This window comes from Anser anser, assembly GCF_964211835.1.
Source record: "Anser anser genome assembly, chromosome: Z".
In the NCBI taxonomy this organism is placed as follows: Eukaryota; Metazoa; Chordata; class Aves; order Anseriformes; family Anatidae; genus Anser; species Anser anser.
The window spans coordinates 5580498-5652098 of NC_139723.1; positions in this window are offsets into that span (position 1 = coordinate 5580498).

Sequence of the window (71601 nt, forward strand, 5' to 3'; positions counted from 1 at the left end):
CCGCTATTGTCGACAGTAAAGTTGTAAGCCAGGGTGAATAATTAAACCAAGAGTCGTACCAATTCTGCTTAGCCTCATTTTCTCGCTTTCTTTTTTCTAATCCTTCTCTGAGCTTCATCATTGTATCCCTCACTACTCCCGTGTGGTCTGCATATACACAGCATTCTTCTTTCAAGGCGGCACATAATCCACCGTCTTGTAAATACACCAGATCTAATCCGCTACGATTTTGCAAAACAACTTCCGATAATGACCTTGCCGATTTGTCCAGGGCAGTAATTGACTGTTCAACTCGAGTTAAGTCTTCATCTACAGCCACACGTAGGGAGGTGAACCCCTGACTTTGTCTGACCAGAGAGGCAACTCCAGTGCCCACCCCGGTGCCTCCCAGAATTATCAACGTTGCCAATGTTATAGCCGTGATTGGTTCTCTTTTTGTTGAGTGGTTCTCTGCTACCGTGTGCCGTGTATATACGTATTCTTCAGAATGGTATAGAATTCTTGGTACAATTATCACCTGTATACAGAAATCTTGAGATACATTAAAGAGTTCAAGTGATAAACAAGGGGTAACACCTATCGATGAGCAGACCCATCTAGCGTTGTTTGCGGGAATTAACCACCTTTCTTTACCTCCTGGTGTAACCTTCTCCGTAATACTGCATAGATGGAGCTTCTCACTAGGGATTGTACCTACACACCTGCCATTCCCAGTTACTTCCGTCAATGTTATTCCTACATCCCTCCCCCAGTTGCATTGTGGAGGGTTGGGGTTACGTGAACGGGTGGCCTCTCCCAGATCCCCAGTGGCGTCGTCATATGGAGGCCTTATATCAAGGCATAACCAGCAAGGTTTAGGGATGTTGGGAATTGTTTGATTCAATAAATAATAACTAGCATCCACGATTTTCCACATGTTATTCTCTGTCATCCCTTCATTTTTTTCATATTTTTGGCCTACTGATTTATTAATGACCTCCAGTGGTTTTGGGCTCTTTGGAGTTCGTATTTCAGAAGCTTGTGTAGGTTGAATTCTTAAAACATTTCCTGACAGTTCTTGGTTTGGTCCTACCCGTTGGGGGCTCTTAATCTCTTCTTTCCTTCTATATATTATCCCTCCCCTATCAGCTCCGGATTCATGCAACCTAATTCCCCAGCGTTGTCCTAGGGTCCACCTTTGATCTCCCGGTTGGGTTACATTGATGTATATGGATTTGCAATCTGACCTGGAGAGGGTGGCGTAATGCTGTAGTTCGCCCTTATGGTTACATCCTGGTGGCCCGTACCCACCTTCAAATATTTGTCCGCTCCAGCTCCGGGATTCCAGTCTGTGGCAATAGTCTCACAACCCCAATAGGCACAAAAGTATTCATGTGGATAGTTACAATACGGTCTTCCCGGGTTAGAACTTGGGCACATATAGAAGCTCAATTGACCAGAACATACGTTTGGTACATTTTTGCCCCATGTCACAAGGTCACACAGTAAGACCTTACAACTAGGGCCCCCAGCGGTGATTATTTGCTGCACAACATGGTAATCCTCCCATCTAATTAGGCTCCAAATAAAAGGTTGATGAGGGTGCGCAGACCCAGGAACAGTGCAAACACTTACACCTACTACTATGTGTCGCAAAAAGTGGATAGGGCCCATTTTCGGAGTTTTTTTTCTTTGTTTTCTTTTTTTTTTTTTACCTGGCCACGCAGTTCCCCAACGTTTCACTCTCTGCCTCGCTTGTCAGTTCGGTTGCGGCAAACTACAAGGTGCGCGTTCTTCTCGGCAGCAGTAGTGCTCTTCAGGGGTGTTTCTCGGTTAGCTGCAACCTCTTGCCTGTTACCGATCACACAGAGCCCCCCTCCTCCCCCTTTTTACGATACATAGACAGTGACAGTATATACTTATCGAGGCCGTTTCAGAGTGAGCTTTAAGTCATCAGGGCCTGCAACCGCTTCCCATTCTCTTGTCTGGATTGGTCCCTTCACACGACTGGCATGCGTCCACCCCTTCTCAGCCATCCGGATAGCTGTCTCTGTGGTAAGTAAAACAACATAGGGGCCTTCCCACCGTGGTGTTAAAGATGTTTCTTTCCATGTCTTAATTAGAACCTTATCTCCAGGCTGTATTCTATGGATTGCTATATCTAACGGGGGACGCTGTGCCACCAAGCCTTTCACTTGTAATTCCCTCCGTCTATTCATCAGCTGTATTAAATAAGGTGTTAATTGAATGTCCTGTATCTGGGGGTGATCAGATGGCATCTCTAGATCATAAGGCATACCGTATAGCATTTCAAAAGGTGAGATTCCGACATCGGCTCGAGGCTGTGTTCGAATATTCAATATTCGGTTCCAGTTAGGACAGAGTTAAGTAGCTCATAGTAGCTGGTAGGGTGCTATGTTTTGGATTAGGATGAGAAGAGCGCTGATAACATGCTGATGTTTTAATTGTTGCAGAGCAGTGTTTACACCAGGCCAAGGACTTTTTGGCTTCTTGCTCTGTCCTGCCAGCGAGCAGGCTGGGGGTGCAGCAGGAGCTGGGAGGGGACAGACCCAGGACAGCTGACCCAAACTGGCCAAAGGGGTATTCCATACCATCTGACGTCATGCTAAACAATATATAGGGGTGGCTGGCCGGGGTGGGGGGGCCGGCTGCTCGGGGATAGGCTGGGCATCGGTCAGCGGGTGGTGAGCAATTGCATTGTGCATCACTTGTTTTCTTACACATTATTATTGTTAATACTATTACCATTATCACTATTATTATTATTATTGTTATTATTATTTTCCTGTCTTAATAAACTGTCTTTATCTCAACTCACAGGCTTCACTTTCCCGTTTCTCTCCCCCATCCCAGAGAGGGAGGGGGGAGGGTGAGCGAACGGCTGTGTGGTGTTTAGCTGCCAGCCGGGTTAAACCACAACAGGATTGCTATATCTAACGGGGGACGCTGTGCCACCAAGCCTTTCACTTGTAATTCCCTCCGTCTATTCATCAGCTGTATTAAATAAGGTGTTAATTGAATGTCCTGTATCTGGGGGTGATCAGATGGCATCTCTAGATCATAAGGCATACCGTATAGCATTTCAAAAGGTGAGATTCCGACATCGGCTCGAGGCTGTGTTCGAATATTCAATAGCGCAAGCGGTAAACATTTCACCCAGGAGGATTTTGTCTCCATCATAAGCTTTGTTAGTTGCTTTTTAATTTCCCCATTCATTCGTTCTACGAATACGTTCTTCATTCGTGCCACGGAGTATGATATTCCCAACTTGTCCCCAAGGCTTTCATAGTTTCTTGGGACACTTTTGATATAAAGTGCGGGCCTCGGTCAGAATCAATTGTTTCTACAATCCCGTACCTCGGGATAATGTTTTCTAATAGTATTTTTACCACAGCTTGGGCCGTTGTTCTCGTTGTCGGGAAAGCTTTCACAAAGTGCGTGAGATGGTCTACAATTACTAATAAATATTTGTACCTTCCCACTTTTGGAAGTTCTGTGAAATCCAATTGAATTCTGGCAAAAGGTCGGTGCGCTAATTCCCGACCTCCTAACACTCTTTTCCTCATTTGCCGGGCAGTCACTCTCTTACAGACAAGACAATCATGCACAACTCCTTTTGCTACATTGTATATTCCAATACACATCTATTTTGTAGCGAATTGATCCACTAGTGCTTGAGCTCCCCAGTGGGTGTTCTCATGAAACCTCCGTAGCACTCGCACTGCTGCAGACTTAGGAAGCATTTCCCGTCCATCAGGCAATACCCATTTACCCCCATCTATTTCTTTTATGCCCATTTGAGCCATTTAATCTTTTTCTGGCTGCGTAAAACAGAGTAATGTATATATGGGTCCATGTAAATAACAACGTAACTAAATGCACAGTCCAAACGCTTCTTAAACTCCAACAGGCTTGGTGCAGTCACTACTTCCCTGCGGAGCCTGTTCCAGTGTGCGACAACCCTCTCAGTGAAGAACCTCTTCCTGATGCCTATCCCATTCCCAAGGAGCAGCCCTCATTCCACCCTGGCCAAGCACTTCGTAGCAATAGTTCAGCACGATGCCCTGTGTTATGGAATATCCTTTTGGCTACTTCAGCTCAGCTGTCCTGCTGCTGTCCCCTCCCAGCTCCTTGTGCACCGCAAGTCTCTTTGCTGGCAGACAAGTGCTGGCATAACCCGTGCAATAGTGTCCCTGGTAAGGTCCTGCTCTCCATGGCAAGCCCCTCAAACATCGCATTGGTTTTTCACGTTGACAGTAATGAGGTAGCAAAGAGAAATCCAAGAGTGATCAAAAGGGACTTTATGGCTTTGCGGCAACTGGTTGCAGGATTAGGTGCACAAGCAGTGTTTTCCTCCATCTTTCCAGTAGCAGCTATCAATACCGAAAGGAACACGCAGACCCAGCAGATGAACAAGTGGCTGCGAGGCTGGTGCCACCAACACGGTTTTGGGTTCCTTGCTGCTGGGAAGGTCTACATGACACCAAGCCGCCTGGGTCGTGGTGGGAAGCACCTTTCTCAGAGGACGAAAAGGATTTTTGCCCTGGAGTAAGCAAGGCTGATTGTCAGGGCTTTAAACTTAGATTCAAAGGCGGAAAGGGACAAAGCCAGGCCTGCCAGCGATAAGCTATGGACTGCACACCAAAACCGGAGGGACCATGTGCTAGCAAGACCCTTCAGTGTGCCCAGCGAGGGGCTGGCTTCAATGAAGCACATCTGAACTATTTCTCCACAAGCGCATGCAGCATGAGAAACAAGCAAGAGGAGCTAGAAGCCTTGGCCCCATGCCAGAGCTACGACACGGTTGGCATGAGTGAAAGCCGGTGGGAAGAGGCCTGTGACTGGTGCGTTGTGATGGATGGTTCCAGGCTCTTCAGAAGGGACGGGCAGGGCAGGTGAGGCTGGGGGGGCCACGCGCTGTGTAACGGAGGCACTGGGCTGTACAGAGCTCCCAGTCGGTGACAATGGGGTTTAGAGCCGCTGGGTAAGGACCTAGGGACAGGCAACTGAAAGGGATGTCGTTGTGGGAGTCCGCTATAGACGAGCCGGCCGGGATGACGGCACTGATGAATCATGCTTTAAGGAAGTGAGAAAACTTCTAGATCGTCTGCCCTTGTCCTTATGGGGCACTTCAGCCCGCCAGACATCAACCCGGAATATCACATCGCAGAGACAAAGAGGTCCAGGAGATTCCCGAAGCACCTTGATGCTATCTTCTGGGTACAGGTCCTAGGAGAGCTGACTAGGAAAGGCGCCCTCCTAGACCTGCTGCTTGGAAAGACGGGGGGTCTTGTGGGTGAAGTGTAAATGGGGACACTTCAATCTGAGCAGCCTGGACTGGTTGTTTTGCTGTTTTTCTGCGGCCCTGCTCAGGTACGTGAGCATCCCCATGGTGCACTTTACAACCAGGTTCTCTACCTGGGCAGCAAGATCTTGCCCCAGTGCAGCAGCCCCCATGGGTTGGCCCCTGTGCTGCCAGCAGCTCTGCTTCCATTGCTTGAACCTCCTGCGCAGGGCCTTTGCCACCATCCACGAGTCAGGAGAAAGAGCGAGGGTTTTTCCCATTCTGCCATATCTAAAGCCAGCTGGAAGAGGGGAAACATAACCCCCATTTTTAAAAAGGGAAAAAGGAAGACCCAGGCAACTACAGGCCTCAGTTCTGTACCCAGTCAGATCATGGAACAGATCCTCCTGGAAACTATTCTAAGGCACATGGAAAAGAAAGAGGTGAGTGGTGAACAGCCAGCATGGCTTCACTAAAGGTTTGCCTTGACTGACAAACCTGGTGGCCTTCTACAGGGCGGTTACAGCATTGGTGCGTAGGGGAAGAGCAACTGACATCATCTACCTGGACTTGTGCAAAGCCTTTGGCACTGGCCTGCACCATATCCTTGTCTCTAAGTGAGAGAGACACGGATTTGATGGATGGACCACTCGGTGGGTAAGGAATTGGCTGGATGTCCACACTCAAAGAGTTGTGGTCAATGGCTCAGTGTCTAAGGGGAGGCCAGTGAGGAGTGGTGTTCCTGGGTTGTCGTTATAGGGACCGGTGCTGTTTAACATCTTTGTCGCTGACATGAGCAGTGGGATTGAGTGCCCCCTCAGCAAGCTTGCAGACACCAAGCTGTGTGGTGCTGTCAAGATGCTGAAGGGAAGGGATGCCATCCAGGAGAACTTTGAAAAGCCGGGGAGGTGGGCTTGTGTGAATCTCCTGAGGTTCAACAAGGCCAAATGGAAGGCCCTGCATGTGAATTAGAGCAATCGAAAGCACAAATACAGGCTGGGCAGGGAATGGATTGAGAGCAGCCCTGAGCAGAGGGTTCTGGGGGTGCTGGTTGCTGAGAAGCTCGACATGAGCTGGCAATGTGTACTTGCAGCTCACAAAGCCACTCGTAGCCTGGGCTGCACCAACAGCATGGTGGCCAGCAGGGCGAGGGAGGGGATTGTTCCCCTCTGCTCTGCTCTCGGGAGACCCCACCTGGAGCCCTGTGTTCAGCTCTGGGGCCTCCAACACATGAAGGACACAGAAGTATTAGAATGAGTCCAGAGGAGACTATGAGGATGATGAAATAACTGGAGAACCTCTCCTATGGAGACAGGCTTAAGGAGTTTGGGTTGTTCAACCTGGAGAAGAGAAGGCTCTTGGGAGACCTTACAGTGGACTTCCTGTGCCTCAGGTGGGCTACAGGAAGGCTGGGGAGGGACTCTATGTCAGGGGGTGTAGGGATAGGGCAATGGTTAAGGGCTTGAAACTAAAAGTGGGTAGGTGATCTAGAAAGAAGAACTTCTCTACTCTGAGGCACCAGCACAGGTTGCCCCGAGGAGCTGGGGCTGCCCCATCCCTGGCAGTGCCCAAGGCCAGGCTGGATGGGGCTGGGGGCAGCCTGGGCTGCTGGCAGGTGTCCCTGCCCATGGAAGTGGGGTGGGAAGTGGGTGGTCTATAAGGTCTCTTCCCACCCAAACCATTCTATGATTTCTTAAAAACAATCTTCCCTGTACAATCTTTCTCATGCCAAATAATCTTAGAGTTTTCTTTCTCCTTTGGACAAAAGACATGTGATTTCCTTAGCTGCCACTGATGAGTCCAGAGAAGAGCAATCTTTGAGACTGCTCCCCAAGAAAACACAATTCAGGCAGAGCACAAGGTGGTGGGATGGTTTTGTTGAGACAGGAGAGAGAGCCATGCAGAGCCAAAGAGGCTGATCATATTTGCAAAGGGTATTTAACTCCCAACAAGCTAAAGTTAACTCCAGTGACAGCTGAAACCATTAAGCATCTTCCAGGATGATGGTGTCTATCCACAGGTAAAATCATGCTTTCTGGGGAGCACACTCAAGAGAGTATCATTAGAAAGGGAGATAAAAAAGGTTACCAAAATAAAATAAACACTTGTTTCATCTTGAAAATGTAGATAGTGTTTACTAAACCCTCTTCTCTGAAATAGACCATTATGGACTGCCCGTTTTTCTAAGCTCTTTCCCATCTCCCCATCTTCTTTTTCTTCTGTCTTCTGTTGTCTCTGCTGTATTTGAACTGGCCTCTGGATGAAGGTTTATTTAAACAAACTAGAGACAAAGACATTTCAACCACAAGAATGTGTTTCCACTTAGATTCCAGTTGCTTTGGTTTTGTATTTTGCCACTTGAATCGTTCAATTTAGTAACATTTCCACCTAAGACCGATATTAGTGTTCTTTCTAGATGAAGTTATCCCAAAGAATTTTGCATTTTTTTTTACCTCTTTTGTTCAGTTCGTTTTTTTTTTTTTTAACAACAGCAAGATGTTTCTCTGTATTTTTTTTATATAACCGTCCTGAAGTCCTGTTGCGAAGCAGGAAACAAAATCAATATAGAAGGCAAGCCATACCACCTCACCTTTGAACTGCTGTACACTTTTCACTTTTCTCTTTTCATTTAACAGTTTTCTTCAGTTAATTTCTGATATGACCTTGTGACTAGTGTTTTGTATTTCAACATATTTCTAGACCGCAGGTCACCTCAACGGGAGAGGCACTTGGCTCTCCAGAAAACTTGTGAGGAATCAGGCTGGTTTGTTCAAACAGGGCCAATTCCTCTCTGGCCTTTCTTGTTTCCGTTTGAAACACTTAAAAGGGGCTTGGATTAGGTCAATGAAGAATAAATCTAAATCTAACCATTCTTAAACTGAAATCAAAATGCCCACGTGTTGTTTTGACCAACTTAGCCAAAGCAGCACCAGTCTGCGGATAGGCGAGGCTTGTGCCTGCCCTCTGCTCCTCCTCAGGGCAGCCTTCAGATGCCTGTGCTATCTGACCGTGTTGCCGAGTGACATTAAGCCACACAGACTGCTTCTGGACGCTTTCAAGGGTTACCAGTCTAATAGGTCAAATGCTGATTTATATCAAAAGAATAAAATGCAGCTGGAAATGTACTGCAGTGTGAGTTACTAGAACAGCTGCTGGAAAAGAGTTCTAGAACATTGTTTGAGCTGAGGTTCTGCTATGATAAAGCAATGGCATTTCAAAGCACATTAATCAGCCATGACCAAAGGGACAGTGGGGGCCAGCAGGGCACGGGAACGGCACCAGGAAAAGGGAGGGAAGGCAGCAGCATGCATGGGGCTGTGCCAGCTCTGGTTTGAATCACACCGAGACTTTTTCTGTGGTATATTCAATCTATTTTATTGTTCTTTATTTCATAAACTACAAGAGCCCTGCTAGAAGCGCCGGGGGGGCGGCCTCTTGCAGGGCTGGGGAGAGTCTTGGGCACTGCTCGCCCGGGTGCGCTTCCTGGGGCGCCGGGACCCCCGAGTCGAGCGGTGAGGAGTGGAGGGTCTGCGCCTGCAGGCCCGGGCAGAGGGACCTGCTGCTGCCTCCTGCCCCAGCTCTTCACGGGGCTCTTCCTGCTCCCTGGGGCTGTCTGCAGCTGGGACTTCGCCAGGACCCCCACGCTGGAGCATGCTGGATGTGCCGGGGATCTCGTCCCTGTCAGGGTCTGCAGAGTTGCTGGAGGGCGCAGGGCTGGTATTGAAGGCTCCCTGCGCTGGAGCAGCGTGCCCAGAAGCAGCTGCAGGTCTGGCCTCCTGCGCCCTGGCAGGGCGGCTGCTCTCGAGGCCCAGCAGCCTCCGTGCGTCCTCTCCGCAGAGGCCCACGATGGTGCCGACGAGCCCGTCGATGAGCGGCACGGTGAGGGGCCCCAAGGCGGGCTGTGTGTGCTGAATGATGGCGTCCCTGTCCAGCCCCATCACACACAGGGAGTGCAGGAGGAAGCTCTCTGCAGCTCTCGCCTGCCACCAGCGTGTCCCGTAGATGGCTGAGAGCTCGCGGCGCAGCCAGGGCAGCACAGGGTCGAGGATGTCCCTGCGCTCCCTGAACAGCACGGCCCAGTCCTCGGGCAGGAGGCCGCCCACAGCAGCGCGGGGATCGGGCTCCGCATCCCTCTCCTCGGCTGGCACAGAGGACGGAGCCGGCGCTGCAGGGCTGTGAGGGGCGGTGGCGCTGCCTGCCTGGAAGCCAACAGGTACGGGCACTGCGGGAGGGGAGACGATGCATTCTAGGTAGTCTTCGTCTCCCCGCACGGAAACCTTGATGGTCCTCATGCCCGTCCTGCAGAGTGGGCAGCTGGCCTTCAGTTTTGCCCAGCGCTGGATGCAGCCCAGGCAGAACCGGTGGTTACATGGTGTCGCGTAGGCCACGTCCTTTCGCCCCTCCCGGCAGACGGGACACGTCCACGCCTCCTCTGTGGCCATGATCTTCACGCTAAGGTGCGCTGGGGAGAGCTGATGGTGACGAGCTGCTCCCCTGCACCGGCACTGCAGCAGCGGGTATCGCGCACGCTGCGAGGAAGAGAGAAGGTCACTGGCTGTGCCCCGGCCCCTCAGCAGGAACCCCCCCGGCCCCAGCCCCACGGCTGGGTGGTCCCACGTCCCCCGCGGGCCGCCCCGGGGCACGTGTCCCCACACAGCTCACCTGCGCTGCTGCAAGTGCTCCTCCCAGGGCCCCGGCTGCCTGAGCCAGGCAGGGCCGGGGAAACACAGGCACTGCCTGCGGGGACGGGCACTGAGAACAGCTGCCGACGGCCCCACAGCACAGCTCCAACAAATCCTTGCTCGGCGCTCCAAGCCTCGCACAAACGCTCAGCAGGAATCCAGGCACGAGCCAGGCTGGGGCGGGCTCTGCCTGCGCCCCAATATGAGCAGAGAGGGCCGTGAAGTCACAGTCCGTTGCTGGGTGACCTCAGAGCCCATGGCTCTGGGTGACCCCCACAAACCAAAGCACGTGTCTGAGAGCATTGCCCAGACGTTTTGTGAACTCCAGCAGGCTTGCTGCCCTGACCACTTCACTGGGAGGCCTGGTTCAGTGGCCAAGCCCCGTGTAAGTGAAAAATCTTGTCCTCACCTCCAGGCGGACCCTCCCCTCTCACAGTTCCATGCCATTCCCTCCACTTTTGTCACCGTCCCCAGAGTCCCTAGTCTTACATCTCGATCCTTAAGCAAGCTGCATTTAAAAAGGAAACGGGAAAGGGGAAAATGAAAAGGCAAAAGGGAAAGGGAAAGGGAAAGGGAAAGGGAAAGGGAAAGGGAAAGGGAAAGGGAAAGGGAAAGGGAAAGGGAAAGGGAAAGGGAAAGGGAAAGGGAAAGGGAAAGGAGAAATAAAAATTTAGGAATGGCTATACGGAAGGAGAAGCGTCTTTCCTCCACATTGCATATGGGGACCAAGACTGAAGCAAAGGAACCTTTGTGGCTGAACCAGAAGAATTGGAGGTTAATTTGAAAATGTTATTCTCTAGGCCAAAGGAAAAAATGCACTGAACACTAGGTCAAGCACAGGCTGCCCCAAGGAGCTGGGGCTGCCCCATCCCTGGCAGTGCCCAAGGCCAGGCTGGATGGGGCTGGGGGCAGCCTGGGCTGCTGGCAGGTGTCCCTGCTCTTGTGGTTTAACCCGGCTGGCAGCTGAACACCACACAGCCGTTCGCTCACCCTCCCCCCTCCCTCTCTGGGATGGGGGAGAGAAACGGGAAAGTGAAGCCGGTGAGTTGAGATAAAGACAGTTTATTAAGACAGGAATATAATAATAACAATAATAATAATAATAGTGATAATGATAATAGTATTAATAATAATAATGTGTAAGAAAACAAGTGATGCACAATGCAATTGCTCACCACCCGCTGACCGATGCCCAGCCTATCCCTGAGCAGCCGGCCCCCCACCCCGGCCAGCCACCCCTATATATTGTTTAACATGACGTTAGATGGTATGGAATACCCCTTTGGCCAGTTTGGGTCAGCTGTCCTGGGTCTGTCCCCTCCCAGCTCCTGCTGCACCCCGAGCCTGCTCGCTGGCAGGACAGAGCGAGAAGCCAAAAAGTCCTTGGCCTGGTGTAAACACTGCTCTGCAACAATTAAAACATCAGCATGTTATCAGCGCTCTTCTCATCCTAATCCAAAACATAGCACCCTACCAGCTACTATGAGCTACTTAACTCTGTCCTAACTGGAACCAGGACAGATATCCACCCCTTATTGCATACCATTTATGTCATGCTCAGGTTACACTCTTTTCAATACCTTGGAATTAATCACCCTTTTCATCTATGATATATAGCAATCATGGTAGTGATGACATACAGTATTATATAATAATTAACATACTACAATTCAACTCATGGGCAATTCTCGCCCAGTATCAAATCCCCTTGAGGTACACACCGGACCTCCCCATTCTTTTGCATTACCCGCCAAGTGCATCCAGGTCCCTGAGCAAAAGCAATTCCACGAATGGGTTTGCCTTTTCCTGAGGCAGGAGTAGCCCAGACTGTTCTACCCAGCATGTTTCTTACGTGCACTACAGGAACTTTATCCCCTTCTACAGTGCGTAACAGGTTTGATTGGGCAGGTCCAGCTCGGTTGGCAGATCCCCTGGTATTGACTAACCAGGTGGCCTTTGCCAAATGTGTATCCCAATTTTTGAATGTCCCAGCACCCATTGCTTTCAGTGTAGTCTTCAACAGTCCATTGTATCGTTCAACTTTTCCAGAGGCTGGTGCATGATAGGGGATGTGGTACACCCACTCAATACCATGTTCTTTGGCCCAAGTGTCTATAAGGTTGTTTCGGAAATGCGTCCCGTTGTCTGACTCAATTCTCTCTGGGGTGCCATGTCGCCATAGGACTTGCTTTTCAAGGCCCAGGATAGTGTTCCGGGCGGTGGCATGGGGCACAGGATATGTTTCCAGCCATCCGGTGGTTGCTTCCACCATTGTAAGTATGTGGCGCTTGCCGTTGCAGGTTTGAGGGAGTGTGATGTAATCAATTTGCCAGGCCTCTCCATATTTATATTTCAGCCATCGTCCTCCATACCAAAGAGGTTTTGACCGTTTGGCTTGCTTGATTGCAGCACATGTTTCACAATCATGAATAACCTGTGCTATAGTGTCCATGGTCAGGTCCACCCCTCGATCACGAGCCCATCTGTATGTTGCACCTCTACCTTGATGGCCTGAGGTGTCATGGGCCCATCGGGCTATAAATAATTCACCTTTATGTTGCCAGTCCAGGTCCACCTGAGCCACTTCAATCTTAGCAGCCTGATCCACCTGCTGGTTGTTTTGATGTTCTTCAGTAGCTCGATTCTTGGGCACATGAGCATCTACATGGCGTACCTTTACAACCAGGTTCTCTACCCGGGCAGCAATACCTTGCCACAATGCCGCAGCCCAGATGGGCTTGCCCCTGCGCTGCCAGTTGTTCTGCTTCCATTGCTGTAACCACCCCCACAGGGCATTTGCTACCATCCATGAATCAGTATAGAGATAGAGAACTGGCCACTTTTCTCATTCAGCAATATCTAAAGCCAGCTGAATGGCTTTCACTTCTGCAAACTGACTCGATTCACCTTCTCCCTCAGCAGCTTCTGCAACTCGCCGTGTAGGACTCCATACAGCAGCTTTCCATCTCCGATGCTTTCCCACAATACGACAGGACCCATCAGTGAACAAGGCATATTTCTTCTCATTTTCCGGTAGCTTGTTGTACAGTGGGGCTTCTTCAGCTCAGACCACCTCCTCCTTTGATGATATCCCAAAGTATTTGCCTTCTGGCCAGTCCATAATCACCTCCAAGATTCCTGGGCGACTGGGGTTTCCTATTCGAGCCCGCTGAGTAATCAGTGCAACCCACTTGCTCCATGTAGCATCAGTTGCATGATGTGTAGAGGGGACCCATCCTTTGAACATCCAGCCTAGTACCGGCAGTCAGGTTGCCAGGAGGAGCTGCGCTTCAGTACCGACCACTTCCGAAGCAGATCGAACTCCTTCATATGCTGCCAATATCTCCTTTTCAGTTGGAGTATAGCGGGCTTCAGATCCTCTGTATCCCCAACTCCAAAACCCCAGGGGTCGACCTCGAGCTTCCCCAGGTTCTTTCTGCCAGAGGCTCCAGGTGGGACCATTCTCCCCGGCTGCGGTGTAGAGCACATTCTTTACATCTGGTCCTGTTCGGACTGGCCCGAGGGCTACGGCATGAACTATTTCCTGCTTAATTTGTTCAAAGGCTTGTCGTTGCTCAGGGCCCCATTCAAAAGCATTCTTCTTACCGGTTACTTGGTAGAGCGGGTTTACAATCAGACTGTAATTTGGAATATGCATTCTCCAAAACCCCACGACACCTAGGAAAGTTTGTGTTTCTTTTTTGCTAGTTGGTGGAGACATAGCTGTTATCTTGTTGATCACATCCATTGGGATTTGACGACGTCCATCTTGCCATTTTATTCCTAAAAACTGGATCTCTCGTGCAGGTCCTTTAACTTTATTCTGTTTCATGGCAAAACCGGCCTTCAGAAGGATTTGGACTATTTTCTTCCCTTTCTCGAAAACTTCTTCTGCAGTGTCACCCCACACAATGATGTCATCGATGTACTGCAGGTGTTCAGGAGCTTCCCCCTGCTCCAGCGCAGACTGGATCAGTCCATGGCAAATGGTAGGGCTGTGTTTCCACCCCTGGGGCAGCCGATTCCAAGTATATTGGACTCCCCTCCAAGTGAAAGCAAACTGTGGCCTGCACTGTGCTGCTAGAGGGATGGAGAAAAATGCATTAGCGATATCAATTGTGGCATACCACTTGGCTGCCTTTGATTCCAGTTCATACTGGAGTTCTAGCATGTCCGGCACTGCAGCACTCAGTGGTGGCATGACTTCGTTCAGGCCACGATAGTCCACTGTTAGTCTCCACTCACCATTAGACTTTCGCACTGGCCATATGGGACTATTAAAAGGTGAATGAGTCTTGCTGATCACTCCTTGGCTCTCCAGTTGATGAATTAGCTTATGGATGGGACTCAGGGAGTCTCGGTTGGTGCGATATTGCCGCCGGTGCACAGTTGTGGTAGCGATCGGCACTTGCTGTTCTTCAACCCTCAGCAACCCCACAACAGAAGGGTCCTCTGAGAGACCAGGCAAGGTAGACAACTGTTTAATGTCCTCTGTCTCCAAGGCAGCTATGCCAAAAGCCCAGCGGAACTCTTTTGGGTCCTTGAAATATCCTCTTCTAAGATAGTCTATGCCAAGGATGCACGGAGCATCTGGGCCAGTCACAATACGGTGCTTTTGCCACTCATTACCGGTTAGACTCACTTCAGCCTCCAATACAGTTAACTGCTGAGATCCCCCCGTCACACCATAAATACAGATGGGCTCTGGCCCTTTATAGCTTGATGGCATTAGAGTACATTGTGCACCGGTGTCTACTAAAGCCTTATACTTCTGTGCGTCTGACGTGCCAGGCCATCGAATCCACACAGTCCAATAAACTCGATTGTCCCTTTCCTCCCCCTGGCTGGAGGCAGGGCCCTTCTAGTCCTGGTCAGAATCTTCGTTTCTGTGTTTAAAGGACTGCCTGCTGGAAGTTGGAGCAGCAAACTTTTCAGAGAACCCCTTTTTCCCAATTGTTTTCTTTTGCAATTCACGTACCCGTGCCTCTAGGGTCGCAGTAGATTTTCCATCCCATTTTCTCATGTCCTCTCCATGGTCACGTAGGTAAAAGCACAGGGTGGCGCGGGGTGTGTGCCCACCATATTGTCTTCCTTGCATAGATGAACGTTTACCCCTAATAGCTGAGACACTGGTTTGTACAGGTGGGGAGGAAAATAAACTCTCTTCAAGTTGGTGGATCTTTTCAGAAACTTTCTCCAAAGTATTCTCTTTTAGCTGGTGGACACTGGGTCGTTCAGGTGGAGGGGAAGATAAATTCTCTTTAAGTTGGTGGACCTCTTCAGAGAGTTTCTCCACAGCCGAGACACAGGCCTGTAGGGAAGAGGAGAGATTTCCTTCGTACTGCCGGAGTATTTTAGTCACTTCATTCACTGGGGGATTCTCCTCCTCTTTCCAGGTTAGTATTGCCAATGAGCTGGCATATGATGATGGTGCACTCCGTACAAACTTCCGCCACATGGGTGGTGTACACCGGACTGCACCTGGATCTGTGGATGTTTGTGCGTCGTCTAAGTCCTTATAAATTACTTCCCGTACGGCCAATTCCCTCAGGTACTGAATTCCCTTCTCCATGGTGGTCCATTTGCCTGGTAGACATACAAGTTCTTCCTTGAAGGGATACCTTTCCTTCACAGCTGACAGGAGACGCCTCCAGAGGCTGCGAGATCGTGCTCCATCTCCAATTGCTTTGTCAATGCATGCGTCCCTAGCAAGGGATCCCAGCCGCCTGGCTTCCCTGCCCTCTAATTCCACATAATTGGCTCCGGTGTCCCAGCACCGGAGTAGCCACGTGACAAGCTGCTCACCTATACAGCGACCAAAATCTTTTCGCACATCTCGTAGCTCACGCTGGTATAGGGTTCGGGTAGTTACTGTTGATTTTTCGACATCCCCATCCTCATCTTCAGTCTCCTGCACCTTTGATGGCCCAGCCTCGTCTTCTCTATGCCCAGACTTAGCAGAAGACTGTCTGCGTTCTAAACGACCTGAGCCTCTATACCATTTTTTCACCTTGTCTACAGGGGCAACTTGCACTGCTACAGCTCGTTTCTCTGACCCAGACACAGGAGTGGGAGCAGCTGCAGGAGCCAGAGCTGCTGCAGGGGCTGGAGCGGCTGCGGGAGCTGGAGCTGGAGAGGCTGCAGGAGCTGGAGCGGCTGCAGGAGCTGTCACTAGGTTGCTAGTAGCATCAATTGCAGCTCGATAGGCACAAGCCAGACCCCAGCACGCTACAGTGATTTGTGTCACTTTGGAACTGCCAGAGTCATGACACCTTTTTTTCAAGCATTCTGCCAGCTTTTTAGGATTTTGCAGTTGTTCAGGGGTGAATGTCCAAAACACTGGAGGTGACCACTGCTCTAGAAACCTGCCCATATCCTCCCACACTCCCTGCCACTCGCAACTATCCCACCTCAAGACAGATCTCCGGATGAGATTCCTAAGTAGTTGTTTAACCCTCAACAAAACCTGAAGCGCATTCAGGAGACATAGCAACAAGAGCAGGCTGGTCTGAGTATCCCAAGGATATTCAACATCTCGGAGAACCACCGTAACTAGCTCGGGGGATAAGAGGGTGGTGAAGGAGAAAGGGAGAGTGAACAGGTAGGGAAACATGTCTTCCCCTGTCCCCTTCACAGATTGGCTCCCTAACAAAAACAGGCAATAGGTGTAATTGCCAATAGTTTCTGAGATATGGGTTCCAAAGTAGAGAGTCGACGTCAGTGCTGAGTACAAATACCAGGTTAGAGTCCTGACCAGATATTTCATCATTTCATAAGCCATTGTTACACCGCACAGTGCCATAACAATCTTAAACCAGGGCCCGGAAAGGATAAACAGTGCAACAGGGAGCACATACAGAAAGTAACGCGCTATAAAACTTAATTTGGAAAACAGGCACAGCAGACTGGAGATTAAGGCAATCAACATGGTGACTAGCAACTATTAAGCAGGTCCAATACTTATACCAATTTTAGTTTAACACACTCTGGTCAAATTGGACCATATCTCAACCCTTCGTGCCCCACGTTGGGCGCCAAAAGGACTGTTGTGGTTTAACCCGGCTGGCAGCTAAACACCACACAGCCGTTCGCTCACCCTCCTCCCTCCCTCTCTGGGATGGGGGAGAGAAACGGGAAAGTGAAGCCGGTGAGTTGAGATAAAGACAGTTTATAAAGACAGGAATATAATAATAACAATAATAATAATAATAGTGATAATGATAATAGTATTAATAATAATAATGTGTAAGAAAACAAGTGATGCACAATGCAATTGCTCACCACCCGCTGACCGATGCCCAGCCTATCCCTGCGCAGCCGCCCCTCCCACCCCCCGGCCAGCCACCCCTATATATTGTTTAGCATAACGTCAGACGGTATGGAATTCCCCTTTGGCCAGTTTGGGTTAGCTGTCCTGGGTCTGTCCCCTCCCAGCTCCTGCTGCACCCCCAGCCTGCTCGCTGACAGGACAGAGCGAGAAGCTGAAAAGTCCTTGGCCTGGTGTAAACACTGCTCTGCAACAATTAAAACATCAGCATGTTATCAGCGCTCTTCTCATCCTAATCCAAAACATAGCACCCTACCAGCTACTAGGAGGAAAAATTAACTCTGTCCTAACTGGAACCAGGACAGCCACCATCCACGAGTCAGAAGAAAGAGCGAGCGTTTTTCCCATTCTGCCATATCTAAAGCCAGCTGGAAGAGGGGAAACATAACCCCCATTTTCAAAAAGGGAAAAAGAAAGACCCGGGGAACTACAGGCCTCAGCTCTGTGCCCAGTCAGATCATGGAACAGATCCTCCTGGAAAATATTCTAAGGCACATGGAAAAGAAAGAGGAGAGAGGTGAACAGCCAGAATGGCTTCACTAAAGGTTTGCCTTGACTGACAAACCTGGTGGCCTTCTACAGGGCGGTTACAGCATTGGTGCGTAGGGGAAGAGCAACTGACATCATCTACCTGGACTTGTGCAAAGCCTTTGGCACTGGCCTGCACCATATCCTTGTCTCTAAGTGAGAGAGACACGGGTTTGATGGATGGACCACTCGGTGGGTAAGGAATTGGCTAGATGTCCACACTCAAAGAGTTGTGGTCAATGGCTCAGTGTCTAAGGGGAGGCCAGTGAGGAGTGGTGTTCCTGGGTTGTCGCTATAGGGACCGGTGCTGTTTGACATCTTTGTCGCTGACATGACCAGTGGGATTGAGTGCCCCCTCAGCAAGCTTGCAGACACCAAGCTGTGTGGTGCTGTCAAGATGCTGAAGGGAAGGGATGCCATCCAGGAGAACTTTGAAAAGCCGGGGAAGGGGGGCATGTGTGAATCTCCTGAGGTTCAACAAGGCCAAATGGAAGGCCCTGCATGTGAATTAGAGCAATCGAAAGCACAAATACAGGCTGGGCAGAGAATGGATTGAGAGCAGCCCTGAGCAGAGGGTTCTGGGGGTGCTGGTTGCTGAGAAGCTCGACATGAGCTGGCAATGTGTGCTTGCAGCTCACAAAGCCACTCGTAGCCTGGGCTGCACCAACAGCATGGTGGCCAGCAGGGCGAGGGAGGGGATTGTTCCCCTCTGCTCTGCTCTCGGGAGACCCCACCTGAGGCATTAATCACCCATGACCAAAGGGACAGTGGGGGACAGCAAGGCACAGGGACTGCACCAGGAAAAGGGAGGGAAGGCAGCAGCATGCATGGGGCTGTGCCAGCTCTGGTTTGAATCACACCGAGACTTTTTCTGTGGTATATTCAATCTATTTTATTGTTCTTTATTTCATAAACTACAAGAGCCCTGCTAGAAGCGCCGGGGGGGCGGCCTCTTGCAGGGCTGGGGAGAGTCTTGGGCACTGCTCGCCCGGGTACGCTTCCTGGGGCGCCGGGACCCCCGAGTCGAGCGGTGAGGAGTGGAGGGTCTGCGCCTGCAGGCCCGGGCAGAGGGACCTGCTGCTGCCTCCTGCCCCAGCTCTTCACGGGGCTCTTCCTGCTCCCTGGGGCTGTCTGCAGCTGGGACTTCGCCAGGACCCCCACGCTGGAGCATGCTGGATGTGCCGGGGATCTCGTCCCTGTCAGGGTCTGCAGAGCTGCTGGAGGGCGCAGGGCTGGTACTGAAGGCTCCCTGCGCTGGAGCAGCGTGCCCAGAAGCAGCTGCAGGTCTGGCCTCCTGCGCCCTGGCAGGGCGGCTGCTCTCGAGGCCCAGCAGCCTCCGTGCGTCCTCGCCGCAGAGGCCCACAATGGTGCCGACGAGCCCGTCGATGAGCGGCACGGTGAGGGGCCCCAAGGCGGGCTGTGTGTGCTGAATGATGGCGTCCCTGTCCAGCCCCATCACACACAGGGAGTGCAGGAGGAAGCTCTCTGCAGCTCTCGCCTGCCACCAGCGTGTCCCATAGATGGCTGAGAGCTCGCGGCGAAGCCAGGGCAGCACAGGGTCGAGGATGTCCCTGCGCTCCCTGAACAGCACGGCCCAGTCCTCGGGCAGGAGGCCGCCCACAGCAGCGCGGGGATCGGGCTCCGCATCCCTCTCCTCGGCTGGCACAGAGGACGGAGCCGGCGCTGCAGGGCTGTGGGGGGCGGTGGCGCTGCCTGCCTGGAAGCCAACAGGTACGGGCACTGCGGGAGGGGAGACGATGCATTCTAGGTAGTCTTCGTCTCCCCGCACGGAAACCTTGATGGTCCTCATGCCCGTCCTGCAGAGTGGGCAGCTGGCCTTCAGTTTTGCCCAGCGCTGGATGCAGCCCAGGCAGAACCGGTGGTTACATGGTGTCGCGTAGGCCACGTCCTTTCGCCCCTCCCGGCAGACGGGACACGTCCACACCTCCTCTGTGGCCATGATCTTCACGCTAAGGTGCGCTGGGGAGAGCTGGTGGTGACGAGCTGCTCCCCTGCAGCGGCACTGCAGAAGCGGGTATCGCGCACGCTGCGAGGAAGAGAGAAGGTCACTGGCTGTGCCCCGGCCCCTCAGCAGGAACCCCCCCGGCCCCAGCCCCACGGCTGGGTGGTCCCACGTCCCCCGCGGGCCGCCCCGGGGCACGTGGCCCCACACAGCTCACCTGCGCTGCTGCAAGTGCTCCTCACAGGGCCCCGGCTGCCTGAGCCAGGCAGGGCCGGGGAAACACAGGCACTGCCTGCGGGGACGGGCACTGAGAACAGCTGCCGACGGCCCCACAGCACAGCTCCAACAAATCCTTGCTCGGCGCTCCAAGCCTCGCACAAACGCTCAGCAGGAATCCAGGCACGAGCCAGGCTGGGGCGGGCTCTGCCTGCGCCCCAATATGAGCAGAGAGGGCCGTGAAGTCACAGTCTGTTGCTGGGTGACCTCAGAGCCCATCACTCTGGGTGACGCCCAAAAACTAAAGCACGTGTATGAGAGCATTGCCCAGACGTTTTGTGAACTCCAGCAGGCTTGCTGCCCTGACCACTTCACTGGGAGGCCTGGTTCAGTGGCCAAGCCCCGTGTCAGTGAAAGATCTTATCCTCACCTCCAGGCAGAGCCTCCCCTGTCACAGCTCCATGCCATTCCCTCGACTTTTGTCACCGTCCCCAGAGAGCAGAGCTTAGCGCCGGGCCCTCCGCTCCCCTCGTGAGGAAGCTGCAGGTCGCCCTCAGGCCTCTCCTCAGTCTCCTGCAGGCTGAACAAACGCAGGCACCTCAGCCACTCCTCATCTGTCCTGCCCTCCAGACCCTTCACCACTTTGAAGCCCTCCTTTGGATGCTCTCTCTCTAAGAGGTTTATGGCCTTCTGATAGTGCCGTGCCCAAAAGTGCACACAGGACTCGAGCTGATGCTGAAAGAGCGCAGAGCAGAGCACAGCAATCCCTGCCCGCGACCGCCTAGCCATGCTGTGCTGGAGGCACCCCACGATGCCGTTGCCCCTCCTGCCTGCCAGGGCCCACGGCTGACTCACGTTCAACTTGCCGTCGACCAAAAGCCCCAGAGCCCTCTCTGCAGGGCTGCGCTCCAGCCTCTCCTCCCCAGACTGTCCTCCAGACTGTCCGGACAGCCAGGATTGCCCGTTGCCAGGTGCGCAATCCCTCACTCGCTCTCACTAAACCTCATCTTGTTGGGGATTGCCCAGCCCTCTGATTTGTCAGGATCTCTCTGCAAGGCCTTCCTCCCCTCCATGGAGTCAGACGCTCCTCCCAATTTAGCATCGTGCCTAAATGGACTCAAGACGCCCTCGAGTCCTGCGTGCAAGTCAGTTAGGACAACATTGAAGAGAACTGGCCCTAAAATGGAGGCCTGCAGAAGCCCCCTAGTGACTGGCCGCCAGCCCGATGCAACCCCATTTACGATAACCCTTGGAGCGCGACCCGTCAGCCACTTGTTCACCCATGGCATTATGCATTGCTCTAGCTGTGTGCTGCTCAATTTGTCCAGAAGGAGACAGTGAGAAACAATATTGAAGCTGTGCTGAAATCCAAACAGGTGCCATCAGCTGGCTTCCCTTGGCCAACTAGACGGTTGAGCACTTCTGAAAAGGAGATCAAGTGCGTTAAGCAGCACTTTCCCCTCGTGAACCTGCGTTGGCTGTGATCAATGACTGCATTGTCCTTCAGGTGATATTAAGAATTCCTAGAATATTTTCACCATGTTTTTACCATTTTTCCCTCCCAATTGATTGGGGGGAGTTGAAAAATCATAAAATAATAATAATAATAATAATAATAATAATAATAATAATAATAATAATAAAGAGAAAATCATATTCATGTTCATAAGAAGAACAGGAATAAAAGAATAGGGAAGGTAAGCGAGGCAAAGTGCAACCGCTGACCAGCTGCTGACAGGTGTCCATCCCATCCCCAACTAGCAGCCCTCATACCAGCCTGGCCTAGCAGTTCCTAGTAATAATTCAACACCATGCCCTGTGTCAAGCAATATCCCTTTGGCCTTTTGCAATGTCCCTGTGTGAAGCATTTTGTACACAACAGATGCAAATCTGCTCCCATCCACTGCTTTCTCTGTTGAATGTAGAAGGGCAACATTGCTGACAAAAGCTCTCTTGCAGACCCTAGGCTTACATCTCGATCCTTAAGCAAGCTGCATTTAAAAAGGAAAGGGGAAAGGGGAAAGGGGAAAGTGAAAAGGCAAAAGGGAAAGGGAAAGGGAAAGGGAAAGGGAAAGGGAAAGGGAAAGGGAAAGGGAAAGGGAAAGGGAAAGGGAAAGGGAAAGGGAAAGGGAAAGGGAAAGGGAAAGGGAAAGGGAAAGGGAAAGGGAAAGGGAAAGGGAAAGGGAAAGGGAAAGGGAAAGGGAAAGGGAAAGGGAAAGGGAAAGGGAAAGGGAAAGGGAAAGGGAAAGGGAAAGGGAAAGGGAAAGGGAAAGGGAAAGGGAAAGGGAAAGGGAAAGGGAAAGGGAAAGGGAAAGGGAAAGGGAAAGGGAAAGGTAAGGGGAAAGGGAAAGGGAAGGGAAAGGGAAGGGGAAGGGGAAAGGAGAAATAAAAATTTAGGAATGGCTATACGGAAGGAGAAGCGTCTTTCCTCCACATTGCATATGGGGACCAAGACTGAAGCAAAGGAACCTTTGTGGCTGAACCAGAAGAATTGGAGGTTAATTTGAAAATGTTCTTCTCTAGGCCAAAGGTAAAAATGCACTGAACACTAGGTCAAGGCAAGAAATAGAAAGCTCTTCTTGAGGACAGAAATCTCAAAACCTAAGCACAACATCGGGGGAAGATTAGGGCTGTCCAGAGGAAGAAGAAATACCCACAGAGTGAAGTGGCAAACCCATCCCTGGCTGGAGTAGGGTTGAAAGTTGTAGCCTCTGCTTACACACACGATGGCAAGTACAGCAGCAGTCTCTGCGCAAAGCAGACTTTAAAAAGAGAACCCATTCCTAAACCATGGGAGAGATCCTTGACACAATAGCTCTCAAAGTCGTGAAGAGAGCCGAAGAGCGGTTTTGCACACAGCGTTTGCTGTTTCCATTGCTTGTTGGGGTTATGCTTTCCTTGTATACAGCATCTGCATACAGATGCTGCGAAGCTTCCAGGTCGCTCCCTGTCACTGGGTGAATTTTCATGAAGGAGAGTCCGAATGGAGGGAAACTGGGCTGCATGGACTCAACTACTAAGCCTCATGCTTGAGGAAGACAGCGTCCTCCACAATTACACTTGGCAGTCGGTGCCTGGACACTGCCCAGTTCTGGTGGCATAGAATCACTGAATCACAGAATATCCTGAGTTGGAAGGGACCCATAAGGATCATCGAGTCCAACTCCTGTGCCTATCTAACGGGGGACGCTATGCCACCAAGCCTTTCGCTTGTAATTCCCTCCGTCTATTCATCAGCTGTATTAAATAAGGTGTTAATTGAATGTCCTGTATCTGGGGGTGATCAGATGGCATCTCTAGATCATAAGGCATACCGTATAGCATTTCAAAAGGTGAGATTCCGACATCGGCTCGAGGCTGTGTTCGAATATTCAATAGTGCAAGTGGTAAACATTTCACCCAGGAGGATTTTGTCTCCATCATAAGCTTTGTTAGTTGCTTTTTAATTTCCCCATTCATTCGTTCTACGAATACGTTCTTCATTCGTGCCACGGAGTATGATATTCCCAACTTGTCCCCAAGGCTTTCATAGTTTCTTGGGACACTTTTGATATAAAGTGCGGGCCTCGGTCAGAATCAATTGTTTCTACAATCCCGTACCTCGGGATAATGTTTTCTAATAGTATTTTTACCACAGCTTGGGCCGTTGTTCTCGTTGTCGGGAAAGCTTCCACAAAGTGCGTGAGATGGTCTACAATTACTAATAAATATTTGTACCTTCCCACTTTTGGAAGTTCTGTGAAATCCAGTTGAATTCTGGCAAAAGGTCGGTGCGCTAATTCCCGACCTCCTAACACTCTTTTCCTCATTTGCCGGGCAGTCACTCTCTTACAGACAAGACAATCATGCACAACTCCTTTTGCTACATTGTATATTCCAATACACATATATTTTGTAGCGAATTGATCCACTAGTGCTTGAGCTCCCCAGTGGGTGTTCTCATGAAACCTCCGTAGCACTCGCACAGCTGCAGACTTAGGAAGCATTTCCCGTCCATCAGGCAATACCCATTTACCCCCATCTATTTCTTTTATGCCCATTTGAGCCATTTTATCCTCTTCTGGCTGCGTAAAACAGAGTAATGTATATATGGGTCCGTGTAAATAACAACGTGACTAAATGCACAGTCCAAACGCTTCTTAAACTCCAACAGGCTTGGTGCAGTCACTGCTTCCCTGCGGGCCTGTTCCAGTGTGCCACAACCCTCTCAGTGAAGAACCTCTTCCTGATGCCTATCCCATCCCCAAGGAGCAGCCCTCATTCCACCCTGGACAAGCACTTCATAGCAATAGTTCAGCACAATGCCCTGTCTTATGGAATATCCTTTTGGCTACTTCAGCTCAGCGTTCTGCTGCTGTCCCCTCCCAGCTCCTTGTGCACCGCAAGTCTCTTTGCTGGCAGACAAGTGCTGGCATAACCCGTGCAATAGTGTCCCTGGTAAGGTCCTGTTCTCCATGGCAAGCCCCTCAAACATCGCATTGGTTTTTCACGTTGACAGTAATGAGGTAGCAAAGAGAAATCCAAGAGCGATCAAAAGGGACTTTACAGCTTTGCGGCAACTGGTTGCAGGATTAGGTGCATGAGCAGTGTTTTCCTCCATCTTTCCAGTAGCAGGTATCAATACCGAAAGGAACACGCAGACCCAGCAGATGAACAAGTGGCTGCGAGGCTGGTGCCACCAACACGGTTTTGGGTTCCTTGCTGCTGGGAAGGTCTACATGACACCAAGCCACCTGGGTCGTTGTGGGAAGCACCTTTCTCAGAGGAGGAAAAGGATTTTTGCCCTGGAGTAAGCAAGGCTGATTGTCAGGGCTTTAAACTTAGATTCAAAGGCGGAAAGGGACAAAACCAGGCCTGCCAGCGATAAGCTATGGACTGCTCACCAAAACCGGAGGGACCATGTGCTAGCAAGACCCTTCAGTGTGCCCAGCGAGGGGCTGGCTTCAATGAAGCACATCTGAACTATTTCTCCACAAGCGCATGCAGCATGACAAACAAGCAAGAGGAGCTAGAAGCCTTGGCCCCATGCCAGAGCTACGACACTGTTGGCATGAGTGAAAGCCGGTGGGAAGAGCCTGTGACTGGTGCGTTGTGATGGATGGTTCCAGGCTCTTCAGAAGGGACGGGCAGGGCAGGTGAGGCTGGGGGGGCCACGCGCTGTGTAACGGAGGCACTGGGCTGTACGGAGCTCCCAGTCGGTGACAATGGGGTTTAGAGCCGCTGGGTAAGGACCTAGGGACATGCAACTGAAGGGGATGTCGTTGTGGGAGTCCGCTATAGACGAGCTGGCCGGGACGACGGCACTGATGAATCATGCTTTAAGGAAGTGAGAAAATTTCTAGATCGTCTGCCCTTGTCCTTATGGGGCACTTCAGCCTGCCAGACATCAACCCGGAATATCACATCGCTGAGACAAAGAGGTCCAGGAGATTCCCGAAGCACCTTGATGCTATCTTCTGGGTACAGGTCCTAGGAGAGCTGACTAGGAAAGGTGCCCTCCTAGACTTGCTGCTTGGAAAGACGGGGGGGTCTTGTGGGTGAAGTGTAGACGGGGACACTTCAATCTGAGCAGCCTGGACTGGTTGTTTTGCTGTTCTTCTGCGGCCCTGCTCAGGTACGTGAGCATCCCCATGGTGCACTTTACAACCAGGTTCTCTACCTGGGCATCAAGATCTTGCCCCAGTGCAGCAGCCCCCATGGGTTGGCCCCTGTGCTGCCAGCAGCTCTGCTTCCATTGCTTGAACCTCCTGCGCAGGGCCTTTGCCACCATCCACAAATAAGGAGAAAGAGCGAGCGTTTTTCCCATTCTGCCATATCTAAAGCCAGCTGGAAGAGGGGAAACACAACCCCCATTTTTAAAAAGGGAAAAAGGAAAACCCAGGCAACTACAGGCCTCAGCTCTGTGCCCAGTCAGATCATGGAACAGATCCTCCTGGAAACTATTCTAAGGCACATGGAAAAGAAAGAGGCGAGTGGTGAACAACCAGAATGGCTTCACTAAAGGTTTGCCTTGACTGACAAACCTGGTGGCCTTCTACAGGGCGGTTACAGCATTGGTGCGTAGGGGAAGAGCAACTGACATCATCTACCTGGACTTGTGCAAAGCCTTTGGCACTGGCCTGCACCATATCCTCGTCTCTAAGTGAGAGAGACACGGATTTGATGGATGGACCACTCGGTGGGTAAGGAATTGGCTGGATGTCCACACTCAAAGAGTTGTGGTCAATGGCTCAGTGTCTAAGGGGAGGCCAGTGAGGAGTGGTGTTCCTGAGGGGTCGCTATAGGGACCGGTGCTGTTTAACAGCTTTGTCGCTGACATGACCAGTGGGATTGAGTGCCCCCTCAGCAAGCTTGCAGACACCAAGCTGTGTGGTGCTGTCAAGATGCTGAAGGGAAGGGATGCCATCCAGGAGAACTTTGAAAAGCCGGGGAGGTGGGCTTGTGTGAATCTCCTGAGGTTCAACAAGGCCAAATGGAAGGCCCTGCATGTGAATTAGAGCAATCGAAAGCACAAATAAAGGCTGGGTTGAGAATGGATTGAGAGCAGCCCTGAGCAGAGGGTTCTGGGGGTGCTGGTTGCTGAGGAGGTCGACATGAGCTGGCAATGTGTACTTGCAGCTCACAAAGCCACTCGTAGCCTGGGCTGCACCAACAGCATGGTGGCCAGCAGGGCGAGGGAGGGGATTGTTCCCCTCTGCTCTGCTCTCGGGAGACCCCACCTGGAGCCCTGTGTTCAGCTCTGGGGCCTCCAACACATGAAGGACACAGAAGTATTAGAATGAGTCCAGAGGAGACTATGAGGATGATGAAATAACTGGAGAACCTCTCCTATGGAGACAGGCTGAAGGAGTTGGGGTTGTTCAACCTGGAGAAGAGAAGGCTCTTGGGAGACCTTACAGTGGACTTCCTGTGCCTCAGGTGGGCTACAGGAAGGCTGGGGAGGGACTCTATGTCAGGGGGTGTAGGGATAGGGCAATGGTTAAGGGCTTGAAACTAAAAGTGGGTAGGTGATCTAGAAAGAAGAACTTCTCTACTCTGAGGCACCAGCACAGGCTGCCCCGAGGAGCTGGGGCTGCCCCATCCCTGGCAGTGCCCAAGGCCAGGCTGGATGGGGCTGGGGGCAGCCTGGGCTGCTGGCAGGTGTCCCTGCCCATGGAAGTGGGGTGGGAAGTGGGTGGTCTATAAGGTCTCTTCCCACCCAAACCATTCTATGATTTCTTAAAAACAATCTTCCCTGTACAATCTTTCTCATGCCAAATAATCTTAGAGTTTTCTTTCTCCTTTGGACAAAAGACATGTGATTTCCTTAGCTGCCACTGATGAGTCCAGAGAAGAGCAATCTTTGAGACTGCTCCCCAAGAAAACACAATTCAGGCAGAGCACAAGGTGGTGGGATGGTTTTGTTGAGACAGGAGAGAGAGCCATGCAGAGCCAAAGAGGCTGATCATATTTGCAAAGGGTATTTAACTCCCAACAAGCTAAAGTTAACTCCAGTGACAGCTGAAACCATTAAGCATCTTCCAGGATGATGGTGTCTATCCACAGGTAAAATCATGCTTTCTGGGGAGCACACTCAAGAGAGTATCATTAGAAAGGGAGATAAAAAAGGTTACCAAAATAAAATAAACACTTGTTTCATCTTGAAAATGTAGATAGTGTTTACTAAACCCTCTTCTCTGAAATAGACCATTATGGACTGCCCGTTTTTCTAAGCTCTTTCCCATCTCCCCATCTTCTTTTTCTTCTGTCTTCTGTTGTCTCTGCTGTATTTGAACTGGCCTCTGGATGAAGGTTTATTTAAACAAACTAGAGACAAAGACATTTCAACCACAAGAATGTGTTTCCACTTAGATTCCAGTTGCTTTGGTTTTGTATTTTGCCACTTGAATCGTTCTATTTAGTAACATTTCCACCTAAGACCGATATTAGTGTTCTTTCTAGATGAAGTTATCCCAAAGAATTTTGCATTTTTTACCTCTTTAGTTCAGTTTTTTTTTTTTTAACAACAGCAAGAGGTTTCTCTGCATTTTTTTATATAACTGTCATGAAGTCCTGTTGCGAAGCAGGAAACAAAATCAATATAGAAGGCAAGCCATACCACCTCACCTTTGAACTGCTGTACACTTTTCACTTTTCTCTTTTCATTTAACAGTTTTCTTCAGTTAATTTCTGATATGACCTTGTGACTAGTGTTTTGTATTTCAACATATTTCTAGACCGCAGGTCACCTCAACGGGAGAGGCACTTGGCTCTCCAGAAAACTTGTGAGGAATCAGGCTGGTTTGTTCAAACAGGGCAAATTCCTCTCTGGCCTTTCTTGTTTCCGTTTGAAACACTTAACTGGGGCTTGGATTAGGTCAATGAAGAATAAATCTAAATCTAACCATTCTTAAACTGAAATCAAAATGCCCACGTGTTGCTTTGACCAACTTAGCCAAAGCAGCACCAGACTGTGGATAGGCGAGGCTTGTGCCTTCCCTCTGCTCCTCCTCAGGGCAGCCTTCAGATGCCTGTGCTATCTGACCGTATTGCCGAGTGACATTAAGCCACACAGACTGCTTCTGGACGCGTTCAAGGGCTACCAGTCTAATAGGTCAAATGCTGATTTATATCAAAAGAATAAAATGTAGCTGGAAATGTACTGCAGTGTGAGTTACTAGAACAGCTGCTGGAAAAGAGTTCTAGAACATTGTTTGAGCTGAGGTTCTGCTATGATAAAGCAATGGCATTTCAAAGCACATTAATCAGCCATGACCAAAGGCACAGTGGGGGCCAGCAGGGCACGGGGACGGCACCAGGAAAAGAGAGGGAAGGCAGCAGCATGCACGGGGCTGTGCCAGCTCTGGTTTGAATCACACCGAGACTTTTTCTGTGGTATATTCAATCTATTTTATTGTTCTTTATTTCATCAGCCGCAGGAGCCCTGCTAGAAGCGCCGGGGGGGCGGCCTCTTGCAGGGCTGGGGAGAGTCTTGGGCACTGCTCGCCCGGGTGCGCTTCCTGGGGCGCCGGGACCCCCGAGTCGAGCGGTGAGGAGTGGAGGGTCTGCGCCTGCAGGCCCGGGCAGAGGGACCTGCTGCTGCCTCCTGCCCCAGCTCTTCACGGGGCTCTTCCTGCTCCCTGGGGCTGTCTGCAGCTGGGACTTCGCCAGGACCCCCACGCTGGAGCATGCTGGATGTGCCGGGGATCTGGTCCGTGTCAGGGTCTGCAGAGCTGCTGGAGGGCGCAGGGCTGGTATTGAAGGCTCCCTGCGCTGGAGCAGTGTGCCCAGAAGCAGCTGCAGGTCTGGCCTCCTGCGCCCTGGCAGGGCGGCAGCTCTCGAGGCCCAGCAGCCTCCGTGCGTCCTCGCCGCAGAGGCCCACGATGGTGCCGACGAGCCCGTCGATGAGCGGCACGGTGAGGGGCCCCAAGGCGGGCTGTGTGTGCTGAATGATGGCGTCCCTGTCCAGCCCCATCACACACAGGGAGTGCAGGAGGAAGCTCTCTGCAGCTCTCGCCTGCCACCAGCGTGTCCCGTAGATGGCTGAGAGCTCGCGGCGCAGCCAGGGCAGCACAGGGTCGAGGATGTCCCTGCGCTCCCTGAACAGCACGGCCCAGTCCTCGGGCAGGAGGCCGCCCACAGCAGCGCGGGGATCGGGCTCCGCATCCCTCTCGTCGGCTGGCACAGAGGACGGAGCCGGCGCTGTAGGGCTGTGGGGGGCGGTGGCGCTGCCTGCCTGGAAGCCAACAGGTACGGGCACTGCGGGAGGGGAGACGATGCATTCTAGGTAGTCTTCGTCTCCCCGCACGGAAACCTTGATGGTCCTCATGCCCGTCCTGCAGAGTGGGCAGCTGGCCTTCAGCTTTGCCCAGCGCTGGATGCAGCCCAGGCAGAACCGGTGGTTACATGGTGTCGCGTAGGCCACATCCTTTCGCCCCTCCCGGCAGACGGGACACGTCCACGCCTCCTCTGTGGCCATGATCTTCACGCTAAGGTGCGCTGGGGAGAGCTGATGGTGACGAGCTGCTCCCCTGCACCGGCACTGCAGAAGCGGGTATCGCGCACGCTGCGAGGAAGAGAGAAGGTCACTGGCTGTGCCCCGGCCCCTCAGCAGGAACCCCCCCGGCCCCAGCCCCACGGCTGGGTGGTCCCACGTCCCCCGCGGGCCGCCCCGGGGCACGTGGCCCCACACAGCTCACCTGCGCTGCTGCAAGTGCTCCTCACAGGGCCCCGGCTGCCTGAGCCAGGCAGGGCCGGGGAAACACAGGCACTGCCTGCGGGGACGGGCACTGAGAACAGCTGCCGACGGCCCCACAGCACAGCTCCAACAAATCCTTGCTCGGCGCTCCAAGCCTCGCACAAACGCTCAGCAGGAATCCAGGCACGAGCCAGGCTGGGGCGGGCTCTGCCTGCGCCCCAATATGAGCAGCGAGGGCCGTGAAGTCACAGTCCGTTGCTGGGTGACCTCAGAGCCCATGGCTCTGGGTGACCTCAGAGCCCATGGCTCTGGGTGACGCCCACAAACCAAAGCACGTGTCTGAAAGCATTGCCCAGACTTTTTGTGAACTCCAGCAGGCTTGCTGCCCTGACCACTTCACTGGGAGGCCTGGTTCAGTGGCCAAGCCCCGTGTCAGTGAAAGATCTTGTCCTCACCTCCAGGCGGACCCTCCCGTGTCACAGCTCCATGCCATTCCCTCGACTTTTGTCACCGTCCCCAGAGAGCAGAGCTTAGCGCCGGGCCCTCCGCTCCCCTCGTGAGGAAGCTGCAGGTCGCCCTCAGGCCTCTCCTCAGTCTCCTGCAGGCTGAACAAACGCAGGCACCTCAGCCGCTCCTCATCTGTCCTGCCCTCCAGACCCTTCACCACTTTGAAGCCCTCCTTTGGATGCTCTCTCTCTAAGAGGTTTATGGCCTTCTGATAGTGCCGTGCCCAAAAGTGCACACAGGACTCGAGCTGATGCTGAAAGAGCGCAGAGCAGAGCACAGCAATCCCTGCCCGTGACCGGCTAGCGATGCTGTGCTGGAGGCACCCCACGATGCCGTTGCCCCTCCTGCCTGCCAGGGCCCACGGCTGACTCACGTTCAACTTGCCGTCGACCAAAAGCCCCAGAGCCCTCTCTGCAGGGCTGCGCTCCAGCCTCTCCTCCCCCCAGACTGTCCGGAAAGCCAGGGTTGCGCGTTGCCAGGTGTGCAATCCCTCACTCGCTCTCGCTAAACCTCGTCTTGTTGGGGATTGCCCAGCTCTCTGATTTGTCAGGATCTCTCTGCAAGGCCTTCCTCCCCTCCATGGAGTCAGACGCTCCTCCCAATTTAGCATCGTGCCTAAATGGACTCAAGACGCCCTCGAGTCCTGCGTGCAAGTCAGTTAGGACAACATTGAAGAGAACTGGCCCTAAAATGGAGGCCTGCAGAAGCCCCCTAGTGACTGGCCGCCAGCCCAATGCAACCCCATTTACGATAACCCTTGGAGCGCGACCCGTCAGCCACTTGTTCACCCATGGCATTATGCATTACTCTAGCTGTGTGCTGCTCAATTTGTCCAGAAGGAGACAGTGAGAAACAATATTGAAGCTGTGCTGAAATCCAAACAGGTGCCATCAGCTGGCTTCCCTTGGCCAACTAGACGGTTGAGCACTTCCGAAAAGGAAATCAAGTGCGTTAAGCAGCACTTTCCCCTCATGAACCTGCGTTGGCTGTGATCAATGACTGCCTTGTCCTTCAGGTGATATTAAGAACTCCCAGAATACTTTTCACCATGTTTTTACCATTTTTCCCTCCCAATTGATTGGGGGGAGTTGAAAAATCATAAAATAATAATAATAATAATAATGTTGTTATTATTATTATTATTATTATTAATATTATTAATAATAATAATAATAATAATAATAAAGAGAAAATCATATTCATGTTCATAAGAAGAACAGGAATAAAAGAACAGGGAAGGTAAGCGAGGCAAAGTGCAACCGCTGGCCAGCTGCTGACAGATGTCCATCCCATCCCCAAGTAGCAGCCCTCATACCAGCCTGGCCTAGCAGTTCCTAGTAATAATTCAGCACCATGCTCTGTGTTATGCAATATCCCTTTAGCCTTTTGCAATGTCCCTGTGTGAAGCATTTGTACACAACAGATGCAAATCTGCTCCCCTCCACTGCTTTCTCTGTTGAATGTAGAAGGGCAACTTTGCTGACAAATGCTCTCTTGCAGCCCCCAGTCTTATATCTCGATCCTTGTGCATGCTGCATTTAAAAATGAAAGGAAAAAGGGAAAAGAGAAAAGGGAAAGGAAAAAGGGAAAAGGAAAAAGAGGGAGAGGGAGAGGGAGAGGGAGAGGGAGAGGGAGAGGGAGAGGGAGAGGGAGAGGGAGAGGGAGAGGGAGAGGGAGAGGGAGAGGGAGAGGGAGAGGGAGAGGGAGAGGGAGAGGGAGAGGGAGAGGGAGAGGGAGAGGGAGAGGGAGAGGGAGAGGGAGAGGAAGAGGGAGAGAGGAAGGGAAAGGGGAAGGGGAAGGGGAAGGGAAAGGGGAAGGGGAAGGGGAAGGGGAAGGGGAAGGGGAAGGGGAAGGGAAAGGGAAAGGGAAAGGGAAAGGGAAAGGGAAAGGGAAAGTGAAAGGGAAAGGGAAAGAGAAAGGGAAAGGGAAAGGGAAAGGCAAAGGGAAAGGGAAAGGGAAAGGCAAAGGGAAAGGGAAAGGGAAAGAGAAAGGGAAAGGGAAAGGGAAAGGGAAAGGGAAAGGGAAAGGGAAAGGGAAAGGGAAAGGGAAAGGGAAAGGGAAAGGGAAAGGGAAAGGGAAAGGGAAAGGGAAAGGGAAAGGGAAAGGGAAAGGGAAAGGGAAAGGGAAAGGGAAACGGAAAGGGAAAGGGAAAGGGAAACGGAAACGGAAAGGGAAAGGGAAAGGGAAAGGAGAAATAAAAATTTTGGAATGGCTATACGGAAGGAGAAGCGTCTTTCCTCCACATTGCATATGGGGACCAAGACTGAAGCAAAGGAACCTTTGTGGCTGAACCAGAAGAATTGGAGGTTAATTTGAAAATGTTCTTCTCTAGGCCAAAGGAAAAAATGCACTGAACACTAGGTCAAGGCAAGAAATAGAAAGCTCTTCTTGAGGACAGAAATCTCAAAACCTAAGCACAACATTAGGGGAAGATTAGGGCTGTCCAGAGGAAGAAGAAATACCCACAGAGTGAAGTGGCAAACCCATCCCTGGCTGGAGTAGGGTTGAAAGTTGTAGCCTCTGCTTACACACACGATGGCAAGTACAGCAGCAGTCTCTGCGCAAAGCAGACTTTAAAAAGAGAACCCATTCCTAAACCATGGGAGAGATCCTTGACACAATAGCTCTCAAAGTCATGAAGAGAGCAGAAGAGCGGTTTTGCACACAGCGTTTGCTCTTTCCATTGCTTGTTAGGGTTATGCTTTCCTTGTATACAGCATCTGCATACAGATGCTGCGAAGCTTCCAGGTCGCTCCCTGTCACTGGGTGAATTTTCATGAAGGAGAGTCCGAATGGAGGGAAACTGGGCTGCATGGACTCAACTACTAAGCCTCATGCTTGAGGAAGCCAGCGTCCTCCACAATTACACTTGGCAGTCGGTGCCTGGACACTGCCCAGTTCTGGTGGCATAGAATCACTGAATCACAGAATATCCTGAGTTGGAAGGGACCCATAAGGATCATCGAGTCCAACTCCTGTGCCTATCTAACGGGGGACGCTATGCCACCAAGCCTTTCGCTTGTAATTCCCTCCGTCTATTCATCAGCTGTATTAAATAAGGTGTTAATTGAATGTCCTGTATCTGGGGGTGATCAGATGGCATCTCTAGATCATAAGGCATACCGTATAGCATTTCAAAAGGTGAGATTCCGACATCGGCTCGAGGCTGTGTTCGAATATTCAATAGTGCAAGTGGTAAACATTTCACCCAGGAGGATTTTGTCTCCATCATAAGCTTTGTTAGTTGCTTTTTAATTTCCCCATTCATTCGTTCTACGAATAAGTTCTTCATTCGTGCCACGGAGTATGATATTCCCAACTTGTCCCCAAGGCTTTCATAGTTTCTTGGGACACTTTTGATATAAAGTGCGGGCCTCGGTCAGAATCAATTGTTTCTACAATCCCGTACCTCGGGATAATGTTTTCTAATAGTATTTTTACCACAGCTTGGGCCGTTGTTCTCATTGTCGGGAAAGCTTCCACAAAGTGCGTGAGATGGTCTACAATTACTAATAAATATTTGTACCTTCCCACTTTTGGAAGTTCTGTGAAATCCAGTTGAATTCTGGCAAAAGGTCGGTGCGCTAATTCCCGACCTCCTAACACTCTTTTCCTCATTTGCCGGGCAGTCACTCTCTTACAGACAAGACAATCATGCACAACTCCTTTTGCTACATTGTATATTCCAATACACATCTATTTTGTAGCGAATTGATCCACTAGTGCTTGAGCTCCCCAGTGGGTGTTCTCATGAAACCTCCGTAGCACTCGCACAGCTGCAGACTTAGGAAGCATTTCCCGTCCATCAGGCAATACCCATTTACCCCCATCTATTTCTTTTATGCCCATTTGAGCCATTTTATCCTCTTCTGGCTGCGTAAAACAGAGTAATGTATATATGGGTCCGTGTAAATAACAACGTGACTAAATGCACAGTCCAAACGCTTCTTAAACTCCGACAGGCTTGGTGCAGTCACTGCTTCCCTGCGGGCCTGTTCCAGTGTGCGACAACCCTCTCAGTGAAGAACCTCTTCCTGATGCCTATCCCATCCCCAAGGAGCAGCCCTCATTCCACCCTGGCCAAGCACTTCATAGCAATAGTTCAGCACAATGCCCTGTCTTATGGAATATCCTTTTGGCTACTTCAGCTCAGCGTTCTGCTGCTGTCCCCTCCCAGCTCCTTGTGCACCGCAAGTCTCTTTGCTGACAGACAAGTGCTGGCATAACCCGTGCAATAGTGTCCCTGGTAAGGTCCTGTTCTCCATGGCAAGCCCCTCAAATATCGCATTGGTTTTTCACATTGACAGTAATGAGGTAGCAAAGAGAAATCCAAGAGCGATCAAAAGGGACTTTACAGCTTTGCGGCAACTGGTTGCAGGATTAGGTGCACGAGCAGTGTTTTCCTCCATCTTTCCAGTAGCAGGTATCAATACCGAAAGGAACACGCAGACCCAGCAGATGAACAAGTGGCTGCGAGGCTGGTGCCACCAACACGGTTTTGGGTTCCTTGCTGCTGGGAAGGTCTACATGACACCAAGCCACCTGGGTCGTTGTGGGAAGCACCTTTCTCAGAGGAGAAAGGGGATTTTTGCCCTGGAGTAAGCAAGGCTGATTGTCAGGGCTTTAAACTTAGATTCAAAGGCGGAAAGGGACAAAACCAGGCCTGCCAGCGATAAGCTATGGACTGCTCACCAAAACCGGAGGGACCATGTGCTAGCAAGACCCTTCAGTGTGCCCAGCGAGGGGCTGGGTTCAATGAAGTACATCTGAACTATTTCTCCACAAGCGCATGCAGCATGAGAAACAAGCAAGAGGAGCTAGAAGCCTTGGCCCCATGCCAGAGCTACGACACTGTTGGCACGAGTGAAACCCGGTGGGAAGAGAATCATAGAATCATAGAATCATAGAATATCCTGAGTTGGAAGGGACCCTTAAGGATCATCAAGTCCAACTCTTGATACCGCACAGGTCTACCCAAAAGTTCAGACCATGTGACTAAGTGCACAGTCCAATCTCTTCTTAAATTCAGACAGGCTCGGTGCAGTGACCACTTCCCTGGGGAGCCTGTTCCAGTGTGCCACCACCCTCTCTGTGAAGAACCCCCTCCTGATGTCGAGCCTAAATTTCCCCTGCCTCAGCTTAACCCCGTTCCCGCGGGTCCTGTCACTGGTGTTAATGGAGTAAAGGTCTCCTGCCTCTCGACACCCCCTTACGAGGAAGTTGTAGACTGTGATGAGGTCTCCCCTCAGCCTCCTCTTCTCCAGGCTGAACAGGCCCAGTGACCTCAGCCGTTCCTCGTACGTCTTCCCCTCCAGGCCTTTCACCATCTTCGTAGCCCTCCTCTGTACACTCTCCAACAGTTTCATGTCCTTTTTATACTGTGGTGCCCAGAACTGCACACATTACTCGAGGTGAGGCCGCACCAGCGCAGAGTAGAGCGGGACAATCACCTCCCTTGACCTACTAGCGATGCCGTGCTTGATGCACCCCAGGACACGGTTGGCCCTCCTGGCCGCCAGGGCACACTGCTGGCTCATATTCAACTTGCTGTCTACCACGACCCCCAGATCCCTCTCTTCTAGGCTGCTCTCCAGCGTCTCATCGCCCAGTCTGTATGTGCAGCCAGGGTTTCCCCGTCCCAGGTGCAGGACCCGGCACTTGCTCTTATTGAACTTCATGCGGTGGGTGATCGCCCAGCTCTCCAACCTATCCAGATCCCTCTGCAAGGCCTTTCCACCCTCATTCGAGTCCACAACTCCTCCAAGTTTGGTGTCATCAGCAAACTTGCTCAAAATACCTTCTATTCCTACATCCAGATCGTTTATAAAAATATTGAAAAGTACCGGCCCTAAAATGGAGCCTTGAGGGACCCCACTGACCGCCCGCCAGCCTGACGCAGCCCCATTTACCATAACCCTTTGGGCCCTGCCCGTTAGCCAATTGCTCACCCATCGTATGATGTTTTTATTTAGCTGTATGGTGGACATTTTGTCCAGTAGGATCCTATGGGAAACCGTGTCAAAAGCCTTGCTGAAGTCCAAAAAAATCACATCAGCTGGTTTCCCTTGGTCCATCATACGGGTGATCTTTTCATAAAAGGAAATCAGGTTAGTTAGGCAGGACCTGCCCTTCACAAACCCATGCTGGCTGGGACCAATGACTGCTTTGTCCCCCAGGTGAGCCTCAATAAGTTCGAGAACCATCTTCTCCATGATTTTACCAGGCACTGACGTGAGACTGACAGGCCTGTAATTGCTAGGGTCTTCTTTCTGACCCTTCTTGTAAATCGGCACAACATTTGCCAGCTTCCAGTCTACCGGGACCTCTCCAAATTCCCAGGATCGTTGAAAAATAATTGAGAGAGGTTCCGCGATGACGTCCGCCAGCTCTTTCAGCACCCGGGGATGAATCCCATCCGGACCCATGGACTTGTAGGGATCCAGGTGGAGTAGCAAATCCCGCACACGTTCAGGGTTGGTTGGGAGTTTGTCATCCCCACCGTCCCGGTCCTCTAGCTCAGGGCACCCTGGGTCCCGAAGCCCATCATCGGCATTGAAGACAGAGGCAAAGAAGGCGTTAAGCGTCTCTGCTTTGCCTATGTCATTGTCTGTGAGGAGACCTTCCCTATCAAGGAGCGGCCCTATGTATTCTTTAGTTCTCCTTTTTCCATTCACATATCTGAAAAAGCCCTTTTTATTTTCTCTCACAGACACAGCCAGCTTCAACTCTAGGTGCGCTTTGGCCACACGAATTTTCTGCCTACAAACATGAACAGCATCCCTGTATTCTTTCCATGACACCTGGCCCTCCTTCCAGTAGCGAAACACTCTCTGTTTCCGCCTAATCTCCATTAGAATGTTCCTGGTCAGCCACGCCGGCCTCCTGCCCCGCCTGCCTGACTTGCGATATTTAGGAATTGCTTGATCTTGTGCTTCTAGGAGGCATCGTTTAAAGAATGACCAGCACTGGTGGACATCGAGGCCTTCAAGAGCAGTTTCCCAGGGGACCTTGCTGACTAGTTCCCTGAGCAGCCTGAAGTCCGCTTTCCCCATATCTAGGGATGAGGTTTTGGTGGCACTTTTCCTTCTGTCACCGTAAATTTTGAACTCAACCACTTCATGGTCGCTTTGACCAAGGCGGCCACCAATCACCACTTCTCCCACCAGACCCTCTCTGTTTTCTAGCAACAGGTCTAGGAGGGCACCTTTCCTAGTTGGCTCCGTTAGCACCTGCACCAAGAAGTTATCATCTAGGTGCTTCATGAACCTCCTGGACTTGCTCGTGTCAGCCGTGTGGCACTCCCAGTTAACGTCTGGCAAGTTGAAGTCCCCCATAAGGACAAGGGGAGTTAATCTCGAGGCCTCTCTTAGTTCTGTAAAGAATAATTTATCGGCGCTATCGTCCTGGCCAGGCGGTCTGTAATAGACTCCCACAACGACATCCCCTTTATTCGTTCGTCCCTTGATCCTTACCCAGAGGCTCTCAACTTTGCCATCGCCGACCTGAAGTTCCACACAGTCCAGCCCCTGCTTCACATATATCGCCACCCCACCACCTCGCCTACCCTGCCTGTCCCTCCTGAAGAGCCTGTAACCATCTATCGCAACACCCCAGTCACAGGACTCATCCCACCAGGTTTCGCTTATGCCGATGATATCGTAGTTGCAGGACTGGGCCAGGACTTCTAGCTCATCCATTTTATTCCTCATACTGCGTGCGTTCGTGTAGAAGCACTTCAGGTGCGTCTCCTTACACTCAGCACCTTGTGGATCTGCCCGAAGGACCTCACTGGCACCCAGCCCCTCTGATTCTAGCGTACCTTCCCTTAGGTCTTCACCGGCGTGCCTGGTTTTAGCCCCTTCCCCCTTCGACTCTAGTTTAAAGCCCTATCTATCAGCCCTGCCAACTCCTGACCAAAGATCCTTACCCCTCTCCGAGAGAGGCACATCCCATCAGGTGCCATCAGGCCCTGTGTAGCATAGACCTTCCCGTGATCAAAGAACCCAAAGTTCTGCCGGTCACACCAGTCTCGAAGCCACGTGTTTATGTGAACAGCACGCCTTTCAGCTTCGATCCCCCCTATCGGAAGGACAGAGGCAAACACAACCTGCGCCCCTGATCCTCTAAGTAGTCGCCCCAAATCCCTAAAGTCTCTTTTGATCGCCTTCGGACTTCTCGTTGCTACTTCATCGCTACCAGCCTGAAAGACCAGTAGCGGGTAGTAGTCAGTGGGCCGTACCAGGCGCATGACTTTCTTGGCGAAGTCTCTCACCCGAGCCCCAGGGAGGCAACAGACTTCTCTGCGGGTTGGGTCCGGTCGGCATATCGGTCCCTCTGTCCCTTTCAGAAGGGAGCCCCCCATAACAATAGCCCTTCTTTCTTTTTTGAAGGATGATGTGGCAATGCGATGTGTAGGTCGCCTTGTCTTAGGCGCCCCCTCCAGCTGGGACGGGTTTTTATCTACTTTGTCATTCGGATTGTCTTGTTCTAGTCCTTCATATCGATTATTTAAGGGTAGATGAGAAGGTGAGGTGGGCAGAGAGAGGGCTCGCCTACCACCCCGAATAGGCACCTGCCTCCATTCCTCCCCTTGATCTAGGTCTCCTCCCGCTGCCTGGCAGGAGGAGGGAACCTCCGTTTTCTGCATAACAGGAGACGCCTGTGCTGTGGCAGGCTCATGAGCCTGCCTCAGAGAGGGTAGAGTGCACCTCCACCAGTCAATTTCCATCTCCGATTCCCTGATGCTTCTGAGCCTGTTCACCTCCTCCCGGAGCACCGCTACCTGGCTGAGCAGTTCTTCAACCTGGGCACACCTCCCACAGGCATACCCACCACTGCTGTCGGAGACTGACAGAAGGCTGGGGCACACTCTGCAGCCCAGGACCTGGACGGCTGCGTTTTTCCCGGATCCCTCCGTCTGAGTAGCCACCGTGGTGACCGTGGCTGGAGATGCCGCACGAGATGCGGAGGCCACGGTTTTCTGCCTGGTTGATACCATGGTCAGGTTCTACGCAAGCAGGTTACAAGCACGGAAGGGAGAGGTAGCTGCAACAGAGCGACGATGGATCCCCGCCCTTCCTGCCCGCCCTCACTGCCTCGCTAACTGCCGCGTCACTCTCCCGCGTCACTCCCAGTTTGCCGGCCCTGTTCGCCGCGCTCCTGGTTGCTCGCGCTCCCTAAGGGCTGCCTTTGAACGGCCGGGGGGAGGAGCTGTCGCTGACGCTGCTGGCTCCGCCTACGCCTCGTCAGCCTCCCTCACGAGGGCTGCCGGTGCCCTGCCTGTCCCGATCCCGTGCTCCGCTGCAGCACGCGTCTGCCCCGGAGCCGGTCGCCTCGGCAAGAGCCTGTGACTGGTGCGTTGTGATGGATGGTTCCAGGCTCTTCAGAAGGGACGGGCAGGGCAGGTGAGGCTGGGGGGGCCACGCGCTGTGTAACGGAGGCACTGGGCTGTACGGAGCTCCCAGTCGGTGACAATGGGTTTAGAGCCGCTGGGTAAGGACCTAGGGACAGGCAACTGAAAGGGATGTCGTTGTGGGAGTCCGCTATAGACGAGCCGGCCGGGATGACGGCACTGATGAATCATGCTTTAAGGAAGTGAGAAAATTTCTAGATCGTCTGCCCTTGTCCTTATGGGCACTTCAGCCTGCCAGACATCAACCCGGAATATCACATCGCTGAGACAAAGAGGTCCAGGAGATTCCCGAAGCACCTTGCTGCTATCTTCTGGGTACAGGTCCTAGGAGAGCTGACTAGGAAAGGCGCCCTCCTAGACCTGCTGCTTGGAAAGAGGGGGGGTCTTGTGGGTGAAGTGTAAACGGGGACACTTCAATCTGAGCAGACTGGACTGGTTGTTTTGCTGTTCTTCTGCGGCCCTGCTCAGGTACGTGAGCATCCCCGTGGTGCACTTTACAACCAGGTTCTCTACCTGGGCAGCAAGATCTTGCCCCAGTGCAGCAGCCCCCATGGGTTGGCCCCTGTGCTGCCAGCAGCTCTGCTTCCATTGCTTGAACCTCCTGCGCAGGGCCTTTGCCACCATCCACAAATCAGGAGAAAGAGCGAGCGTTTTTCCCATTCTGCCATATCTAAAGCCAGCTGGAAGAGGGGAAACATAACCCCCATTTTTAAAAAGGGAAAAAGGAAGACCCAGGCAACTACAGGCCTCAGCTCTGTACCCAGTCAGATCATGGAACAGATCCTCCTGGAAACTATTCTAAGGCACATGGAAAAGAAAGAGGTGAGTGGTGAACAGCCAGCATGGCTTCACTAAAGGTTTGCCTTGACTGACAAACCTGGTGGCCTTCTACAGGGCGGTTACAGCATTGGTGTGTAGGGGAAGAGCAACTGACATCATCTACCTGGACCTGTGCAAAGCCTTTGGCACTGGCCGGCACCATATCCTTGTCTCTAAGTGAGAGAGACACGGATTTGATGGATGGACCACTCGGTGGGTAAGGAATTGGCTGGATGTCCACACTCAAAAGAGTTGTGGTCAATGGCTCAGTGTCTAAGGGGAGGCCAGTGAGGAGTGGTGTTCCTGGGTTGTCGTTATAGGGACCGGTGCTGTTTAACATCTTTGTCGCTGACATGAGCAGTGGGATTGAGTGCCCCCTCAGCAAGCTTGCAGACACCAAGCTGTGTGGTGCTGTCAAGATGCTGAAGGGAAGGGATGCCATCCAGGAGAACTTTGAAAAGCCGGGGAGGTGGGCTTGTGTGAATCTCCTGAGGTTCAACAAGGCCAAATGGAAGGCCCTGCATGTGAATTAGAGCAATCGAAAGCACAAATACAGGCTGGGCAGGGAATGGATTGAGAGCAGCCCTGAGCAGAGGGTTCTGGGGGTGCTGGTTGCTGAGAAGCTCGACATGAGCTGGCAATGTGTGCTTGCAGCTCACAAAGCCACTCGTAGCCTGGGCTGCACCAACAGCATGGTGGCCAGCAGGGCGAGGGAGGGGATTGTTCCCCTCTGCTCTGCTCTCGGGAGACCCCACCTGGAGCCCTGTGTTCAGCTCTGGGGCCTCCAACACACGAAGGACACAGAAGTATTAGAATGAGTCCAGTGGAGACTATGGGGATGATGAAAGAACTGGAGAACCTCTCCTATGGAGACAGGCTGAAGGAGTTGGGGTTGTTCAACCTGGAGAAGAGAAGGCTCTTGGGAGACCTTACAGTGGACTTCCTGTGCCTCAGGTGGGCTACAGGAAGGCTGGGGAGGGACTCTATGTCAGGGGGTGTAGGGATAGGGCAATGGCATCCCTGGCAGTGCCCAAGGCCAGGCTGGATGGGGCTGGGGGCAGCCTGGGCTGCTGGCAGGTGTCCCTGCCCATGGAAGTGGGGTGGGAAGTGGGTGGTCTATAAGGTCTCTTCCCACCCAAACCATTCTATGATTTCTTAAAAACAATCTTCCCTGTACAATCTTTCTCATGCCAAATAATCTTAGAGTTTTCTTTCTCCTTTGGACAAAAGACATGTGATTTCCTTAGCTGCCACTGATGAGTCCAGAGAAGAGCAATCTTTGAGACTGCTCCCCAAGAAAACACAATTCAGGCAGAGCACAAGGTGGTGGGATGGTTTTGTTGAGACAGGAGAGAGAGCCATGCAGAGCCAAAGAGGCTGATCATATTTGCAAAGGGTATTTAACTCCCAACAAGCTAAAGTTAACTCCAGTGACAGCTGAAACCATTAAGCATCTTCCAGGATGATGGTGTCTATCCACAGGTAAAATTATGCTTTCTGGGGAGCACACTCAAGAGAGTATCATTAGAAAGGGAGATAAAAAAGGTTACCAAAATAAAATAAACACTTGTTTCATCTTGAAAATGTAGATAGTGTTTACTAAACCCTCTTCTCTGAAATAGACCATTATGGACTGCCCGTTTTTCTAAGCTCTTTCCCATCTCCCCATCTTCTTTTTCTTCTGTCTTCTGTTGTCTCTGCTGTATTTGAACTGGCCTCTGGATGAAGGTTTATTTAAACAAACTAGAGACAAAGACATTTCAACCACAAGAATGTGTTTCCACTTAGATTCCAGTTGCTTTGGTTTTGTATTTTGCCACTTGAATCGTTCAATTTAGTAACATTTCCACCTAAGACCGATATTAGTGTTCTTTCTAGATGAAGTTATCCCAAAGAATTTTGCATTTTTTTTACCTCTTTTGTTCAGTTCGTTTTTTTTTTTTTAACAACAGCAAGATGTTTCTCTGTATTTTTTTTATATAACCGTCCTGAAGTCCTGTTGCGAAGCAGGAAACAAAATCAATATAGAAGGCAAGCCATACCACCTCACCTTTGAACTGCTGTACACTTTTCACTTTTCTCTTTTCATTTAACAGTTTTCTTCAGTTAATTTCTGATATGACCTTGTGACTAGTGTTTTGTATTTCAACATATTTCTAGACCGCAGGTCACCTCAACGGGAGAGGCACTTGGCTCTCCAGAAAACTTGTGAGGAATCAGGCTGGTTTGTTCAAACAGGGCAAATTCCTCTCTGGCCTTTCTTGTTTCCGTTTGAAACACTTAACTGGGGCTTGCATTAGGTCAATGAAGAATAAATCTAAATCTAACCATTCTTAAACTGAAATCAAAATGCCCACGTGTTGCTTTGACCAACTTAGCCAAAGCAGCCCCAGACTGTGGATAGGTGAGGCTTGTGCCTGCCCTCTGCTCCTCCTCAGGGCAGCCTTCAGATGCCTGTGCTATCTGACCGTATTGCCGAGTGGCATTAAGCCACACAGACTGCTTCTGGACGCTTTCAAGGGCTACCAGTCTAATAGGTCAAATGCTGATTTATATCAAAAGAATAAAATGCAGCTGGAAATGTACTGCAGTGTGAGTTACTAGAACTGCTGCTGGAAAAGAGTTTTAGAACATTGTTTGAGCTGAGGTTCTGCTATGATAAAGCAATGGCATTTCAAAGCACATTAATCAGCCATGACCAAAGGCACAGTGGGGGACAGCAAGGCACAGCGACGGCACCAGGAAAAGGGAGGGAAGGCCGCAGCATGCACGGGGCTGTGCCAGCTCTGGTTTGAATCACACCGAGACTTTTTCTGTGGTATATTCAATCTATTTTATTGTTCTTTATTTCATAAACTACAAGAGCCCTGCTAGAAGCGCCGGGGGGGCGGCCTCTTGCAGGGCTGGGGAGAGTCTTGGGCACTGCTCGCCCGGGTGCGCTTCCTGGGGCGCCGGGACCCCCGAGTCGAGCGGTGAGGAGTGGAGGGTCTGCGCCTGCAGGCCCGGGCAGAGGGACCTGCTGCTGCCTCCTGCCCCAGCTCTTCACGGGGCTCTTCCTGCTCCCTGGGGCTGTCTGCAGCTGGGACTTCGCCAGGACCCCCACGCTGGAGCATGCTGGATGTGCCAGGGATCTGGTCCGTGTCAGGGTCTGCAGAGCTGCTGGAGGGCGCAGGGCTGGTACTGAAGGCTCCCTGCGCTGCAGCAGCGTGCCCAGAAGCAGCTGCAGGTCCGGCCTCCTGCGCCCTGGCAGGGCGGCTGCTCTCGAGGCCCAGCAGCCTCCGTGCGTCCTCGCCGCAGAGGCCCACGATGGTGCCGACGAGCCCGTCGATGAGCGGCACGGTGAGGGGCCCCAAGGCGGGCTGTGTGTGCTGAATGATGGCGTCCCTGTCCAGCCCCATCACACAAAGGGAGTGCAGGAGGAAGCTCTCTGCAGCTCTCGCCTGCCACCAGCGTGTCCCATAGATGGCTGAGAGCTCGCGGCGCAGCCAGGGCAGCACAGGGTCGAGGATGTCCCTGCGCTCCCTGAACAGCACGGCCCAGTCCTCGGGCAGGAGGCCGCCCACAGCAGCGCGGGGATCGGGCTCCGCATCCCTCTCCTCGGCTGGCACAGAGGACGGAGCCGGCGCTGCAGGGCTGTGGGGGGCGGTGGCGCTGCCTGCCTGGAAGCCAACAGGTACGGGCACTGCGGGAGGGGAGACGATGCATTCTAGGTAGTCTTCGTCTCCCCGCACGGAAACCTTGATGGTCCTCATGCCCGTCCTGCAGAGTGGGCAGCTGGCCTTCAGCTTTGCCCAGCGCTGGATGCAGCCCAGGCAGAACCGGTGGTTACATGGTGTCGCGTAGGCCACATCCTTTCGCCCCTCCTGGCAGACGGGACACGTCCACGCCTCCTCTGTGGCCATGGTCTTCACGCTAAGGTGCGCTGGGGAGAGCTGATGGTGACAAGCTGCTCCCCTGCACCGGCACTGCAGAAGCGGGTATCGCGCACGCTGCGAGGAAGAGAGAAGGTCACTGGCTGTGCCCCGGCCCCTCAGCAGGAAACCCCCCGGCCCCAGCCCCACGGCTGGGTGGTCCCACGTCCCCCGCGGGCCGCCCCGGGGCACGTGTCCCCACACAGCTCACCTGCGCTGCTGCAAGTGCTCCTCCCAGGGCCCCGGCTGCCTGAGCCAGGCAGGGCCGGGGAAACACAGGCACTGCCTGCGGGGACGGGCACTGAGAACAGCTGCCGACGGCCCCACAGCACAGCTCCAACAAATCCTTGCTCGGCGCTCCAAGCCTCGCACAAACGCTCAGCAGGAGTCCAGGCACGAGCCAGGCTGGGGCGGGCTCTGCCTGCGCCCCAATATGAGCAGCGAGGGCCGTGAAGTCACAGTCTGTTGCTGGGTGACCTCAGAGCCCATGGCTCTGGGTGACCCCCACAAACCAAAGCACGTGTCTGAGAGCATTGCCCAGACGTTTTGTGAACTCCAGCAGGCTTGCTGCCCTGACCACTTCACTGGGAGGCCTGGTTCAGTGGCCAAGCCCCGTGTCAGTGAAAGATCTTGTCCTCACCTCCAGGCGGACCCTCCCCTGTCACAGCTCCATGCCATTCCCTCCACTTTTGTCACCGTCCCCAGAGAGCAGAGCTTAGCGCCGGGCCCTCCGCTCCCCTCGTGAGGAAGCTGCAGGTCGCCCTCAGGCCTCTCCTCAGTCTCCTGCAGGCTGAACAAACGCAGGCACCTCAGCCGCTCCTCATCTGTCCTGCCATCCAGACCCTTCACCACTTTGAAGCACTCCTTTGGATGCTCTCTCTCTAAGAGGTTTATGGCCTTCTGATAGTGTCGTGCCCAAAAGTGCACACAGGACTCGAGCTGATGCTGAAAGAGCGCAGAGCAGAGCACAGCAATCCCTGCCCGCGACCGCCTAGCCATGCTGTGCTGGAGGCACCCCACGATGCCGTTGCCCCTCCTGCCTTCCAGGGCCCACGGCTGACTCACGTTCAACTTGCCGTCGACCAAAAGCCCCAGAGCCCTCTCTGCAGGGCTGCGCTCCAGCCTCTCCTCCCCCCAGACTGTCCGGACAGCCAGGGTTGCCCGTTGCCAGGTGCGCAATCCCTCACTCGCTCTCGCTAAACCTCATCTTGTTGGGGATTGCCCAGCCCTCTGATTTGTCAGGATCTCTCTGCAAGGCCTTCCTCCCCTCCATGGAGTCAGACGCTCCTCCCAATTTAGCATCGTGCCTAAATGGACTCAAGACGCCCTCGAGTCCTGCGTGCAAGTCAGTTAGGACAACATTGAAGAGAACTGGCCCTAAAATGGAGGCCTGCAGAAGCCCCCTAGTGACTGGCCGCCAGCCCGATGCAACCCCATTTACGATAACCCTTGGAGCGCGACCCGTCAGCCACTTGTTCACCCATGGCATTATGCATTGCTCTAGCTGTGTGCTGCTCAATTTGTCCAGAAGGAGACAGTGAGAAACAATATTGAAGCTGTGCTGAAATCCAAACAGGTGCCATCAGCTGGCTTCCCTTGGCCAACTAGACGGTTGAGCACTTCCGAAAAGGAAATCAAGTGCGTTAAGCAGCACTTTCCCCTCGTGAACCTCTGTTGGCTGTGATCAATGACTGCATTGTCCTTCAGGTGATATTAAGAACTCCCAGAATACTTTTCACCATGTTTTTACCATTTTTCCCTCCCAATTGATTGGGGGGAGTTGAAAAATCATAAAATATTAATAATAACAATAGTAAAGAGAAAATCATATTCATGTTCATAAGAAGAACAGGAATAAAAGAATAGGGAAGGTAAGCGAGGCAAAGTGCAACCGCTGACCAGCTGCTGACAGATGTCCATCCCATCCCCAAGTAGCAGCCCTCATACCAGCCTGGCCTAGCAGTTCCTAGGAATAATTCAGCACCATGCCCTGTGTCAAGCAATATCCCTTTGGCCTTTTGCAACGTCCCTGTGTGAAGCATTTTGTAAACAACAGATGCAAATCTGCTCCCATCCACTGCTTTCTCTGTTGAATGTAGAAGGGCAACATTGCTGACAAAAGCTCTCTTGCAGCCCCTAGTCTTACATCTCGATCCTTAAGCAAGCTGCATTTAAAAAGGAAAGGGGAAAGGGGAAAGGGGAAAGTGAAAAGGCAAAAGGGAAAGGGAAAGGGAAAGGGAAAGGGAAAGAGAAAGGGAAAGGGAAAGGGAAAGGGAAAGGGAAAGGGAAAGGGAAAGGGAAAGGGAAAGGGAAAGGGAAAGGGAAAGGGAAAGGGAAAGGGAAAGGGAAAGGGAAAGGGAAAGGGAAAGGGAAAGGGAAAGGGAAAGGGAAAGGGAAAGGGAAAGGGAAAGGGAAAGGGAAAGGGAAAGGGAAAGGGAAAGGGAAAGGAGAAATAAAAATTTAGGAATGACTATACGGAAGGAGAAGCGTCTTTCCTCCACATTGCATATGGGGACCAAGACTGAAGCAAAGGAACCTTTGTGGCTGAACCAGAAGAATTGGAGGTTAATTTGAAAATGTTATTCTCTAGGCCAAAGGAAAAAATGCACTGAAGGTCAAGGCAAGAAATAGAAAGCTCTTCTTGAGGACAGAAATCTCAAAACCTAAGCACAACATTGGGGGAAGATTAGGGCTGTCCAGAGGAAGAAGAAATACCCACAGAGTGAAGTGGCAAACCCATCCCTGGCTGGAGTAGGGTTGAAAGTTGTAGCCTCTGCTTACACACACGATGGCAAGTACAGCAGCAGTCTCTGCGCAAAGCAGACTTTAAAAAGAGAACCCATTCCTAAACCATGGGAGAGATCCTTGACACAATAGCTCTCAAAGTCGTGAAGAGAGCAGAAGAGCGGTTTTGCACACAGCGTTTGCTGTTTCCATTGCTTGTTAGGGTTATGCTTTCCTTGTATACAGCATCTGCATACAGATGCTGCGAAGCTTTCAGGTCGCTCCCTGTCACTGGGTGAATTTTCATGAAGGAGAGTCCGAATGGAGGGAAACTGGGCTGCATGGACTCAACTACTAAGCCTCATGCTTAAGGAAGCCAGCGTCCTCCACAATTACACTTGGCAGTCGGTGCCTGGACGCTGCCCAGTTCTGGTGGCATAGAATCACTGAATCACAGAATATCCTGAGTTGGAAGGGACCCATAAGGATCATCGAGTCCAACTCCTGGCACCACACAGGTCTACCTCCAAATTCCGACCACGTTGTTATAAATTACGTAGCCCCCCTTCCTGGTACTGCGGCTGCGTCGACTGTTGCTAGGGGGTCGTCTCCCGTCCCTCTGGTGGTCGCACGGATGAAGGCCGTAGTCTTCCTCCGCTTGGTATGTGGTGTTTTTCTCTCCTTAACCGGTCATGTTGGTTTGTCTTAAGATAGAACAGTGGGTTATCAATTTTGCAGTTATAGTATTTACACAAAGTTCTCCCAACTTTCCGTCCGAGACAGCAACAGGCAGGGAGCCTCAAGGTCCTTACAGCCACCTGGTGACTCCCTTTGTTCCTTCTTAATATAGCCATGGGAAATAATGAACAAACATGCTTCATACACCACAATCCCTCCTTTTTCTTTTACTTACTTATTTTGTTCATTAATTCCTGGTATGCCTGTCTGCTGAGCGTTAGAGTTTCAGCATCCTCACTCGTGGTTATGGGTTCATATTTGGCACTGATATGCATCAAATGTGCTGCCTCTAAACGGTTTTTTACAATCGCGATTACTCGATTCAGAATACATGGTCCAAAAGTTAGACTCAACATTAATAACAACAAAGGTCCCGCTATTGTCGACAGTAAAGTTGTAAGCCAGGGTGAATAATTAAACCAAGAGTCGTACCAATTCTGCTTAGCCTCATTTTCTCGCTTTCTTTTTTCTAATCCTTCTCTGAGCTTCATCATTGTATCCCTCACTACTCCCGTGTGGTCTGCATATACACAGCATTCTTCTTTCAAGGTGGCACATAATCCACCGTCTTGTAAATACACCAGATCTAATCCGCTACGATTTTGCAAAACAACTTCCGATAATGACCTTGCCGATTTGTCCAGGGCAGTAATTGACTGTTCAACTCGAGTTAAGTCTTCATCTACAGCCACACGTAGGGAGGTGAACCCCTGACTTTGTCTGACCAGAGAGGCAACTCCAGTGCCCACCCCGGTGCCTCCCAGAATTATCAATGTTGCCAATGTTATAGCCGTGATTGGTTCTCTTTTTGTTAAGTGGTTCTCTGCTACCGTGTGCCGTGTATATACGTACTCTTCAGAATGGTATAGAATTCTTGGTACAATTATCACCTGTATACAGAAATCTTGAGATACATTAAAGAGTTCAAGTGATAAACAAGGGGTAACACCTATCGATGAGCAGACCCATCTAGCGTTGTTTGCGGGAATTAACCACCTTTCTTTACCTCCTGGTGTAACCTTCTCCGTAATACTGCATAGATGGAGCTTCTCACTAGGGATTGTACCTACACACCTGCCATTCCCAGTTACTTCCGTCAATGTTATTCCTACATCCCTCCCCCAGTTGCATTGTGGAGGGTTGGGGTTACGTGAACGGGTGGCCTCTCCCAGATCCCCAGTGGCGTCGTCATATGGAGGCCTTATATCAAGGCATAACCAGCAAGGTTTAGGGATGTTGGGAATTGTTTGATTCAATAAATAATAACTAGCATCCACGATTTTCCACATGTTATTCTCTGTCATCCCTTCATTTTTTTCATATTTTTGGCCTACTGATTTATTAATGACCTTCAGTGGTTTTGGGCTATTTGGAGTTCGTATTTCAGAAGCTTGTGTAGGTTGAATTCTTAAAACATTTCCTGACAGTTCTTGGTTTGGTCCTACCCGTTGGGGGCTCTTAATCTCTTCTTTCCTCTTCTATATATTATCCCTCCCCTATCAGCTCCGGATTCATGCAACCTAATTCCCCAGCGTTGTCCTAGGGTCCACCTTTGATCTCCCGGTTGGGTTACATTGATGTATATGGATTTGCAATCTGACCTGGAGAGGGTGGCGTAATGCTGTAGTTCGCCCTTATGGTTACATCCTGGTGGCCCGTACCCACCTTCAAATATTTGTCCGCTCCGGGATTCCAGTCTGTGGCAATAGTCTCACAACCCCAATAGGCACAAAAGTATTCATGTGGATAGTTACAATACGGTCTTCCCGGGTTAGAACTTGGGCACATATAGAAGCTCAATTGACCAGAACATACGTTTGGTACATTTTTGCCCCATGTCACAAGGTCACACAGTAAGACCTTACAACTAGGGCCCCCAGCGGTGATTATTTGCTGCACAACATGGTAATCCTCCCATCTAATTAGGCTCCAAAGAAAAGGTTGATGAGGGTGCGCAGACCCAGGAACAGTGCAAACACTTACACCTACTACTATGTGTCACAAAAAGTGGATAGGGCCCATTTTCGCAGTTTTTTTTCTTTTTTTTCTTTTTTTTTTTTTAACCTGGCCACGCAGTTCCCCACCGTTTCACTCTCTGCCTCGCTTGTCAGTTCGGTTGCGGCGAACTACAAGGTGCGCGTTCTTCTCGGCAGCAGTAGTGCTCTTCAGGGGTGTTTCTCGGTTAGCTGCAACCTCTTGCCTGTTACCGATCACACAGAGCCCCCCTCCTCCCCCTTTTTACGATACATAGACAGTGACAGTATATATTATAATTATCGAGGCCGTTTCAGAGTGAGCTTTAAGTCATCAGGGCATGCGACCGCTTCCCATTCTCTTGTCTGGATTGGTCCCTTCACACGACTGGCATGCGTCCACCCCTTCTCAGCCGTCCGGATAGCTGTCTCTGTGGTAAGTAAAACAACATAGGGGCCTTCCCACCGTGGTGGTAAAGATGTTTCTTTCCATGTCTTAATTAGAACCTTATCTCCAGGCTGTATTCTATGGATTGCTATATCTAACGGGGACGCTGTGCCACCAGCCCTTTCGCTTGTAATTCCCTCCGTCTATTCATCAGCTGTATTAAATAAGGTGTTAATTGAATGTCCTGTATCTGGGGGTGATCAGATGGCATCTCTAGATCATAAGGCATACCGTATAGCATTTCAAAAGGTGAGATTCCGACATCGGCTTGAGGCTGTGTTCGAATATTCAATAGTGCAAGCGGTAAACATTTCACCCAGGAGGATTTTGTCTCCATCATAAGCTTTGTTAGTTGCTTTTTAATTTCCCCATTCATTCGTTCTACGAATACGTTCTTCATTCGTGCCACGGAGTATGATATTCCCAACTTGTCCCCAAGGCTTTCGTAGTTTCTTGGGACACTTTTGATATAAAGTGCGGGCCTCGGTCAGAATCAATTGTTTCTACAATCCCGTACCTCGGGATAATGTTTTCTAATAGTATTTTTACCACAGCTTGGGCCGTTGTTCTCGTTGTCGGGAAAGCTTCCACAAAGTGCGTGAGATGGTCTACAATTACTAATAAATATTTCTACCTTCCCACTTTCGGAAGTTCTGTGAAATCCAATTGAATTCTGGCAAAAGGTCGGTGCGCTAATTCCCGACCTCCTAACACTCTTTTCCTCATTTGCCGGGCAGTCACTCTCTTACAGACAAGACAATCATGCACAACTCCTTTTGCTACATTGTATATTCCAATACACATCTATTTTGTAGCGAATTGATCCACTAGTGCTTGAGCTCCCCAGTGGGTGTTCTCATGAAACCTCCGTAGCACTCGCACAGCTGCAGACTTAGGAAGCATTTCCCGTCCATCAGGCAATACCCATTTACCCCCATCTATTTCTTTTATGCCCATTTGAGCCATTTAATCCTTTTCTGGCTGCGTAAAACGGAGTAATGTATATATGGGTCCGTGTAAATAACAACGTGACTAAATGCACAGTCCAAACGCTTCTTAAACTCCAACAGGCTTGGTGCAGTCACTACTTCCCTGCGAAGCCTGTTCCAGTGTGCGACAACCCTCTCAGTGAAGAACCTCTTCCTGATGCCTATCCCATCCCCAAGGAGCAGCCCTCATTCCACCCTGGCCAAGCACTTCATAGCAATAGTTCAGCACGATGCCCTGTGTTATGGAATATCCTTCTGGCTACTTCAGCTCAGCTGTCCTGCTGCTGTCCCCTCCCAGCTCCTTGTGCACCGCAAGTCTCTTTGCTGGCAGACAAGTGCTGGCATAACCCGTGCAATAGTGTCCCTGGTAAGGTCCTGCTCTCCATGGCAAGCCCCTCAAACATCGCATTGGTTTTTCACGTTGACAGTAATGAGGTAGCAAAGAGAAATCCAAGAGTGATCAAAAGGGACTTTACGGCTTTGCGGCAACTGGTTGCAGGATTAGGTGCACGAGCAGTGTTTTCCTCCCTCTTTCCAGTAGCAGGTATCAATACCGAAAGGAACACGCAGACCCAGCAGATGAACAAGTGGCTGCGAGGCTGGTGCCACCAACACGGTTTTGGGTTCCTTGCTGCTGGGAAGGTCTACATGACACCAAGCCACCTGGGTCGTGGTGGGAAGCACCTTTCTCAGAGGAGGAAAAGGATTTTTGCCCTGGAGTAAGCAAGGCTGATTGTCAGGGCTTTAAACTTAGATTCAGAGGCAGAAAGGGACAAAGCCAGGCCTGCCAGCGATAAGCTATGGACTGCACACCAAAACCGGAGGGACCATGTGCTAGCAAGACCCTTCAGTGTGCCCAGCGAGGGGCTGGCTTCAATGAAGCACATCTGAACTATTTCTCCACAAGCGCATGGAGCATGAGAAACAAGGAAGAGGAGCTAGAAGCCTTGGCCCCATGCCAGAGCTACGACACGGTTGGCATGAGTGAAAGCCGGTGGGAAGAGGCCTGTGACTGGTGCGTTGTGATGGATGGTTCCAGGCTCTTCAGAAGGGACGGGCAGGGCAGGTGAGGCTGGGGGGGCCACGCGCTGTGTAACGGAGGCACTGGGCTGTACGGAGCTCCCAGTCGGTGACAATGGGGTTTAGAGCCGCTGGGTAAGGACCTAGGGACAGGCAACTGAAAGGGATGTCGTTGTGGGAGTCCGCTATAGACGAGCTGGCCGGGATGACGGCACTGATGAATCATGCTTTAAGGAAGTGAGAAAACTTCTAGATCGTCTGCCCTTGTCCTTATGGGGCACTTCAGCCTGCCAGACATCAACCCGGAATATCACATCGCAGAGACAAAGAGGTCCAGGAGATTCCCGAAGCACCTTGCTGCTATCTTCTGGGTACAGGTCCTAGGAGAGCTGACTAGGAAAGGTGCCCTCCTAGACTTGCTGCTTGGAAAGAGGGGGGGTCTTGTGGGTGAAGTGTAGACGGGGACACTTCAATCTGAGCAGCCTGGACTGGTTGTTTTGCTGTTCTTCTGCGGCCCTGCTCAGGTACGTGAGCATCCCCGTGGTGCACTTTACAACCAGGTTCTCTACCTGGCCAGCAAGATCTTGCCCCAGTGCAGCAGCCCCCATGGGTTGGCCCCTGTGCTGCCAGCAGCTCTGCTTCCATTGCTTGAACCTCCTGCGCAGGGCCTTTGCCACCATCCACAAATCAGGAGAAAGAGCGAGCGTTTTTCCCATTCTGCCATATCTAAAGCCAGCTGGAAGAGGGGAAACACAACCCCCATTTTTAAAAAGGGAAAAAGGAAGACCCAGGCAACTACAGGCCTCAGCTCTGTGCCCAGTCAGATCATGGAACAGATCCTCCTGGAAACTATTCTAAGGCACATGGAAAAGAAAGAGGTGAGTGGTGAACAGCCAGCATGGCTTCACTAAAGGTTTGCCTTGACTGACAAACCTGGTGGCCTTCTACAGGGGGCTACAGCATTGGTGCGTAGGGGAAGAGCAACTGACATCATCTACCTGGACTTGTGCAAAGCCTTTGGCACTGGCCTGCACCATATCCTTGTCTCTAAGTGAGAGAGACACGGATTTGATGGATGGACCACTCGGTGGGTAAGGAATTGGCTGGATGTCCACACTCAAAGAGTTGTGGTCAATGGCTCAGTGTCTAAGGGGAGGCCAGTGAGGAGTGGTGTTCCTGGGTTGTCGTTATAGGGACCGGTGCTGTTTAACATCTTTGTCGCTGACATGAGCAGTGGGATTGAGTGCCCCCTCAGCAAGCTTGCAGACACCAAGCTGTGTGGTGCTGTCAAGATGCTGAAGGGAAGGGATGCCATCCAGGAGAACTTTGAAAAGCCGGGGAGGTGGGCTTGTGTGAATCTCCTGAGGTTCAACAAGGCCAAATGGAAGGCCCTGCATGTGAATTAGAGCAATCGAAAGCACAAATACAGGCTGGGCAGAGAATGGATTGAGAGCAGCCCTGAGCAGTTCTGGGGGTGTTCTGAGGGTTCTGGGGGTGCTGGTTGCTGAGAAGCTCGACATGAGCTGGCAATGTGTGCTTGCAGCTCACAAAGCCACTCGTAGCCTGGGCTGCACCAACAGCATGGTGGCCAGCAGGGCGAGGGAGGGGATTGTTCCCCTCTGCTCTGCTCTCGGGAGACCCCACCTGGAGCCCTGTGTTCAGCTCTGGGGCCTCCAACACATGAAGGACACAGAAGTATTAGAATGAGTCCAGAGGAGACTATGAGGATGATGAAATAACTGGAGAACCTCTCCTATGGAGACAGGCTGAAGGAGTTGGGGTTGTTCAACCTGGAGAAGAGAAGGCTCTTGGGAGACCTTACAGTGGACTTCCTGTGCCTCAGGTGGGCTACAGGAAGGCTGGGGAGGGACTCTATGTCAGGGGGTGTAGGGATAGGGCAATGGTTAAGGGCTTGAAACTAAAAGTGGGTAGGTGATCTAGAAAGAAGAACTTCTCTACTCTGAGGCACCAGCACAGGTTGCCCCGAGGAGCTGGGGCTGCCCCATCCCTGGCAGTGCCCAAGGCCAGGCTGGATGGGGCTGGGGGCAGCCTGGGCTGCTGGCAGGTGTCCCTGCCCATGGAAGTGGGGTGGGAAGTGGGTGGTCTATAAGGTCTCTTCCCACCCAAACCATTCTATGATTTCTTAAAAACAATCTTCCCTGTACAATCTTTCTCATGCCAAATAATCTTAGAGTTTTCTTTCTCCTTTGGACAAAAGACATGTGATTTCCTTAGCTGCCACTGATGAGTCCAGAGAAGAGCAATCTTTGAGACTGCTCCCCAAGAAAACACAATTCAGGCAGAGCACAAGGTGGTGGGATGGTTTTGTTGAGACAGGAGAGAGAGCCATGCAGAGCCAAAGAGGCTGATCATATTTGCAAAGGGTATTTAACTCCCAACAAGCTAAAGTTAACTCCAGTGACAGCTGAAACCATTAAGCATCTTCCAGGATGATGGTGTCTATCCACAGGTAAAATCATGCTTTCTGGGGAGCACACTCAAGAGAGTATCATTAGAAAGGGAGATAAAAAAGGTTACCAAAATAAAATAAACACTTGTTTCATCTTGAAAATGTAGATAGTGTTTACTAAACCCTCTTCTCTGAAATAGACCATTATGGACTGCCCGTTTTTCTAAGCTGTTTCCCATCTCCCCATCTTCTTTTTCTTCTGTCTTCTGTTGTCTCTGCTGTATTTGAACTGGCCTCTGGATGAAGGTTTATTTAAACAAACTAGAGACAAAGACATTTCAACCACAAGAATGTGTTTCCACTTAGATTCCAGTTGCTTTGGTTTTGTATTTTGCCACTTGAATCGTTCAATTTAGTAACATTTCCACCTAAGACCGATATTAGTGTTCTTTCTAGATGAAGTTATCCCAAAGAATTTTGCATTTTTTTTACCTCTTTTGTTCAGTTCGTTTTTTTTTTTTTAACAACAGCAAGATGTTTCTCTGTATTTTTTTTATATAACCGTCCTGAAGTCCTGTTGCGAAGCAGGAAACAAAATCAATATAGAAGGCAAGCCATACCACCTCACCTTTGAACTGCTGTACACTTTTCACTTTTCTCTTTTCATTTAACAGTTTTCTTCAGTTAATTTCTGATATGACCTTGTGACTTGTTTTTTGTATTTCAACATATTTCTAGATCGCAGTTCACCTCAATGGGAGAGGCACTTGGCTCTCCAGAAAACTTGTGAGGAATCAGGCTGGTTTGTTCAAACAGGGCCAATTCCTCTCTGGCCTTTCTTGTTTCCGTTTGAAACACTTAACTGGGGCTTGGATTAGGTCAATGAAGAATAAATCTAAATCTAACCATTCTTAAACTGAAATCAAAATGCCCACGTGTTGTTTTGACCAACTTAGCCAAAGCAGCACCAGTCTGCGGATAGGCGAGGCTTGTGCCTGCCCTCTGCTCCTCCTCAGGGCAGCCTTCAGATGCCTGTGCTATCTGACCGTATTGCCGAGTGACATTAAGCCACACAGACTGCTTCTGGACGCTTTCAAGGGCTACCAGTCTAATAGGTCAAATGCTGATTTATATCAAAAGAATAAAATGCAGCTGGAAAGGTACTGCAGTGTGAGTTACTAGAACAGCTGCTGGAAAAGAGTTCTAGAACATTGTTTGAGCTGAGGTTCTGCTATGATAAAGCAATGGCATTTCAAAGCACATTAATCAGCCATGACCAAAGGGACAGTAAGGGCCAGCAGGGCACGGGAATGGCACCAGGAAAAGGGAGGGAAGGCAGCAGCATGCACGGGGCTGTGCCAGCTCTGGTTTGAATCACACCGAGACTTTTTCTGTGGTATATTCAATCTATTTTATTGTTCTTTATTTCATAAACTACAAGAGCCCTGCTAGAAGCGCCGGGGAGGCGGCTTCTTGCAGGGCTGGGGAGAGTCTTGGGCACTGCTCGCCCGGGTGCGCTTCCTGGGGCGCCGGGACCCCCGAGTCGAGCGGTGAGGAGTGGAGGGTCTGCGCCTGCAGGCCCGGGCAGAGGGACCTGCTGCTGCCTCCTGCCCCAGCTCTTCACGGGGCTCTTCCTGCTCCCTGGGGCTGTCTGCAGCTGGGACTTCGCCAGGACCCCCACGCTGGAGCATGCTGGATGTGCCGGGGATCTCGTCCCTGTCAGGGTCTGCAGAGCTGCTGGAGGGCGCAGGGCTGGTACTGAAGGCTCCCTGCGCTGCAGCAGCGTGCCCAGAAGCAGCTGCAGGTCTGGCCTCCTGCGCCCTGGCAGGGCGGCTGCTCTCGAGGCCCAGCAGCCTCCGTGCGTCCTCGCCGCAGAGGCCCACGATGGTGCCGACGAGCCCGTCGATGAGCGGCACGGTGAGGGGCCCCAAGGCGGGCTGTGTGTGCTGAATGATGGCGTCCCTGTCCAGCCCCATCACACACAGGGAGTGCAGGAGGAAGCTCTCTGCAGCTCTCGCCTGCCACCAGCGTGTCCCATAGATGGCTGAGAGCTCGCGGCGCAGCCAGGGCAGCACAGGGTCGAGGATGTCCCTGCGCTCCCTGAACAGCACGGCCCAGTCCTCGGGCAGGAGGCCGCCCACAGCAGCGCGGGGATCGGGCTCCGCATCCCTCTCCTCGGCTGGCACAGAGGACGGAGCCGGCGCTGCAGGGCTGTGAGGGGCGGTGGCGCTGCCTGCCTGGAAGCCCTCAGGTACGGGCACTGCGGGAGGGGAGACGATGCATTCTAGGTAGTCTTCGTCTCCCCGCACGGAAACCTTGATGGTCCTCATGCCCGTCCTGCAGAGTGGGCAGCTCGCCTTCAGTTTTGCCCAGCGCTGGATGCAGCCCAGGCAGAACCGGTGGTTACATGGTGTCGCGTAGGCTACATCCTTTCGGCCCTCCCGGCAGACGGGACACGTCCACGCCTCCTCTGTGGCCATGGTCTTCACGCTAAGGTGCGCTGGGGAGAGCTGATGGTGATGAGCTACTCCCCTGCACCAGCACTGCAGAAGCGGGTATCGCGCACGCTGCGAGGAAGAGAGAAGGTCACTGGCTGTGCCCCGGCCCCTCAGCAGGAAACCCCCCGGCCCCAGCCCCACGGCTGGGTGGTCCCACGTCCCCCGCAGGCCGCCCCGGGGCACGTGGCCCCACACAGCTCACCTGCGCTGCTGCAAGTGCTCCTCACAGGGCCCCGGCTGCCTGAGCCAGGCAGGGCCGGGGAAACACAGGCACTGCCTGCGGGGACGGGCACTGAGAACAGCTGCCGACGGCCCCACAGCACAGCTCCAACAAATCCTTGCTCGGCGCTCCAAGCCTCGCACAAACGCTCAGCAGGAATCCAGGCACGAGCCAGGCTGGGGCGGGCTCTGCCTGCGCCCCAATATGAGCAGAGAGGGCCGTGAAGTCACAGTCTGTTGCTGGGTGACCTCAGAGCCCATGGCTCTGGGTGACGCCCAAAAACTAAAGCACGTGTCTGAAAGCATTGCCCAGACGTTTTGTGAACTCCAGCAGGCTTGCTGCCCTGACCACTTCACTGGGAGGCCTGGTTCAGTGGCCAAGCCCCGTGTCAGTGAAAGATCTTGTCCTCACCTCCAGGCGGACCCTCCCGTGTCACAGCTCCATGCCATTCCCTCGACTTTTGTCACCGTCCCCAGAGAGCAGAGCTTAGCGCCGGGCCCTCCGCTCCCCTCGTGAGGAAGCTGCAGGTCGCCCTCAGGCCTCTCCTCAGTCTCCTGCAGGCTGAACAAACGCAGGCACCTCAGCCGCTCCTCATCTGTCCTGCCCTCCAGACCCTTCACCACTTTGAAGCCCTCCTTTGGATTCTCTCTCTCTAAGAGGTTTATGGCCTTCTGATAGTGCCGTGCCCAAAAGTGCACACAGGACTCGAGCTGATGCTGAAAGAGCGCAGAGCAGAGCACAGCAATCCCTGCCCGCGACCGCCTAGCCATGCTGTGCTGGAGGCACCCCACGATGCCGTTGCCCCTCCTGCCTGCCAGGGCCCACGGCTGACTCACGTTCAACTTGCCGTCGACCAAAAGCCCCAGAGCCCTCTCTGCAGGGCTGCGCTCCAGCCTCGCCTCCCCCCAGACTGTCCGGACAGCCAGGGTTGCGCGTTGCCAGGTGCGGAATCCCTCACTCGCTCTCGCTAAACCTCATCTTGTTGGGGATTGCCCAGCCCTCTGATTTGTCAGGATCTCTCTGCAAGGCCTTCCTCCCCTCCATGGAGTCAGACGCTCCTCCCACTTTAGCATCGTGCCTAAATGGACTCAAGACGCCCTCGAGTCCTGCGTGCAAGTCAGTTAGGACAACATTGAAGAGAACTGGCCCTAAAATGGAGGCCTGCAGAAGCCCCCTAGTGACTGGCCGCCAGCCCGATGCAACCCCATTTACGATAACCCTTGGAGCGCGACCCGTCAGCCACTTGTTCACCCATGGCATTATGCATTGCTCTAGCTGTGTGCTGCTCAATTTGTCCAGAAGGAGACAGTGAGAAACAATATTGAAGCTGTGCTGAAATCCAAACAGGTGCCATCAGCTGGCTTCCCTTGGCCAACTAGACGGTTGAGCACTTCCGAAAAGGAAATCAAGTGCGTTAAGCAGCACTTTCCCCTCGTGAACCTGCGTTGGCTGTGATCAATGACTGCATTGTCCTTCAGGTGATATTAAGAACTCCCAGAATACTTTTCACCATATTTTTACCACTTTTCCCTCCCAATTGATTGGGGGGAGTTGAAAAATCATAAAATAATAATAATAATAATAATAGTAATAATAATAATAATAATAATAATAATAATAATAATAATAATAATAATACAAATAATGTTGTTATTATTATTATTGTTAATAATATTAATAATAATAATAATAAAGAGAAAATCATATTCATGTTCATAAGAAGAACAGGAATAAAAGAACAGGGAAGGTAAGCGAGGCAAAGTGCAACCGCTGACCAGCTGCTGACAGATGTCCATCCCATCCCCAAGTAGCAGCCCTCATACCAGCCTGGCCTAGCAGTTCCTAGGAATAATTCAGCACCATGGCCTGTGTCAAGCAATATCCCTTTAGCCTTTTGCAATGTCCCTGTGTGAAGAATTTGTACACAACAGATGCAAATCTGCTCCCCTCCACTGCTTTCTCTGTTGAATGTAGAAGGGCAACTTTGCTGACAAATGCTCTCTTGCAGCCCCCAGTCTTATATCTCGATCCTTGTGCATGCTGCATTTAAAAATGAAAGGAAAAAGGGAAAAGGGAAAGGAAAAAGGGAAAGGGAAAAAGAGGGAGAGGGAGAGGGAGAGGGAGAGGGAGAGGGAGAGGGAGAGGGAGAGGGAGAGGGAGAGGGAGAGGGAGAGGGAGAGGGAGAGGGAGAGGGAAAGGGAAAGGGAAAGGGAAAGGGAAAGGGAAAGGGAAAGGGAAAGGGAAAGGGAAAGGGAAAGGGAAAGGGAAAGGGAAAGGGAAACGGAAACGGAAACGGAAACGGAAACGGAAACGGAAACGGAAACGGAAACGGAAAGGGAGAGGGAGAGGGAAAGGGAAAGGGAAAGGGAAAGGGAAAGGGAAAGGGAAAGGGAAAGGAGAAATAAAAATTTAGAAATGGCTATACGGAAGGAGAAGCGTCTTTCCTCCACATTGCATATGGGGACCAAGACTGAAGCAAAGGAACCTTTGTGGCTGAACCAGAAGAATTGGAGGTTAATTTGAAAATGTTCTTCTCTAGGCCAAAGGAAAAAATGCACTGAACACTAGGTCAAGGCAAGAAATAGAAAGCTCTTCTTGAGGACAGAAATCTCAAAACCTAAGCACAACATCGGGGGAAGATTAGGGCTGTCCAGAGGAAGAAGAAATACCCACAGAGTGAAGTGGCAAACCCATCCCTGGCTGGAGTAGGGTTGAAAGTTGTAGCCTCTGCTTACACACACGATGGCAAGTACAGCAGCAGTCTCTGCGCAAAGCAGACTTTAAAAAGAGAACCCATTCCTAAACCATGGGAGAGATCCTTGACACAATAGCTCTCAAAGTCGTGAAGAGAGCCGAAGAGCGGTTTTGCACACAGTGTTTGCTGTTTCCATTGCTTGTTAGGGTTATGCTTTCCTTGTATACAGCATCTGCATACAGATGCTGCGAAGCTTCCAGGTCGCTCCCTGTCACTGGGTGAATTTGCACGAAGGAGAGTCCGAATGGAGGGAAACTGGGCTGCATGGACTCAACTACTAAGCCTCATGCTTAAGGAAGCCAGCGTCCTCCACAATTACACTTGGCAGTCGGTGCCTGGACGCTGCCCAGTTCTGGTGGCATAGAATCACTGAATCACAGAATATCCTGAGTTGGAAGGGACCCATAAGGATCATCGAGTCCAACTCCTGGCACCACACAGGTCTACCTCCAAATTCCGACCACGTTGTTATAAATTACGTAGCCCCCTTCCTGGTACTGCGGCTGCGTCGACTGTTGCTAGGGGGTCATCTCCCGTTCCTCTGGTGGTCGCACGGATGAAGGCCGTAGTCTTCCTCCGCTTGGTATGTGGTGTTTTTCCCTCCTTAACCGGTCATGTTGGTTTGTCTTAAGATAGAACAGTGGGTTATCAATTTTGCAGTTATAGTATTTACACAAAGTTCTCCCAACTTTCCGTCCGAGACAGCAACAGGCAGGGAGCCTCAAGGTCCTTACAGCCACCTGGCGACTCCCTTTGTTCCTTCTTAATATAGCCATGGGAAATAATGAACAAACATGCTTCATACACCACAATCCCTCCTTTTTCTTTTACTTACTTATTTTGTTCATTAATTCCTGGTATGCCTGTCTGCTGAGCGTTAGAGTTTCAGCATCCTCACTCATGGTTATGGGTTCATATTTGGCACTGATATGCATCAAATGTGCTGCCTCTAAACGGTTTTTTACAATCGCGATTACTCGATTCAGAATACATGGTCCAAAAGTTAGACTCAACATTAATAACAACAAAGGTCCCGCTATTGTCGACAGTAAAGTTGTAAGCCAGGGTGAATAATTAAACCAAGATTCGTACCAATTCTGCTTAGCCTCATTTTCTCGCTTTCTTTTTTCTAATCCTTCTCTGAGCTTCATCATTGTATCCCTCACTACTCCAGTGTGGTCTGCATATACACAGCATTCTTCTTTCAAGGTGGCACATAATCCACCGTCTTGTAAATACACCAGATCTAATCCGCTACGATTTTGCAAAACAACTTCCGATAATGACCTTGCCGATTTGTCCAGGGCAGTAATTGACTGTTCAACTCGAGTTAAGTCTTCATCTACAGCCACACGTAGGGAGGTGAACTCCTGGTTTTGTCTGACCAGAGAGGCAACTCCAGTGCCCACCCCGGTGCCTCCCAGAATTATCAGCGTTGCCAATGTTATAGCCGTGATTGGTTCCCTTTTTGTTAAGTGGTTCTCTGCTACCGTGTGCCATGTATATACGTACTCTTCAGAATGGTATAGAATTCTTGGTACAATTATCACGTGTATACAGAAATCTTGAGATACATTAAAGAGTTCAAGTGATAAACAAGGGGTAACACCTATCGATGAGCAGACCCATCTAGCGTTGTCTGCGGGAATTAACCACCTTTCTTTACCTCCTGGTGTAACCTTCTCCGTAATACTGCATAGATGGAGCTTCTCACTAGGGATTGTACCTACACACCTGCCATTCCCAGTTACTTCCGTCAATGTTATTCCTACATCCCTCCCCCAATTGCATTGTGGAGGGTTGGGGTTACGTGAACGGGTGGCCTCTCCCAGATCCCCAGTGGCGTCATCATATGGAGGCCTTATATCAAGGCATAACCAGCAAGGTTTAGGGATGTTGGGAATTGTTTGATTCAATAAATAATAACTAGCATCCACGATTTTCCACATGTTATTCTCTGTCATCCCTTCATTTTTTTCATATTTTTGGCCTACTGATTTATTAATGACCTTCAGTGGTTTTGGGCTATTTGGAGTTCGTATTTCAGAAGCTTGTGTAGGTTGAATTCTTAAAGCATTTCCTGACAGTTCTTGGTTTGGTCCTACCCGTTGGGGGTTCTTAATCTCTTCTTTCCTCTTCTATATATTATCCCTCCCCTATCAGCTCCGGATTCATGCAACCTAATTCCCCAGCGTTGTCCTAGGGTCCACCTTTGATCTCCCGGTTGGGTTACATTGATGTATAGGAATTTGCAATCTGACCTGGAGAGGGTGGTGTAATGCTGTAGTTCGCCCTTATGGTTACATCCTGGTGGCCCGTACCCACCTTCAAATATTTGTCCGCTCCAGCTCCGGGATTCCAGTCTGTGGCAATAGTCTCACAACCCCAATAGGCACAAAAGTATTCATGTGGATAGTTACAATACGGTCTTCCCGGGTTAGAACTTGGGCACATATAGAAGCTCAATTGACCAGAACATATGTTTGGTACATTTTTGCCCCATGTCACAAGGTCACACAGTAAGACCTTACAACTAGGGCCCCCAGCGGTGATTATTTGCTGCACAACATGGTAATCTTCCCATCTAATTAGGCTCCAAATAAAAGGTTGATGAGGGTGCGCAGACCCAGGAACAGTGTAAACACTTACACCTACTACTATGTATCGCAAAAAGTGGATAGGGCCCATTTTCGGAGATTTTTTTCTTTTTTTGTCTTTTTTTTTTTTTACCTGTTCACGCAGTTCCCCACCGTTTCACTCTCTGCCTCGCTTGTCAGTTCGGTTGCGGCAAACTACAAGGTGCGCGTTCTTCTCGGCAGCAGTAGTGCTCTTCAGGGGTGTTTCTCGGTTAGCTGCAACCTCTTGCCTGTTACCGATCACACAGAGCCCCCCTCCTCCCCCTTGTTACGATACATAGACAGTGACAGTATATACTTATCGAAGCCGTTTCAGAGTGAGCTTTAAGTCATCAGGCCCTGCGACCACTTCCCATTCACTTGTCTGGATTGGTCCCTTCACACGACTTGCATGCGTCCACCCCTTCTCAGCCATCCGGATAGCTGTCTCTGTGGTAAGTAAAACAACATAGGGGTCTTCCCACCGTGGTGTTAAAGATGTTTCTTTCCATGTCTTAATTAGAACCTTATCTCCAGGCTGTATTCTATGGATTGCTATATCTAACGGGGGACGCTGTGCCACCAGCCCTTTCGCTTGTAATTCCCTCCGTCTATTCATCAGCTGTATTAAATAAGGTGTTAATTGAATGTCCTGTATCTGGGGGTGATCAGATGGCATCTCTAGATCATAAGGCATACCGTATAGCATTTCAAAAGGTGAGATTCCGACATCGGCTCAAGGCTGTGTTCGAATATTCAATAGTGCAAGTGGTAAACATTTCACCCAGGAGGATTTTGTCTCCATCATAAGCTTTGTTAGTTGCTTTTTAATTTCCCCATTCATTCGTTCTACGAATACGTTCTTCATTCGTGCCACGGAGTATGATATTCCCAACTTGTCCCCAAGGCTTTCATAGTTTCTTGGGATACTTTTGATATAAAGTGCGGGCCTCGGTCAGAATCAATTGCTTCTACAATCCCGTACCTCAGGATAATGTTTTCTAATAGTATTTTTACCACAGCTTGGGCCGTTGTTCTCGTTGTCGGGAAAGCTTCCACAAAGTGCGTGAGATGGTCTACAATTACTAATAAATATTTGTACCTTCCCACTTTTGGAAGTTCTGTGAAATCCAATTGAATTCTGGCAAAAGGTCGGTGCGCTAATTCCCGACCTCCTAACACTCTTTTCCTCATTTGCCGGGCAGTCACTCTCTTACAGACAAGACAATCATGCACAACTCCTTTTGCTACATTGTATATTCCAATACACATATATTTTGTAGCGAATTGATCCACTAGTGCTTGAGCTCCCCAGTGGGTGTTCTCATGAAACCTCCGTAGCACTCGCACAGCTGCAGACTTAGGAAGCATTTCCCGTCCATCAGGCAATACCCATTTACCCCCATCTATTTCTTTTATGCCCATTTGAGCCATTTAATCCTTTTCTGGCTGCGTAAAACAGAGTAATGTATATATGGGTCCGTGTAAATAACAACGTGACTAAATGCACAGTCCAAACGCTTCTTAAACTCCAACAGGCTTGGTGCAGTCACTACTTCCCTGCGGGCCTGTTCCAGTGTGCGACAACCCTCTCAGTGAAGAACCTCTTCCTGATGCCTATCCCATCCCCAAGGAGCAGCCCTCATTCCACCCTGGCCAAGCACTTCATAGCAATAGTTCAGCACGATGCCCTGTGTTATGGAATATCCTTTTGGCTACTTCAGCTCAGCTGTCCTGCTGCTGTCCCCTCCCAGCTCCTTGTGCACCGCAAGTCTCTTTGCTGGCAGACAAGTGCTGGCATAACCCGTGCAATAGTGTCCCTGGTAAGGTCCTGTTCTCCATGGCAAGCCCCTCAAACATCGCATTGGTTTTTCACGTTGACAGTAATGAGGTAGCAAAGAGAAATCCAAGAGCGATCAAAAGGGACTTTACGGCTTTGCGGCAACTGGTTGCAGGATTAGGTGCACAAGCAGTGTTTTCCTCCCTCTTTCCAGTAGCAGGTATCAATACCGAAAGGAACACGCAGACCCAGCAGATGAACAAGTGGCTGCGAGGCTGGTGCCACCAACACGGTTTTGGGTTCCTTGCTGCTGGGAAGGTCTACATGACACCAAGCCACCTGGGTCGTGGTGGGAAGCACCTTTCTCAGAGGAGAAAGAGGATTTTTGCCCTGGAGTAAGCAAGGCTGATTGTCAGGGCTTTAAACTTAGATTCAAAGGCGGAAAGGGACAAAGCCAGGCCTGCCAGCGATAAGCTATGGACTGCACACCAAAACCGGAGGGACCATGTGCTAGCAAGACCCTTCAGTGTGCCCAGCGAGGGGCTGGCTTCAATGAAGCACATCTGAACTATTTCTCCACAAGCGCATGCAGCATGACAAACAAGCAAGAGGAGCTAGAAGCCTTGGCCCCATGCCAGAGCTACGACACTGTTGGCATGAGTGAAAGCCGGTGGGAAGAGGCCTGTGACTGGTGCGTTGTGATGGATGGTTCCAGGCTCTTCAGAAGGGACGGGCAGGGCAGGTGAGGCTGGGGGGTCCACGCGCTGTGTAACGGAGGCACTGGGCTGTACGGAGCTCCCAGTTGGTGACAATGGGGTTTAGAGCCGCTGGGTAAGGACCTAGGGACAGGCAACTGAAAGGGATGTCGTTGTGGGAGTCCGCTATAGACGAGCTGGCCGGGATGACGGCACTGATGAATCCTGCTTTAAGGAAGTGAGAAAATTTCTAGATCGTCTGCCCTTGTCCTTATGGGGCACTTCAGCCTGCCAGACATCAACCCGGAATATCACATCGCTGAGACAAAGAGGTCCAGGAGATTCCCGAAGCACCTTGATGCTATCTTCTGGGTACAGGTCCTAGGAGAGCTGACTAGGAAAGGTGCCCTCCTAGACCTGCTGCTTGGAAAGAGGGGGGGTCTTGTGGGTGAAGTGTACACGGGGACACTTCAATCTGAGCAGCCTGGACTGGTTGTTTTGCTGTTCTTCTGCGGCCCTGCTCAGGTACGTGAGCATCCCCGTGGTGCACTTTACAACCAGGTTCTCTACCTGGGCAGCAAGATCTTGCCCCAGTGCAGCAGCCCCCATGGGTTGGCCCCTGTGCTGCCAGCAGCTCTGCTTCCATTGCTTGAACCTCCTGCGCAGGGCCTTTGCCACCATCCACAAATAAGGAGAAAGAGCGAGCGTTTTTCCCATTCTGCCATATCTAAAGCCAGCTGGAAGAGGGGAAACATAACCCCCATTTTTAAAAAGGGAAAAAGGAAGACCCAGGCAACTACAGGCCTCAGTTCTGTACCCAGTCAGATCATGGAACAGATCCTCCTGGAAACTATTCTAAGGCACATGGAAAAGAAAGAGGTGAGTGGTGAACAGCCAGCATGGCTTCACTAAAGGTTTGCCTTGACTGACAAACCTGGTGGCCTTCTACAGGGGGCTACAGCATTGGTGCGTAGGGGAAGAGCAACTGACATCATCTACCTGGACTTGTGCAAAGCCTTTGGCACTGGCCTGCACCATATCCTTGTCTCTAAGTGAGAGAGACACGGATTTGATGGATGGACCACTCGGTGGGTAAGGAATTGGCTGGATGTCCACACTCAAAGAGTTGTGGTCAATGGCTCAGTGTCTAAGGGGAGGCCAGTGAGGAGTGGTGTTCCTGGGTTGTCGTTATAGGGACCGGTGCTGTTTAACATCTTTGTCGCTGACATGAGCAGTGGGATTGAGTGCCCCCTCAGCAAGCTTGCAGACACCAAGCTGTGTGGTGCTGTCAAGATGCTGAAGGGAAGGGATGCCATCCAGGAGAACTTTGAAAAGCCGGGGAGGTGGGCTTGTGTGAATCTCCTGAGGTTCAACAAGGCCAAATGGAAGGCCCTGCATGTGAATTAGAGCAATCGAAAGCACAAATACAGACTGGGCAGGGAATGGATTGAGAGCAGCCCTGAGCAGAGGGTTCTGGGGGTGCTGGTTGCTGAGAAGCTCGACATGAGCTGGCAATGTGTGCTTGCAGCTCACAAAGCCACTCGTAGCCTGGGCTGCACCAACAGCATGGTGGCCAGCAGGGCGAGGGAGGGGATTGTTCCCCTCTGCTCTGCTCTCGGGAGACCCCACCTGGAGCCCTGTGTTCAGCTCTGGGGCCTCCAACACATGAAGGACACAGAAGTATTAGAATGAGTCCAGAGGAGACTATGAGGATGATGAAATAACTGGAGAACCTCTCCTATGGAGACAGGCTGAAGGAGTTGGGGTTGTTCAACCTGGAGAAGAGAAGGCTCTTGGGAGACCTTACAGTGGACTTCCTGTGCCTCAGGTGGGCTACAGGAAGGCTGGGGAGGGACTCTATGTCAGGGGGTGTAGGGATAGGGCAATGGTTAAGGGCTTGAAACTAAAAGTGGGTAGGTGATCTAGAAAGAAGAACTTCTCTACTCTGAGGCACCAGCACAGGTTGCCCCGAGGAGCTGGGGCTGCCCCATCCCTGGCAGTGCCCAAGGCCAGGCTGGATGGGGCTGGGGGCAGCCTGGGCTGCTGGCAGGTGTCCCTGCCCATGGAAGTGGGGTGGGAAGTGGGTGGTCTATAAGGTCTCTTCCCACCCAAACCATTCTATGATTTCTTAAAAACAATCTTCCCTGTACAATCTTTCTCATGCCAAATAATCTTAGAGTTTTCTTTCTCCTTTGGACAAAAGACATGTGATTTCCTTAGCTGCCACTGATGAGTCCAGAGAAGAGCAATCTTTGAGACTGCTCCCCAAGAAAACACAATTCAGGCAGAGCACAAGGTGGTGGGATGGTTTTGTTGAGACAGGAGAGAGAGCCATGCAGAGCCAAAGAGGCTGATCATATTTGCAAAGGGTATTTAACTCCCAACAAGCTAAAGTTAACTCCAGTGACAGCTGAAACCATTAAGCATCTTCCAGGATGATGGTGTCTATCCACAGGTAAAATCATGCTTTCTGGGGAGCACACTCAAGAGAGTATCATTAGAAAGGGAGATAAAAAAGGTTACCAAAATAAAATAAACACTTGTTTCATCTTGAAAATGTAGATAGTGTTTACTAAACCCTCTTCTCTGAAATAGACCATTATGGACTGCCCGTTTTTCTAAGCTGTTTCCCATCTCCCCATCTTCTTTTTCTTCTGTCTTCTGTTGTCTCTGCTGTATTTGAACTGGCCTCTGGATGAAGGTTTATTTAAACAAACTAGAGACAAAGACATTTCAACCACAAGAATGTGTTTCCACTTAGATTCCAGTTGCTTTGGTTTTGTATTTTGCCACTTGAATCGTTCAATTTAGTAACATTTCCACCTAAGACCGATATTAGTGTTCTTTCTAGATGAAGTTATCCCAAAGAATTTTGCATTTTTTTTACCTCTTTTGTTCAGTTCGTTTTTTTTTTTTTAACAACAGCAAGATGTTTCTCTGTATTTTTTTTATATAACCGTCCTGAAGTCCTGTTGCGAAGCAGGAAACAAAATCAATATAGAAGGCAAGCCATACCACCTCACCTTTGAACTGCTGTACACTTTTCACTTTTCTCTTTTCATTTAACAGTTTTCTTCAGTTAATTTCTGATATGACCTTGTGACTAGTGTTTTGTATTTCAACATATTTCTAGACCACAGGTCACCTCAATGGGAGAGGCACTTGGCTCTCCAGAAAACTTGTGAGGAATCAGGCTGGTTTGTTCAAACAGGGCCAATTCCTCTCTGGCCTTTCTTGTTTCCGTTTGAAACACTTAAAAGGGGCTTGGATTAGGTCAATGAAGAATAAATCTAAATCTAACCATTCTTAAACTGAAATCAAAATGCCCACGTGTTGTTTTGACCAACTTAGCCAAAGCAGCACCAGTCTGCGGATAGGCGAGGCTTGTGCCTGCCCTCTGCTCCTCCTCAGGGCAGCCTTCAGATGCCTGTGCTATCTGACCGTGTTGCCGAGTGACATTAAGCCACACAGACTGCTTCTGGACGCTTTCAAGGGCTACCAGTCTAATAGGTCAAATGCTGATTTATATCAAAAGAATAAAATGCAGCTGGAAAGGTACTGCAGTGTGAGTTACTAGAACAGCTGCTGGAAAAGAGTTCTAGAACATTGTTTGAGCTGAGGTTCTGCTATGATAAAGCAATGGCATTTCAAAGCACATTAATCAGCCATGACCAAAGGGACAGTGGGGGCCAGCAGGGCACGGGAACGGCACCAGGAAAAGGGAGGGAAGGCAGCAGCATGCACGGGGCTGTGCCAGCTCTGGTTTGAATCACACCGAGACTTTTTCTGTGGTATATTCAATCTATTTTATTGTTCTTTATTTCATCAGCCGCAGGAGCCCTGCTAGAAGCGCCGGGGAGGCGGCTTCTTGCAGGGCTGGGGAGAGTCTTGGGCACTGCTCGCCCGGGTGCGCTTCCTGGGGCGCCGGGACCCCCGAGTCGAGCGGTGAGGAGTGGAGGGTCTGCGCCTGCAGGCCCGGGCAGAGGGACCTGCTGCTGCCTCCTGCCCCAGCTCTTCACGGGGCTCTTCCTGCTCCCTGGGGCTGTCTGCAGCTGGGACTTCGCCAGGATCCCCATGCTGGAAAGCGCTGGATGTGCCGGGAATCTCGTCTGTGTCAGGGTCTGCAGAGCTGCTGGAGGGCGCAGGGCTGGTACTGAAGGCTCCCTGCGCTGGAGCAGCGTGCCCAGAAGCAGCTGCAGGTCTGGCCTCCTGCGCCCTGGCAGGGCGGCTGCTCTCGAGGCCCAGCAGCCTCCGTGCGTCCTCGCCGCAGAGGCCCACGATGGTGCCGACGAGCCCGTCGATGAGCGGCACGGTGAGGGGCCCCAAGGCGGGCTGTGTGTGCTGAATGATGGCGTCCCTGTCCAGCCCCATCACACACAGGGAATGCAGGAGGAAGCTCTCTGCAGCTCTCGCCTGCCACCAGCGTGTCCCGTAGATGGCTGAGAGCTCGCGGCGCAGCCAGGGCAGCACAGGGTCGAGGATGTCCCTGCGCTCCCTGAACAGCACGGCCCAGTCCTCGGGCAGGAGGCCGCCCACAGCAGCGCGGGGATCGGGCTCCGCATCCCTCTCGTCGGCTGGCACAGAGGACGGAGCCGGCGCTGTAGGGCTGTGGGGGGCGGTGGCGCTGCCTGCCTGGAAGCCAACAGGTACGGGCACTGCGGGAGGGGAGACGATGCATTCTAGGTAGTCTTCGTCTCCCCGCACGGAAACCTTGATGGTCCTCATGCCCGTCCTGCAGAGTGGGCAGCTGGCCTTCAGCTTTGCCCAGCGCTGGATGCAGCCCAGGCAGAACCGGTGGTTACATGGTGTCGCGTAGGCCACATCCTTTCGCCCCTCCCGGCAGACGGGACACGTCCACGCCTCCTCTGTGGCCATGATCTTCACGCTAAGGTGCGCTGGGGAGAGCTGATGGTGACGAGCTGCTCCCCTGCACCGGCACTGCAGAAGCGGGTATCGCGCACGCTGCGAGGAAGAGAGAAGGTCACTGGCTGTGCCCCGGCCCCTCAGCAGGAACCCCCCCGGCCCCAGCCCCACGGCTGGGTGGTCCCACGTCCCCCGCGGGCCGCCCCGGGGCACGTGGCCCCACACAGCTCACCTGCGCTGCTGCAAGTGCTCCTCCCAGGGCCCCGGCTGCCTGAGCCAGGCAGGGCCGGGGAAACACAGGCACTGCCTGCGGGGACGGGCACTGAGAACAGCTGCCGACGGCCCCACAGCACAGCTCCAACAAATCCTTGCTCGGCGCTCCAAGCCTCGCACAAACGCTCAGCAGGAATCCAGGCACGAGCCAGGCTGGGGCGGGCTCTGCCTGCGCCCCAATATGAGCAGAGAGGGCCGTGAAGTCACAGTCTGTTGCTGGGTGACCTCAGAGCCCATGGCTCTGGGTGACGCCCAAAAACTAAAGCACGTGTCTGAGAGCATTGCCCAGACGTTTTGTGAACTCCAGCAGGCTTGCTGCCCTGACCACTTCACTGGGAGGCCTGGTTCAGTGGCCAAGCCCCGTGTCAGTGAAAGATCTTGTCCTCACCTCCAGGCGGACCCTCCCGTGTCACAGCTCCATGCCATTCCCTCGACTTTTGTCACCGTCCCCAGAGAGCAGAGCTTAGCGCCGGGCCCTCCGCTCCCCTCGTGAGGAAGCTGCAGGTCGCCCTCAGGCCTCTCCTCAGTCTCCTGCAGGCTGAACAAACGCAGGCACCTCAGCCGCTCCTCATCTGTCCTGCCCTCCAGACCCTTCACCACTTTGAAGCCCTCCTTTGGATTCTCTCTCTCTAAGAGGTTTATGGCCTTCTGATAGTGCCGTGCCCAAAAGTGCACACAGGACTCGAGCTGATGCTGAAAGAGCGCAGAGCAGAGCACAGCAATCCCTGCCCGCGACCGCCTAGCCATGCTGTGCTGGAGGCACCCCACGATGCC